The sequence below is a fragment of the Macaca fascicularis genome, chromosome 15 (genome assembly GCF_037993035.2).
Source record: "Macaca fascicularis isolate 582-1 chromosome 15, T2T-MFA8v1.1".
NCBI classification, from domain to species: domain Eukaryota; kingdom Metazoa; phylum Chordata; class Mammalia; order Primates; family Cercopithecidae; genus Macaca; species Macaca fascicularis.
In genome coordinates this window covers 96,485,591-96,557,679 of record NC_088389.1, presented here as the reverse complement: position 1 = coordinate 96,557,679, position 72,089 = coordinate 96,485,591, and the positions used below count along the sequence as shown (strand labels likewise).

The 72,089-nt window shown below is 41.5% G+C and overlaps 1 protein-coding gene and 1 long non-coding RNA gene across 9 annotated transcripts; both read left to right on the top strand.

Annotated features, from left to right (window-relative positions):
- The first annotated feature begins 32,595 nt into the window (after positions 1-32,595).
- VLDLR (very low density lipoprotein receptor) lies at positions 32,596-65,686 on the top strand. 8 transcript variants are annotated; one of them, XR_012424760.1, is made up of 19 exons: positions 32,596-33,314; positions 46,409-46,528; positions 51,111-51,233; positions 52,629-52,751; positions 54,396-54,767; positions 54,864-54,986; positions 55,073-55,195; positions 55,964-56,083; positions 56,187-56,312; positions 56,803-56,974; positions 57,626-57,779; positions 58,679-58,797; positions 59,413-59,552; positions 59,873-60,014; positions 61,575-61,721; positions 62,628-62,711; positions 63,087-63,167; positions 63,985-64,154; positions 65,034-65,686. XR_012424760.1 is itself a non-coding variant. In XM_005581835.5 (19 exons), exons 1-19 carry the CDS (start codon positions 33,233-33,235, stop codon positions 65,067-65,069), a joined length of 2,622 nt encoding a protein of 873 aa, XP_005581892.2. In that variant the 5' UTR covers positions 33,175-33,232; the 3' UTR covers positions 65,070-65,686. The 8 variants fall into 8 exon arrangements, 4 of the variants coding, with proteins under 4 accessions (XP_073873681.1, XP_073873680.1, XP_073873682.1 ...); XM_005581835.5 differs by having other exon boundaries at positions 33,175-33,314; positions 57,561-57,779; XR_012424762.1 differs by lacking the exon at positions 52,629-52,751.
- A 3,371-nt stretch (positions 65,687-69,057) lies between these two features.
- On the top strand, positions 69,058-71,340 carry LOC141408665 (uncharacterized). Its single transcript, XR_012424763.1, has 2 exons — positions 69,058-69,350; positions 70,520-71,340. It is a non-coding gene; the product is annotated as an uncharacterized lncRNA (long non-coding RNA).
- The last annotated feature ends 749 nt before the right edge of the window (positions 71,341-72,089 follow it).

The window sequence follows — 72,089 nt, the reverse complement described above, 5'->3', positions numbered from 1 at the left end:
ATCAACAAATGGATAAAGAAACTCTGAGATTATATATATATATATCACATCATATATATATGATGGAATACTACACAGCCATAAAAAGGAATAAATTAAAAGCATTTACAGTGACCTGGGATGAGATTGAAGACTATTATTCTAAGTGAAGGAACTCAGGAATGAAAAACCAAACATTGTATGTTCTCACTGATATGTGGAGGCTAAGCTATGAGGATGCAAAGGCATAAGAATGATACAATGGACTTTGGGAACTTGGGGGTGGAGAGTGGGAGGGGGGCGAGGGATAAAAGACAACAAATATGGTGCAGTGTACCCTGCTCGGGTGATGGGTGCACCAAAACCTCACAAATCACCGCTAAAGAACTTACTCGTGTAACCGAACACCATCCATACCCCAGTAACTTATGGAAAAATTAAAATTTAAATTTAAAAAAGTGCCAGTCTGCAAAGGATGTACTCAGGTTTTCCTTTGCAAACATTTTCTAGATACTCTGGTAGGAAATAACATTCTACAAGGCTCCTTTCTACCCATCATCAGTTTCTGTTCTCATCAGGTAGAGCTAGAATCATGATGACAAGGTTATGTAAAGAGTGTGCACCAGTAAGCAAGTAATATGAGTTAGGCTTCAAAGAAAGCTCTTTTTCATAACTGTTTTCGTGGTCTAGTACATGTTACATCTGAAAAAGAAAATGAACATAGTGATTCTTGGTCACAAGTAAACCAAGTCTTTCTTTCAGTATTTTAGTTCAAGCCCAGAATTGTAATTATATATTTTTGCCTTTTACTTTCACATATTTAAGATGACTAAAGCATTATGTAGTAGTAAAATGCTGACCAGTTCTATGCATCCCTACATATCTTGTGAGAAAGAGTGCACAGCCAGAAAACACTGCAAAACCTGCCCGAAAATCTCTCACCTAGGTAAAGCTTGTGATTATTACACAAAGGTAAGAGGTTAAATTTGCCTTTATTTTCCAACTTAGTTCAACACTTATCATATCAATGACTGAACATTTGATAGATTTCTCTTTAACTTCAAACAATTTGCATTTTCTTGGCCATACCTCAGTTGAATGCATATAAATAATAACTACTTGTGTTCAGTAAATATGTACATCACATAGTTGATCAAAAATTGATGATACTCCGATGATTGATACAAAATGCCAAAAGGTACTAATTGCCTTATATACCCAAGGTTTGACCTCACTCCAACAAAATCAATTTAGGCACTGGCATAAGAGTTTCCAGCACAGAATAAATATATGTAACCTCAAATTACATTCATTACCAAAACTGTTGCAATCATTGTGTCAAAATCAGAGTAGTATACTGGTAGTTAGATGGTAAAAGGTACCAAGATCAGCCTCCTCACCTTACCAGGACTTAGAGGAGAGATATCTACAAGAAACAATGGTAATTAGGAAACAAATACCTATCATTCTGTATGTTTGTGGGCCACTATTCAAAGCTGAAAGTTTGGAGAAGTTGTTATAGACAATCACTCTCCACCATTTGTTTCTATTTGAATTGAGCCTACATAGCTTTAGGCTGAATCAAGGTGACTTACTGGAATAAGGCAATATGTTAGTTTTTATTAATATAAAGGAATACCAGTGAATGGGTAATTTATAAAGAAAAGAGGCTTATTTTGGCTAACAGTTATGTGGGATGTACAGGAAGTGTGGTGCTGGCATCTGCTTTGGGTGTGGACCTCAGGGAGCTAACTACAATCATGGAGGAAGACAAAGAGGGAGCCAGTGTATCATACCTTGAGAGAGGGAATAAGGCAGGTGCAGGTGCCAGGCTCTTTTAAACAACCAGATCTTGCTTGTACCACCAGAGCAAGAACTCACTCATTGCTGTGGGGACGACACCAAGCCATTCATAAGGAATCTGCCCCCATGACCTAAACACCTCCCGTCAGGCCCACTTCCAACATTGGAGGTCACATTTCAACATGAGATGTAGAGGAGACACACATTCAAACTGTATCATTCTGCCCCTAGCCCCCCAAATCTCGTGTTCTTCTCACATTGCAAACTACAATCATCCTGCCCAATAGTCCCCCCCAAAGTCTTAATTCATTCCATCATTACCTCAAAGTCCAAAGACTCACCTGAGACTTAAGATCAAGTTCCTTCCACCTATGAGCCTACAAAATCAAAACAAGTTATTTACTCCCAAGATGCAATGGTGGTACAGATGTTGGATAGACATTCCCATTCCAAAAGGAAAAAATCAGCCAAAAAAAAGGGACAAAAAACCCCATGCAGGTCTGAAACCCAGCAAGGTATTCATTAAATCTTAAAGTTCCAACATAATCTCCTTTGACTCAATGATCTGCATACAGGACACACTAGTGCAACAGGTGGGCTCCCAAGGTCTTGGGCAGCTCTGCCTCTGTGGCTGCTCTCACAGGTTGGAATCTGGTACCTGAAGCCTTTTCATGCTGAGGGTGCAAGCTGCCAGTGGCTCTACCATTCTGGTGTCTGGAGAGTGACAAACCTGTTCCCACAGCTCCACTAGGCAATACCCTGGTGGGAACTCTGTGTAAGGGCTCTAACCCCACCTGTCCCCTTGGCACTGCCCCACTAGAGGCTCTTTGCAGGGTTCCACCACTGTAGCAGGCTTCTGCCTAGGCACCCAGACTTTCTGATACATCTGAAATCTAGGGAGAATCTGCCAAGCTCCTTTCATGTTTGTATTTTGTGTGCCTGCAGACTTAACATCATGTGGAAGCTGCCAAGACTTACAGCTTGTGCTCTCAGGAGTGGCAGCCCCAGCTGTACCTGGAGCCCTTTGAGCCATGGCTAGAACAACAGCAGTCAGGATGCAGGAGGCAGTATCCAAGGATGACCAGGGCAGCATGACCCAGAACCTGGTCCCTGAAACCATTCTTTCCTCCTAGGCCACTGGGCCTGTGATGGGTCCATTCAGACCTCTGAAATGCCTTCAAGGTCTTTTTCCCATTGTTACGAATATTAGCACTTGGCTCCCATTTAGTCATGCTAATGTCTCTAGCAGGTGGTTGCTGCATAGCCTGCTTGTGTTCCTTGCCTGAAAATACTCTTTCCTTCTCTATCACATGACTATGCTGCAAATTTTCCAAACTTTTATGCTCTGCTGCCCTTTTAAATATAAGTTCTAACTTTAAGTTATTCTTTTACTCCCATATCTTATCATAGGCTGTTAGAAACAGCCACACCACCTCTTGAATGCTTTGCTGCTTAGAAATTTATTACACCAGATACCGTGGGTCATCACTCTAAAGCTCAAGCTTCCACAAAGCTTTAGGTCATGGACACAATGCAGCCAACTTCTTTGCTAGGGCATAACATAGATGATCTATGCTTCAGTTCCCACTTAGCTCCTCATTTCCATTCAAGGCCTCATTAGCCCAGCCTTCACTGTCCATATTTATATCATAATTTTTGTCACAACCATTTAACCAGTCTCTAAGAAGTTTCAAACTTTCCCTCATTTTCCTGTCTTCTTCTGAGTCCTCCAAACTCTTCCAACCTCTGCCCATTACCCAGTTTCAAAACTGTTGCCACATTTTCAGGTATCTTTATAGCAACATCCCACTTATTGGTAACAATTTTCTCCATTAGTTCATTTTCATTGCTATAAAGGAACACCTGAGACTGGATACTTTGTAAAGAAAAGAGGTTTATTTTAGCTCACAGTTCTGTGGGCTGTATAGGAAGCGTGGTGCTGGCATCTGCTTCTGGTGAGGACTTCAGGGAGCTTGCAGTCATGATGGAAGGTGAAGAGGAAGTTGATGTATCACATGGCAAGAGAGGAAGCAAGAGAGATTGGGGAGGGGTTTGCCAGACTATTTTAAACAACCAGCTCTTTCATGAACTACCAGAGCAAGAACTCACTCACTACCATTAGGAAGCCATCAAACCATTCATGAGGGATCCAATCTCATGACCCAAACACCTCCCGCTTCTCCCTGCTTCAATCAAAAGCAGGACTCAGAACAAACACCTCCCAGACCCACCTCCAAAATTGGAGGTCATATTTCAACATGAGATTTGAAGAGGGTGCACATCCCAAATATATCAGGCAGGAACAATCAGGAACAGACAACACTGAGAAGCAATGATTTTCCCTAGTTCTTTGCCCAAGAATGAGCATTGCCACTAGTGTGAATATAATAAAAGGAAGATAAAGTAGGTGGGCCTCATCCCATTTAGGAAGAGCCTTGGCCTTTTAATTCCATTCTTACATGGAATATTTATAAAATGGCAAGCTATAATCAATAGCTAAATGTGGTCTTGACTAATATTTGGGTGAACCAGAAATGCTTTCAGCTGAAAGTAACAAAAAAGCCATCTAACACTGACTTGACCAAGGGTGTATTGTCCTCATGTAAGAAGGCTGCAGGTGGGCAATGGTTAGTGTTGGTTCAGCAGGTCAAAGATAGCAGAGACAGAATCTCCACCATTCTCTTGATCCTTCTGTCAGTTCCATTACCTTATGGTTGCAAAGTGACCACCAAAGTCTAGGCATCACATGTGAATTCAAGCCTAGAAGGTAGAGAAGGGGGTTCCAGTATCACTATGCCTTTATTCAGAAAATGAGTCTCTTCCCCCAAAGCTCTCAGTAGAATTCAGTTTACATATAATTGGACAGAATTTTGTCATATCACCACTCTTGGCTGCAAGAGAGTATGGAGAAGTGAATATTTGGACAGGTGCACAAGGGAGTTCTTGGGGAAGAGCAAGAGGTAGGGCTGGAGGCATGATAGAAATGAGGAAATGAGAGCCTTTAGGAAGATCACATAGTAAATATCTGGCATCAGATTTTGAAGTAAGATCACTAGAGGAGAGAAGGAAACATTCTCTTCCTTTATTTAACACACATAGGAAAATAATTTCAAGAAAGAACAGAATGATACACATCAGCATATATTAGCAGGATGAGTGAAAAGGGCTTCCCTAACTAACTCAATCCAAAGTAGGACTCAGATCATGTCTGGAGCTTCACTGAACCTTCATCAAAACTGGCAGTCCAAAGTCACAGGCAATTACAGTGTTCTTTAGTATTTTAATCTACCAAACAAGAAGATATGGGTAAATAACACCACACTAAGACACTGAAGAAACCCTTGCATTTGACGATGCATGTCCTGGTATTCAAAATGCCTAAATAAATTAAATATTTCATAATCAATTGAATAGTGATGAGAAGGACAAGACAACTGGCATTTACCACTTCTTAAAGAATTTCAAATATAAAACTTAAAGATGAAATATGAAAAAGTGGAGAGAGCTCTGCAAAGCTTTTCTAAGAACTAACTGACTATATGGTAAGGCTATGCAGGGTAGGGCATGCTATTTGGCCTTACTTTTTCCACATATATGAAAATCCAATTGAGACAAAATATTTTGGCCATGAGCATAATTTCACAGTATGTTTTTCAAGTTAATGAGACAAAACATATAGTACCCTGATACCAAAGGGTGTTGAAGAAGAATATTTTTCATTTACTCAGTTAGCAAAATGGTTCTGAACCCTTTTTATCAACTAGAGTCACTGGGAGCTTTTAAAATTACAGATGCATTGGCAATCACACTGCTTAAAAATTCTAATTTAATTAGTTTGGGGTAGAGCCCAGGCATAGACATGTCTATTTGTTTGTTTGTTGCCCCTGTGTTGATTCCAAAGTGAAGCCAGAGTTGAGAACCATTGGATGAAGAAAATAATACTCAACAGCATTGAAGATGCAGTAAAGTTGGAGCACACAGAAACACTAAGTAAAAATTAGTATCATCTGTCTAAAATATAATTTGGCAATATCTCATATGCCCAAACAATTGACTGTCTTTCTAAGACTATGCTCTAAAGAAACAGGCAAAGAATCAAAGATTAATATACTGAAATGTTCACTGCAACATCAGTTATTAGTAAAAATATCCAATAACCATATAATAGCCTGACACATTTCCATTAAATATTTTCAAATAAAAATTTCAAAAATGAGAAACTACTAATGAAGTTTATACAAATGTAGAATACAAGTGTATATATTATGGTATACATCAAATGATATGAAAAAAAGGATACAAAAAAGCAAAGTAAGAACATTAAGGTAGTAATAGCAAAGTATTAACAATAGTTTTATGGTATGATTACATTGTTAATGTTTATTTTTATATTTTATGTATTTTTCAAATAATCTGTATACATGTTAATTTTATAATCAGAAAAGCAAACATTTCTTTCCAAAGCCTTTGGTTTTAGCATTTGTGGATCCTTTATTTGTTTAGAAAACCTAATCTGATTGCTGCCATATGAACTGAGTATACAGACTTCTAGTTTGAAGAAAAATGTAGGTTTTCATCATTAAATGATGAGTTTAGTAAGTTGGGGAGGTAGTTCTCAAAATACTTTTTAAGTTTCCATAGCTTTTTTATGAAATGAGCTCTTTTATATAAAATATAATTTAATCTCAAAATGTAATTCTAAGATGAGTGTAACTGTACGTAGTCAGAATGTATAACAAGATTAGCCCAATTTTCTGTACTATTGTTGCCAAAGATGTTAATATCCTAGGGGAAATTTAACCAGCACTGTTTCTCAATTTGTTAACTATACTAAATAATCTGTGATATAATAAACAACAAAGTTGTAGATATTCATTCGTAAAGATATTCCCCTAGACATAGGTACTTTTTCTTCTTACTCTCCTATTTGTTTCCCTTTGTTCCAATCATCTTCCTCCCAAAAAGAAATCTAGTACATTGCCTCTCTGAATGTAAATATTTACAACATTTACATTTGCAATATTTAGTTTTGCTTCATGGGAGTTCATGGCTTAGCCAAGCACACTATAGCATTGGTTTTCAATTTTACATTCCCAAAGGAGACAGCTGGCTTCATGTTATGGTTATTGAGTTAATTGCTGTTTTGATGACTTGGGGTAATGACTTGTATAACCCTTTAATTTAAAGCATTTCAGAAAACATACACAGACGCTGTCGGGTATGGACAAGAGTCCAATCTGAGTCACCATGCTACACAAAAGATGGAAGAGAAAAGTCTCCACTTCCATGCCAGGCTGAGAATTTAGGAGGAGAACCTGACCATGCTACTTCTGTAGTGTAAGAGCCTCTTGCTATTAACTTGTCAGCCATGAGCATGAAAATGGGCTCTTGCTCAATGATTTGGGGGAGCTAGACTTGAGCTTCTACTATTCAAGTCATGAGGCTTGAATACGCTAAAGGGAAGGGGTGAGTAGTTACCATGGGACACACAGAGGATTACAGCTTATATGGATTAAGGTCAGCCTAATTAGTGCATGGAAACAGCCAAACTAAAAGCCAGTGTGATTAGAGAGTCTACATTTGTTAAGGGCAAAGATAATGGGCTATAGATTGTATTCTAGGGAAGCCTAGCAAAGGAGCAACATGTAAATGAGCTCCATAACCTACACAACAGGCAATTTGTCTCTGGGCACTTCTCACCTGCTCTGCAAGCTGGCTTTTCCCCAGCACCAATCCTGAGATCTTATTTTTGCTTTCAAACAATTGTCTGCCTAATTCCCACTAACTCTAAAACAGCAAAGGGGCTGGCTGGCAACACCCCAAGTGGTGATGCCCCTCGGGTCTATTCACATTGTGGAGCAAGAGAAGAGGGGGAGGTGAAGAAATCCAGAAAAAAGAACCTGTCTGTGGCCTTGCAGGATCAGCAGCTTCTGTGAAGGGGCCTAAGGCAGCTCCATCTCACTGTCATCATCCCAGGACAATACGGGGACATGGGGACTATGCTACAATGAAAGAAACCTAGAGATGACTTGAGACCTCACTTAAATTTAAATGAACAAATACTGTCATTTCAGAAAAGCTGTTGACTGTCCATCTAAACTTGATAGTTTAACCTACCCCCATCTCAACTCTGCCAGACCCCAGAAATTCAGCAGGGATTTAATTTAAGACTTTGCTCTGGGACAAAATATTAGTAATCATATTATAATAACAAATAACTATTGAACATTTACCATGCTTCAAGCACTCTGATACAACTTTAAATGAACGTCGGTAGGTATATTATCAGCATCATCATCAATTCTGAGATGCAAAAACCACCTCAGAAAGGTGGCCGGTTCTGTTCTGAATCAAATAGGAGGAACGGGTGGGACCAAGATCAAGTGTAGGCAGCCCCATGACAGGGTTGTGTTGTGAACCACTGTGGGGGGTAGGAGAGGAGTGGAGGAGAGGAGGCAGGAGAACAGTAACTGTGAGGCAACCACACCTGAGTGCTAATTCTATGCCAACCTCTTTGCTAGCATAACACAGCATAACAACTGAAGATAGTTTGTTTCATCAGCCCCCATTTTACACATGAGGCAAAGGAGGTTTTAAGGGATTATGACCCCCAGCAATCCAGACAGATGCTCTAGTGACATTTGACTCGATATTCTTGCTGCTACCAGGAAGAGGCACTTAACTGAGCAGTCTGGCTGGAAACTTGAACTCTGAGGATCTTCTAACTTCGAGTAGGATGAGGAAAGTTTTCATTTCGGTCTCACTTTGATGTTTTATGTTTGTCTGCCTTAAAAAGCATGAAAAATGGGCAGGTAAACGCCCTCAAACACTATAACTTAATCCTGAATAGAGATGGCTTAACAGCACAGAGAGAAAGTGGATCAATTACTCTTCCTCAGACCACAAGTCCAATTACTAGGGAGTAATAAAACCAAAGAAAGCTAAAAATGGAACATGTAAAAACAAAGAGAGGATTGCTCTTTAGTTTTATTATTTTTCATAGACTAAATCAAGTCTTTTCCCCCATAGCAAGTACCATCTACTGCATGAGTCTCGAATCTCAGATGCTTGTGGGAGTCTATTACCCATCACATTATTTCCCTGATATTTGGTCAGAGTGAGAAGACACGATGAAAATTTTGGCAGGCTTTCTACAAGGCTGATCAATATTTTTCATTTCCCCATTTATGTGTCACTACAATTCACAGCTGAGAGGACAAGTCAACCGGATACAGCATAGGACAGAAAGCCAAGCAGATACTCAAGTCAAGGCAAAGACAGAAGGAAAAAATTAATGGAAAGAAGCTGAAGGAAGAATGGTTAAAAGAAGCAAAACAGGCCAGGCATGATGGCTCACACCTGTAATCCCAGCACTTTGGGAGGCTAAAGAGGGAGGATCGCTTAAGACCAGGAGTTCAAGACCAGCCTAGGCAATGTGGTAAAACCCCGTCTCTACAAAAAGTACACAAATAAGCAGGAATGATGGTGCACACCGTAGTCCCAGCTACTTGGGGGACTGAAGCGAGAAGACTGCCTAAGCCCAGGAGGTCAAGGCTGCAGTGAGTCATGTTAGTGCCACTGCACTCCAGCCTGGGTAACACAGTGAGATCTTGTCTCAAGAAAAAAAAGAGGAAGAAGGAGGAGGAGAAGGAGGAGGAGGAGGAGAAGGAGGAGGAGGAGGAGGAGGAGGAGGAGGAGGAGGAGGAGGAGGAGGAGAAGAAGCTCATAAAAAGCTTACAAATCCACCACTGTACATAAAATGAAGGTGATGGACCCAGTCTAGCCAGGACTAGCGTGTTCCCACATACACCCAGCACTAGCCCAGCATCATCAGTCTCATCTATGCCACTATCAATGATGACAGCGGGTTCAGGTCCCAGACTCAATACCAAGAGGGGACCTAGAAGAGAACCTTGAAACTGTGGCCAATTTCAACATGCCTCCCACTAAGATCTGTCTTGGTAGGCAACAAGTTGATGTTAACACCTCAGGCTCTAGGTTCCCTGGCACTGCTAAGTTTTGGTGCCTTTCTTCTTGGGTCCCCACTTACCCTTAGGGACCGGAAAACTGGCAACAATGGGACAAAGCTGTGCAGATCTAGGGGCACAGTCAACTTTTAAGTCAGTTAGATAGCCAACCTCTGTCTACATCCAAGTTTGCCCTGATGGGTTAGGATGAGGAGACTGCATCTGAGCCCATTGATTGTGTCTTCAACTAAATTAAGCAGAGCTTGGGGATAGTGTAGATTTAAGAACATCAAAATCAAACCATCACATAGCCAGAAAATCAATAAACAGCCCATGAGGCCAGGATTAGATATATAGACATTAAAACCACTTTTTTTTAAAAAGAGAGAACTATAAAGAATGAGATCAGGAATGCTGAAGACCAAGTCAGGTTTCCTGGAAAGGAAATGGGAATTAGCAGTCACTAATTCTGCTAAAGTCTCCTGCACTTGATTCTTCCTCACAAGTTTACTCCATGGCACATCAAATCTATGTATTTTTCCATACAATTTGGGTAAGAGTAGATATTCATTAAATTTGCTTCTGGACTACTCACTGCCCCCTTTAGCACAGCGCCCCCATCAACATCTAATAAATTAATGACCTAAAGCAAGAGAACAGCCTCCCATGAGGCTTCTGTTAACACAGCTGTGCAAAGGGTCATCAGATGGATCTTTTGGCTTTGTGAGATATTTAATAGAGCAAGAGGAAGAGAATGGAGCTGGAGCATCAAAAAGGACTTTAATTGTATTTGTTATATTTTCTTGTATTAAAAAAATAAAACTGGGGGTAGAAACTGTTAATTAAATTTTACGTGGCATTGCTAGTTTTAAAAAATATGTCAAAATAAAAAAGAAACCAAAGGATGATGAGACTGAGGGAGGGCAAAGGACTTGGGGAGAGAGAGGAGTAGGACTAGAGGGGGCAAATGAGAGAGAGGGAGTGAGACTGATGAAGAAGGGGAGGAAACTTCCATTCGAAAGGCTCTATGAGGCGCTTGGTAAACCCCGTGGTGAAATGACATGAAACCCAGCTCTGTCAGAGGTTGTAAGTACCCAAAGTAAGGGATAAACAAAGATAAAGTTCTAGAAGCCACAAATATGAGACAGAAATTCTTCAGATACAGAGAAGGACCCAGGGAAGTCCTTCTACGAAGTACTACCAGAGGCTCCAAAGGAGAGAAGAGAATTATGGTCGATGGGTAAATTCCACTCATGTTCCCAGAATTCCAGGGACCTGGTCAACACCAGAACCTCCCATCAGACACTTTCAATGCATTTATATAGTTCAGTAAGGAAATGTTATTCTGGCTTTAAAATAGGAGCCAATGAAGAAAGAGAATTCTCTTTATAGTTAAATTATGAATTTTTCAGGAAATTGAACTTTTGTATGATGGGGTACCTATACTGCATTTACATCTCTGAAACCTAAGTATGGGCAATAAGCAAACATACCACCTAGTGGCAGACTACCTGTTGTGCTAGAAACACAAAATCCATTCCCTTTTGATATAAAAAAAGGGTTTTTTTTCCTCATAAGACTTTAATATCCAGTAGTGAAACTAGCAGCTTATAAAATATGCAGTATTGGAGAGAAGGAAAAAATCCAAATATATATTATTTCCTTTCATTAACTGAATACTAGAGAATGGAAGAGACTTTATAACTGCAGGAAGAATACATCCTTTCATTAATCCCAGCTGCTTAATTAAATCAATTGGAAGTCTCTAATTTCATTGTGTCTTTTCAGATACTTTAAATCCATTTATTGGGAGAAGAAGATTTTAGATGGCTAAAGTCACATTTGGTTGAATTTCTTTAGAAGACATAATCTCTTAGTGCAGAAAGGGATTGTCTGAGACAATCAACTGACAGATTCCCTCCCAGTACTTTTGAAGGCTGTCAGAGGACAAAGCAATCATCATACACAGCGGGGCTGATTCCTATAAGCCACGTATGATAAAAAGAAAAAAAGATTAGCCTCCTCGTTCAATAGTCACACTTTAGTCCCTGGAGAAGGTGGAATTTTAGCACAACATCTGACCAGCAGAAAACTACCAGGATTGAAGAAAAATACCCATCCCTTCCTGGAACAGAAGGTAATTCAAAGTAGCAAAGAAAAAAGTGACACATTTCAAAACAATAAGGGGAGAAAAAAATCTGTACAAGGTCAAAGAAGGAATATCAGAACCTAATGGTCATTCAAGATATGTCTTCAATGACTTTCTGGTTGTATTTAAGCATCAGAAACATTTTTATTTTGGGGAAGGAGAGATACAAAATTTAACAAAGTAAGCGATGGATAATTTAGAAGTGCCTGTATGTGGGGCTGGTTGGAGTGTAAACACCAGTGTTCCTCTATAAGTAACAGATTACTGGCTGGGCTTGGGGGCTCGTGCATGTAATCCCAACACTTTGGGAGGCTGAGACAGGCGGATCACCTGAGGTCAGGAGTTCGAGACCAGCCTGGCCAACATGGTGAAACTCCATCTCCACTAAAAGTACAAAAAATTAGCCAGACCTAGTGGCACATGCCTGTAATACCAGCTACTCGGGAGGCTGAGGCAGGAGAATCGCTTGAACCGAGAAGGCAGAGGTTGCAGTGAGCCAAGATCACACCACTGCACTCCAGCCTGGGTGACAGAGCAAAACTCCATCTCAAAAAAAAAAAAAAAAAAAAAGAAAAAGAAAAGAAAAGGAAAAAGTAACATTACTTTGCTACCCACCACATCCCCGCCCCCCCCCCCCCCCCCACCAAAAAAGAGAAATTCTCGACTATGGAAAAATGTGATTTCTGGAAAGCTGCTGCTAAAACAGAAAAATCTTGTCAAATTGTACTACCATATTATCATGACCCACCACTGTTCTCTTTCTACCTCTTTTTATGAAAGGGCAGAACTTACACATGTTTATATTTTAAAAAACATTACAAAAGGTGGACTTGTTCCATCTTGAGATAAAATTGAATCCCTAATGCCACATTCACGGGGAGCTCCAAGTGGTTAGTAAATTCCCTTGGGGCTTATGTTCTCCCAGTCATTTCCCCTTCTGATTCTCTGTTTCTGCTGAACTCCTCCCCACACTCAGCTCTCACCTCCTACATCCCCTCTGGCCTCTTTATTGATTCCCAGTCTGTTTAAACAGTCTCGCTAATTTTCCTAAAGCATCAGTTACTCATGGCAGGGGGTATATGATACATTTTATAGAAGGTCAGAAGCCATGATGGGGATTATATTACAGCAGCCCACAAATCCCAATAAAACAAAATATAATAACCAATTTTATGGTGCTTAATTGAGTGAAAAACGATATAAAATTGTATGCCTAGTGTTTTGGAGGGGTCAGGGGGAAGGGTCTTGCTCTGTCACCCAGGCTGGAGTGCAGTGGTGCTATCACAACTCATCACAGCCTCGAACTCCTGGGCTCACCACAGCCTCCCACCTCAGCCTCCCAAAGTGCTGAGATTACAGGTGTGAGCCACTGCACCCAGCGGTGTGCATATTCTGATTGTGTTAACATTACCCACTAGGAAGACAAAAAAAAAAAAGAAGGAAATATACAAAAGTGTGAATAGTGGTTATCTTAAGTTAATAAAATTATTGTTCATTTTTTTCTTCCCCTTCCTCTCAAACTTTCTACAACTTCTTTGATGGACTTGCCTCTCTACATGTCAAGGTGGATGACCTTCTCTTCCAGCCCCCATATCTTTGGGCTTCCTTTTCATATTTATAATGGAATGTCATCTCTGCCCAACTTAGTGAAATGTTGCAAGCCTGTGGCTTTGCACTTTCCCATCTGCTGAGAAGAGTTGCATTCCAGGTACTTATCAGAGATGACCTCTAACTCTTTGCTGCTCAATATTTCGCAAAACTTCAGTTGAAAATAAACAGTATAAATGGAAGATTGCCTGGAGGTTATTTCTTTCCCTTTATAGAATTACACTTTGGCAAAATGCCAAGAAGGAGGGACGTTATACAAAGAGGTCTGACACAATTCAGTCGCAGTCACTGCAGGGCATTTTAGGAACCTGATCATCAGATCTCAAAATACTTTTTATGAGTAAGTGTGAGAAAACTTACTTCTGTTCTTAACACCAGGGACAACTGAGCTCCTCCTAAAAAACTTCATTTTTTTAAATCACATAACCAAATGGGATTTTCCTCTTTGCTCTAGTCACTGGGAAGCCTACAAATGTTTATTCCACAGGTATACATTTTCCGTATTTACCTTTGCCATATTTATCCTTCCCCTTAGTCCTCATTTATTTTATATTCTTATTTTTTTGTCTTAAAGTTTTTATGAACCAAGACAGTTATAAGAAAAGCACTTGCCCCACTGTTATGAAGGAAAACAAATTTGAACAATTGCCCACGGAATGATGGAGACATATGATCAGAGCTTCTTTTCACTCTTCAATGAAAAAGACAGACAGCATCTTCTTTGGCAAAACAACACTGATCAAGGAAAAGAAGAATACTTCAATATTTCTCTGTGAATCCTGGGCTGTTTTCCACAAGAAAGCTGGATCTCTTTAAGAACTTCTGAGCTGGCAAAATGTTTTCATTAAACATATTCAAACAGTTTTTCTCTGTGTTGTTCTGGGAAAATGTGTGTGCATGAGTGTACCTAGTTGCTTGCTTTGCATCAACAAAAGGACACCTTAATATTCACTTTTTAGGAAAAGCACGTATATAAGGAACAATCACATGAATTTCTGTTCCAGGGCCCTTGCAGAGCAGTAATAGGTTCTAGCTCTGCTTAGCTGGGGATAAGTCACGTGAGACAGTAAACCTGGAATTTCATGGCAGAGCTTGTGTATACCTCCTGATGTATAAAGGTTATTGTGTGATCATCATACTGCCTTGTTACCCAGGCTCTTTGGAACTCAGTAGGAAGTATTAAAAGTACATAATCTTAAGTATTAAGGTTTATAGAGAAGATCTTTGCTATCACGTTTAAGATAGTCCCTTCAATATAATCCAGAGCTGGCTTGTTTTCCCCCTCAATGACTTTCTAGAAAAACTCTCATCCCTTTTTGCTGAAATGGAGCTGTACTTTGTCGCAGGATGGTTCTGTATAGCATCAGTTGTCACTGATGCCCTTCGCCACAAATATAAGCCCCCTATTAAAAACCAAAAAGTAACAGATGCTGGCAAGATTGTCAAGAAAAAGGAACTCTTATATACTGTTGGTGGGAGTGTAAATTAGTTCAACCATTGTGGAAGACAGTGTGGTGATTCCTCAAAGACCTAAAGACAGAAATACCATTCAACCCAGCAATCTCATTACTGGGTATATACCTAAAGGTATATACCTAAAGGTATATACCTAAAGGTATATAAATATATTATAAAGACACATGCACATGTACATTCACTGCAACACTATTCACAATAGCAAAGATATGGAATCAACCTAAATGCCCAACAATGATAGACTGGATAAAGAAAATGTGGTACATATACGCCATGGAATACTATGGTAGCCTTCAAAAAGAATGACGTAATGTCCTTTATAGGGACATGGATGGAGCTGGAGGCCGTTATTCTCAGCAAACTAAGGCAGGAACAGAAAACCAAATACCACATGCTGTCACGTATAAGTGGGAGCTAAATGATACGAACACATGGATACATAGAGGGGAACAACACACAATGGGCTGATCAGATAGTAAAAGGTGGGAGGAGGAACAGGATCAGGAAAAATAGGTATAAGGCTTAATATTTGGGTGATAACCTGTACAACAAACACCCGTGACACCAGTTTACATATGTAACAAACTATACATATATCCCTGAATTTAAAAGTTTTAAAAAGTCCCCAAAAGATGACTGTATGACTGTAAGCAACAACAGTTAAGTTGTTGGAGTTCACTGGAGTTAACTAAGTTCTTACTATGTGCCTGGAACAATGCAAAGCTCTTTATGAAGATCTCATTGTCCTTCACCACCAGCCTTCTAGGTAGGTACTGTGGTCTGAATGTTTGCGTCCCTTACAAATTCCTAAGCTGAATCCTAATTACAAACATGATCATATTAGAAGATGGGGCATCTGGGAGGTGATGAGGTCATGAGGGATCAGTGCCCTTAGAAGAGGCCTGAGGATGCTGATTTGCTCCTTCTACCATATGAGGATGCCTAGAAGTTGCCATCTACGAGGAACAGGCCCACACCAGACACCAAATCTGCTGGCACCTTGATCTTGGACTTCCCAGTATCCATAATTATCAGCAATAAATTCTGTTGTTTGTGGATTCCATTTAAAGTATTTTGTTAGAGCAGCAGGAATGGACTAAGACAGTAGGTCTATCTCCATTTTAGTGTTCAGGCTCAGACCACTGAGTAACTTGTTCAAGGTCAAACAGCTACCAGATGATAGAAACAGGATTCAAACCCAGATCTGTCCAACTCCCAAATATATACTCTTAAACATGACATCACTGGGACTCCATTTGTCCAGAAGAGCAGAAAGTTTAAATCCTCTTTCCATGGCTTGTTCACCCCAATAGAGCTAAGAAGTTCTAGGTACTTGCTCATGGGCAGAAGGTCTGCCAGTCCTGCCTTCTCCCAGTCAGCCCCTAGAGCCAGAACTCAATCATGCTTCTTTGATCTCCAGAGTACCATAATAGCTTGTAACAGAAGACAGTTGCTTTAGAAAACAAAATTAGTCCAGAAACCTGGTGTCCCATGAAGTTTAAAAAGGTCTTCCATTGACTAACCCTGACTTCACTAGAAGGCACGGTCACCTCCAGCTATGTCCAAAACAGTTTAAGTGAGGCTAGGCCTCTACCCTAGAGTTTCTTATGACAATGTTAGCATTCCCAGAGGGTGTCTTGGAAATATGAGGGCACATTTTAGTTGTCATAATGACTGAAGTTTTTATGTTGCTGGCTTTTAGTGGGCCAGGATTCCAGATATCCTGCAAAGCAGGTGACACATCCTACATATCAAGAAAAATGGTCTACAGGAGACTGAGGCAGGAGGGTCATTTAAAGCCAGGAGTTCAAGACCAACCTAGGCAATATAGCAAGACCATGTCTCTAAATAAATAAATAAATAAAACCTTAGCCAGGCACAGTGACACATGCCTGTAGTTCCAACTACTTGGGAGGCTGAGGAAGGAAGATGACTGGGAGCTCAGAAGTTAAGGCTGTAGTAAGTTACGGTCATGCCACTGCACTCCAGCCTGAGCAAAATAGTGAGACCACCCCCAACAACAACAACAAAAAAGGTCTACATGCTTCATATATCCAAAGATGTTCCAATAGGCATCAAGGGTTTCCTCCTTATTTATAATTATCTGAGCAAAGGTTTTGATTTTGCCTTATATATAAGCAAAAATTACTTTTTTAAAGTTTTATGATAACTGAATTTTTGAGGAATGCAGCTATTCTGTCTAGAAAAGGGAAGATTGCTATGTATTTAACTTGGAACATCATCAATTGTGGCTCACCATTTCAGAAAATCATGTCACTAACAGCGACACTACTTGTGATATGACAGTGTCCATTCTATTCTACTATACCAGTATCATATGGATACGATGACCTATGGGCTGCCACATTCATGAAGATCCTACATGTGCAATATCTGACCACTGCACATTGTCTTCTGAAGTGGTTTGGCCATATTGCTTTTTTATAAATTATTTTCCCTTCATGTTTCCTTTATATTATAATCAGGACATTATTTTGATTATTTTTTATAGATTATATATGTATGTATATCTTATATATGATTTTCGTTTCAGGACAGGGAAAGGGCATTTCAAGATATTTCTTACCTGAAGGGGCAACTGATAGCATTGGGAATCACTCTACTCTCCTACCTACCAGAGTGCAAACCCATCTGAATAATGTGGATCTTCAGGTTAAAAAAAAAAAAGGAGGCTTCTTTACTCAGTGTTATCTCAGCTGAGGATGCTCTATGCCAAAAGTGATTTGGGCTACCAGCTGCCATCTTTTTAGATTCAAATGCCCAAGCCATTTGCTCAAAGCAGAATCCTTCACTTTTTGGAACAAGGCAAGATCCAATGCCATTGCTAACATCCAGCACAACTCTGTCCCCATAGGCACTTTAATACAGGGATCGTTTTATATTCCTATGGCATTGGATCACCCAGACCACTCACAGGTTTCTGTAACCTGAAATTACAAGAAGAGGGGGTTGAGAGATTTTGGTCCCTTCCCTCCCAGGAGGGCCATTAAAGTCCTTACGGAAGTTTACTTACCTCTGTCCTGCTTTCTTCCTTACAATTTTAAATTCTTAATATCTATATACTGTCCCAGTGAAAACCTCACTGGACACTCCACCAAAACTACTGACAGTCACTTTATATACTCATTCTCCCTTCGGATCCAGATGAAATACTATAAAAGGCCAGAAGTTGAGCAAGAATTATTTCCTTTCCCCAACTGAAGAAAGTGAGGCTCAGAAGGACTTAGGGGACTTTGTCAAGGACACAGAGCTCATGATTGCAAAGTCTGGACAAAAACCCTACCTTTTGAATCCAAATGCCAGGATAGGTCACACCATATTAAGGTGATGGAAATTTTTGCAAAGCCATCTCAGAGTCAAACAAGTTCCTTCTACAACACGTCTTTGAAAGTTTTTTCCTTCTTTCTTAAGCAAAGTAACTAGAGTCATCCTCTAGATAAGCAGATAAAATATTACTTACAATTTAGATGGCACTTTATATTGAATGTGGGCCAGAAATCCGTCTAACACACACAACTCACACACACTCATACCCAAACTCCCACCTGTTACTTGCTCAGCTGCTTATTAATGGAATGGGACATTTACCCATACAACTTAAAATCTTATCTGGGGGCTGCAGACTTCATATTGGAACTATCAAACATTTCCACCTTATTAGCCCCTGCATTCCTGAACTCAAAGGTCCTACAGAGCCTGAGGAAGGGAGCCAGAAGTTTAAAGGGTGCCACCTTTTAGTATGTTTTCCTGCTCATAATGAGGGAGCTTAAGGTCTCTTTATGCTCGGAAATCCCATGTTGCTTTGACAAGGGCCACTCTTCCTTTCCCTTAACAAACATTGGGCATTCACCAGTCTCCTCTCAGGGCACCTCTGAACTCTGGAGAGCAAAGCAGCGCTCTCCTGACTACCTCTGAGAGCTCACCCAGACCCAAGAATCACATGCAGCTCTGTAAGGGAGAGTGGCTACAGGCTTCTGGGACCTGGAAAACTGGTGCTTGCTACTACCAACGGGAGCATCTTCAGGCTGAACATAGGACAGACATGGGTACTCCCGCCTCCCCAGTGCCTACCCATCAGAGCTTATATGTTAAGAGTGGTGCTTGATCCACATTGTCTATGTCAGTGAACAAGTACTATAGATTCGCATTCAGTGGTTAAAATTACACACAGCGGACCCTTACTGTTAACTTCTTTCCGTGAAACAACTTTAGTACAAGATAAGTGTCTCTTGTATCTGGTCCAAGACTCTGTGCTGCCATGTTACACAAGGATTACAGTACAAAGTGTCCTGTCTATGAGAGGTTCATGCTATGTCCTCCAAAGGTCACAACTTTATCAAGGCTTTAAACATTTTCAGTCCGAGTTCTGATTGCAGTAGAATTTCAGTGGTTACAGAAGACACGATAAGTATAGTCTGGATACAGATTACCCTGGTTAGTCACTTAAATGGTGCTTTAAGTGTGTGCATGCAGGGGCCTCCTACTGTGGGCTCTGTGGTTATGGTCCCAGACATTACAAATGTCAGTGCACTTGAAAAAAAGGTTAAAAATAACAAAAGGAAGAAAAAGTTACATGGCAAAAAGTGTAATGCTCCTGGGATCTCCAACCTTATTGAACATGACAACATGTATATAATGACAAAAATTCCACAGATCCACTCCCGCATGATACTAGAGACCAAGACCAAAGGAAACACAGGACTGTAGCAGGTATTTCTGTTCCCACAAAACCCCCAGGAAGATTTTTTTTTTTTTTTTTTTTTTTGAGACAGAGTCTGGCTCTGCCGCCCAGGCTGGAGTGCAGTGGCCGGATCTCAGCTCACTGCAAGCTCCGCCTCCCGGGTTCACGCCATTCTCCTGCCTCAGCCTCCCGAGTAGTTGGGACTACAGGCGCCCGCCACCGCGCCCGGCTAGTTTTTTGTATTTTTTAGCAGAGACGGGGTTTCACCGTGTTAGCCAGGATGGTCTCGATCTCCTGACCTCGTGATCCAAAAGTGCTGGGATTACAGGCTTGAGCCACCGCGCCTGGCCCCCAAGAAGATTTTTTAAAATTAACCAGGGAGTGTTTGGGGAGAAAAATACAAAGACCCACCCCTGCCCCCCAAATCCAGATGACCACAAGAAAGGCAGAGTCAACTGGCTACTTTGGTTGTAAATCCAATGTGTACACTGCCAAGTCTAGATACAGGACAAGTATTTATAGCTGAGCAAAATTTAGATGGCCAGTAACTTTTCCTACCACAAATACTTTGGTGATTAAGGAGAAGATTCTGGCCAGGCGCCGTGGCTCACACCTGTAATCCCAGCACTCTGGGAGGCTGAGGCAGGTGGATTATCTGAGGTCAGGAGTTCGAGACCAGCCTGACTAACATGGTGAAACCCTGTCTCTACTAAAAATACAACAAAGTAGCTGGACATGGTGGCACGCACCTATAATCCCAGTTACTAGGGGGTGCTGAGGCAGAAGAATTGCTTGAACCTGGGAGGCAGAGGTTGCAGTGAGCCAAGATCGCGCCACTGTACTCCAGCCTGGGTGACAGAGCGAGACTCTGTCTCAAAAAAAGGAAAAGTAAAGAAAGATTCTGATGATGACCAGAGGCTGGGGGAGGTGGGGAGGGAGGGAATGGAAAGCTGTTGATCAAATAGAAGAAAGTATCAAACAGAAGGAATAGATTTCGAGATCTATTGCACAACAGGGTGACTACAGTCAATAATCGTGCACTGTATATTTCAGAATAACTAGAGGGGGAATTTCAAATGTCTCACCATAAAACATGATAGGTGAGTGAGGTAATAGATATGTTAATTAGGTTAATTTAATCATGTCACATTGTATACATATATCAAAACATCAAATCACACTCCGTAAATGTATACAATTATGATTTGTCAATTAAAAATAACATTAATACATTTTGAAAATATACAAAAAAGGAAAAAATAGATTCTAATAGAAGAGCTGTTCTATCTGACAGTATATTAGACCTGTTAGTAGAAACCAACTGAAGCCAGTTCATATTAGAGACAAAGGAAATGGGAAAAGAATTTGACCTGATGAATAGTTCCTGTTTTCACCTTCAATTTCCAAATAATCCTTGTTGCAATATTTCCGGTAATTTCTCCAATGAATTGTCTCCTGAAGTGAACTGGATTAGAGGAAACAATATTAGATCTACAAGACACAGCTCCATTTCTCTTCATATTCTATAAACTTTCTCCCATGGGCAGGGCCTCCCGAGATTTCTTAAGAGAACCAAACAGAAGACAGGACAGGGATTAGAGGAGGGAGGCTAGAATCAAAAAAGGAAAACAGCAGCAACTTTAGTGGATGTTCCTTAAATTTCTTTGGAAAAACAAAAAAAGAAGTTATAACGGCTGCCAAGTTATAACTATGGATTTACTTTTCCTTCAAGTTACTAACAGAATTTTTACCTGCCATACTTTGCTACGAGATCCTAATCAAAACAACAGAGGGAAAAAGGATGTTTCATTTCCCTCTTCAGAGGGTCCTGTAAGACTCCAAGTTTTACCTGAGGTGATCCAATTTGGTACCAAGTGATGCTAACACAAATACTACTTGGTATCTCTTGTTTTGTTCTCATTTTATTTTTGTCTTGCTCCACAAACAGATGTTAGAGGAAGGCCAGTTCTAAGAACGGCCACTGGCAAGAAAAAAATAAACTATAAAAGTGTACAGTGTGCCTTTTTAAAGTATAAGGCATGGAGTTCATCAAGGATCTCACTTAAACTTCATCTAGCCACATTAAGTATTAATGACATCCTTCTATGTGTGAGGCTTAAAACAGTCAGGGGACACTTTGCATAAATTCAGTGAGGTAGCTGATCTGTGCCTGAGCTCCTCCTAACTGCTGAAAAGGGATTATTCTCCTCAGAATTCGTCTGCAGCCTCCTCCCAGGGAGTACTGATGTCATGTTTGCAAAGTACTTTGAACCTGCTCAGAAGAAAGGCAACACACAAACTCAAGACATTCTTCTCATACTATGTAAGACATAGTGATCATTTTTTTGTTTCACATTTAGAAAACTGCCCCTCTAGCTGGGCAAGGTCTATGATGAAGTCACTGCAAAGGAAAGACGAGATCTCCTATGACCTTCATGTATCTTTTGTTGCTTGTTTTGAGGAGTCTTTTTAAAAACTGTTTTTACTGATATGAATACTTGACATATTTATAGGATGCCTGTGATATTTTGTTAGTGCATAGATGGTGTAATGTTTCACTCAGGGTGTTTGGGGTACTCATCACCTCAAGCATTTATCATTACTATGTGTTAGAAACATTTCAAGTTCTCTGTCCTAGCTATTTTGAAATACATAATATATTCTTGTTAACTATGGTCACTTTACTATCAAACATTAGAGCTTATTCCTTGTGTCTAACTGTATATCTGTATCCATTAACCAGCCCCTCTTTTTCATCCCCCCTCTCCATTCCCTTTCTAGCCTCTGCTATCTGTCATTCTACTCTCTATCTCCTTGAGATCAACTTTTTTAGCTCCCTCATGAGTGTGAGAACATGAGATATTTGTCTTTCTGTTCCTGGCTTATTTCACTCAGCATAATGACCTCCAGTTCCATCTATGTTACCGCAAATGACATAAACTTATTCTTTTTTATAACTTAATAAGATTCTGTTGTGTAGCTATACCACATTTTCTTTGTCCATTCATCCATTGATGGGCACTTACGTTGATTCCATATCTTTGCTAATGTGAATAGTGCTGCAATAAACATGCAAGTGCAGGTATCCCTTTGACATACTGACATCTTTTCTTTTGGATAAACACCCAGTAATGAAATTGCTGGATAGTATGGCAGTTCTGTTTTTGGTTTATTGAGAAACTCTGTACTATTTTCCATAGTGGCTGTACTAATTTACATTCCCACCAACACCATATAAGAGTTCCCTTTTCTCCATGTCCTTGCCAGCATCTGTCATTGTGTTTTGAGCACTCTTTATGCCAGCCAACTCTCTCTCCATCTTGTCTTTGTCCTTTCTTGCAGTCCCTGGAAAATGAGAGGAAGGGAGGGAAGAAGAAATATAGAGAAAACTAAACAATGATCCATCCTCCTTGTAGATGCCCTGAAAGGTGCCTAGAGTTCACCAAGAAAACCTGATTAAAAGATCTCTTCCCATATTCCAATTCAATTCCACAAACATAGTAAGCCCTTCAAGTATTTAAATCATAATTTTTGCCTTCACAGTATTTACTTCTCATAGCAGCAAAGTAGAAAGCTTTGATTACAAAGAAGGACACTGTTGATATTGTGGTGTTATCAATATCAATTGTGGTATTATGGCTAAGAATACAAAAAGCAAATATTAGAGTCAATAGCAGTCTCAGTATGTCTCATTCCCCAAGTTTCCCCTCCCAATCCCAACATTTCCCCTCTCCATCTCTATCCACAATGAGACTGCTCTGGTACTTCCAAATGACCTTTCATTATCTTCTTCCTAAAGCAAATCCAAGTCAATTTAGGAACAAGGTCTGATTTGGGTCATTAACCATCAATTATCTTTTAATTTGGGTCAGTAACCATGACCAGTTCTTCAACTATACAAGGAAACTTCTCCTAAAGGGTGAAATTTCTTATTTCTCTCACACGCAAGCCTTGTCCATTCAGAAAAACAACGAGACCCTGAAAATTGCTGTGATAAACACGCCTTCTGAGAGAGTTCAAATGTTTCCTGAGGTCAGGGGAAACAGAATTCCAAAATAGAATTCCACTTTCTACCAGGTCTTCAACCTGCTCCCACCATGGTTTAGCAATAAAACCACAGCCTACACCTTGTTATCCTATCACAGGAACAGCTGAAAATCATCTTTTTGAAAAATTTTTATTTTTTTTTTTTTGAGATGGAGTCTTGCTCTGTTGCCCAGGCTGGAGTGCAATGGTGCAATCTTGGCTCACTACAACCTCCACCTCCCAGATTCAAGCAATTCTGCTGCTTCAGCTTCCCGAGTAGTTGGGATTACAGGTGCCCACCACCATGCCCGGCTAATTTTTGTACTTTTAGTAGAGAGGGGGTTTTGCCATGTTGGTCAGGCTGGTCTCAAACTCCTGACCTCAGGTGATCCGCCCGCCTAGGCCTCCCAAAGTGCTGGGATTACAGGCGTGAGCCACCGCACCTGGCCAAATGACTATTTCTTTACGTTCAAAAACATACTTTCCCTCCCACACAACTCATTCAAGAGCTCCTTTAAGATCTCAGTGGAAGACCTGGCTCCTGCTAAAAGTGCTTCTCCAATTACAATAGAATCTCCTTAACTCTTTGATCTGTGTATCCATTTATTCCAGACTTTTGACTCTAGGAATCATTAAGTGGTCTTTCCTCTTTTAGATGGCAAACTCTGTCATGCCTCATAATTGAGTGGGCACTCGATAAATGAATGCTATAGTGCTCTGAGAAATAATACTCTTCCTATTGGCAGCAAATCCAAGAGAAACTTCTTTAGAAGAAAGGACTGTCAATTACCACTTAACAAGCCTGAGTTTTGGCTCCTGCAGAAAAAGCAAACAAAACAATAACAACTCACCCCCAAGAGCAGCCACATTGCTATCTGGCTGCTGCCCTCCAGTCACCTGGCACACTGTAGGTCCCACAGAAGGTGCTCGACAAGTCCTTGCTGGTAGATTGATTTGTAAAGGCATGAGACCAGTGATATGTAATCCATCACCTGATAGGTAGATGCCAGCTGGGTTCCAAACAGTCTAGCTGTGCCCAGCTTCTGACCTCCCATGGTCCTTGGCCCCCTTACAGCTGACAAATCTAGCTGGATGTGAGATGCTGGGCCAGGAGCAGGATGCACAAAGCGAGAACTGGGAGGCTGTTCTGGAACACTAGGAGGAATTTGCATTTGTTTCTCCTGCCATAGTCACAATATCCCTGTCTCCCTAAGAGTGCATTCTCATTCAAAACCTACCGCACAGCTCCCCTTCCATACCCCAGTGGCCACAGCTTTAGGCTTGACACTGAGTGAGTCACCATTAGAATGCACATTAGACTCACCTGGAAAGCTAAAAACTGCTCGTGCCCAGGCCCCACTCCCAGACATGTTATTCAGTTGGCCTAGATAGAGCTGTTCCTGTGTTGATAGTCTTAAAAGCTCTCCAGGAGACTTTAATGTACAATCAGGGTTGAGGACCACAGCCTTACATTGCAGAAATCCTGGGCCCATACCTGTAATTGCCTCTCTTATACATCGAAGCTGCTGATTTATTATATGCCAGGCACTGTTCTAAATGCTTTATTATAAATGTATCCAACCCTCATAAGAAGTGGGTGTTCTTCCTATTCCCATTTCTCAGGTGAAAAAACTAAGGCATAAAGAGAGGCTAAATAATTTGCCTAAGATTTCACAGGGTCAGAGCCAGGCTTTGAACTGAGGAACTCACTCCAGCACCCACTGTCTTAATCATTAACCAATACCACCTCTCTGCATTCATTCAACACACAAAGGCTTTCAAGTACCACATGAGTGCCCTCTAGATCCCATACAGACATAATCACCTTTTCAGATAGTCATATTTCTAAATACACATATCCAAACAAATCGTCTCTTGATCACAAACCTTCAATGGCTTACTAAATGTTTTGGGGATAAACAAATAATATACAAATGGCTTCCTTAATTGTACTTGCCTTCCTCTCTGGTATCTCCTCTGGGATCTATCCTCCAACAATTCTGAGTTGCTTGCAGTTTTCACATGTACTGTATGTACTAAAGCCAGGCTCAAAAACTGGGCCTCCCCTCCACTCTGCAGACATGGTCATTATCAGCATTAGAACTCCTCATAAATGTGTTTCCAAAACAATATAGAGTTGCTAGGACATAACCCTCCCAAATAGCCAGGCTGGAAGGAAGCATATTCATTCAGAAACTCAGCCCTTCAAGGAATGTGAGCAGCAGTATAATATGAACTTAAACCTCCTTACATAACCAAGTAAGAAAACATTAAATCAACTATCTACTTCCACAAAACTCTTTCAAGTTCAAAAATGAAATATCCTGGTGAAATGGTAGTACTTAAAGAACTTGCTGCATTACTCTACCTTGCAGATTAAAATGCTTATGTTCTAATGAGCAATCTATGCTTAACTGGCTCGGTAGAGGCCACAATGCCTCTATTTCCATAGAAAATCCCATTGTCAGAGTGTTTTAAATGCTATAACCCTATATTCCAAAACCTCCTATAAATTACATTTATGACAAATTAGAACAATCAAATTTGGGGCCAGAGTCGTAGGAATTAATTATCAGAGCTTCCAAACATAAGTGGCCCAGTATTTCATTCCTGCATTGTAAACCAAAGGAAACAAAACTCAACCCTACAAAACAAAGAACCCTGGTGAGTTCACAATGCAGCCTAGAATGTGTCCTACATTGACCTATTTCAACTTAAAACATAAACTATGTGTGATTTGCTTTAAATCTCCCAGGTCTGTAAATCTACCCACAACCTCCTCTGACACTGCATTCACATCTGTCATTGACTGGACAAAACCCAGTTTGTCCTTGCTCTGTTGTGAGTAGAACATCTTTCTGTTAGGCCACCCAACCCAGATAAAAACCTCGCACATACAGAGCCATCTGACTTCTCCTAAGTCTAGCTCAGAATGTCTCAACTGTGGCCCCACTGACATTTTAGACTGAATAACTCATTGTGGGGCCCAGTCCTGTGCACTGTAGGATGTTCAGCAGCATCCCTGGCCTCTACCCAGTAGAGGGTACATCTCCCCCAGGCATGACAGTGAAAAATGTTTCAAGACATTGACAAACATTTATTGGGTCTACAATTGCTCCCAGTTAATAACCATTTGTCTAGCCTCATATTCAACCCATTTTGGAGTTTCTCTCCAACCAGAAACTATTTTTACCACATTTGGCCACATTTTTTCTTTCTAAAATTGCTCAAAAGCAGTCTGTAAAATTATCTTTGGCCTTGGAATTTCAAAACCTTGTTCTTACTAGATTGTAACCCTCAATCAGCATTCATTTATAGTAAGTCCACATTAACCCCGGATTTAGAGTGGGGAGTTGATTTGGCCAGGTTACATAAGAATACAGTTGTTCAAAACAGTCCTTACTGATACCTGTATTCCTCTTCTGAATGCCCTCCAGGAGGGGTTAGCCATGTGGTTTCCACTGGGTGGCCATGGGCAGAGTTTTGCCTATTGCTTTCCAGTAAGCACATTACATCCCTCAAGAGGGCATTTAGGCTTGACACCGAGTGAGTCACCATTAGAATGCACATTAGACTCACCTGGAAAGCTAAAAACTGCTCGTGCCCAGGCCCCACTCCCAGACATGTTATTCAGTTGGCCTAGATAGAGCTGTTCCTGTGTTGATAGTCTTAAAAGCTCTCCAGGAGACTTTAATGTACAATCAGGGTTGAGGACCACAGCCTTACATTGTTGAAATCCTGGGCCCATACCTGTCAGTTAGGTAGCACCTCTGTCAGTTAGGTAGCAAGTAAGAGAAAACTCAATCTAAACTGACTTCAGCAGCAAAGGGAATTTTTTGGTGCAGGTAAGTGAGAAGTATCACAGAATGGCAGCTTTTGAAACAAGCTGATCTGGGCTTGGGCTTACAAATTTGAGGCCATTTATTTCAGTTTCCTCTTCTCCATGAGTCAGTTTCACCTTCCAGCTGGCTTCCTTCAAGGTGGCAAAATGGCAGGAGCAGTTCTGGCCTTACGTCCACACATCTCATTACTTAGAAGATAATGGCTTTCTAACCAAGCAAAAGCCCTGAGCTTCATCGTAACTGAGCCAGCTTTTGTACTGTGCTTAGGGCTGAAGCATCCAATCAATGCAAACAGAGGAAGGCCATAGGTTGACTGGCTGAGGCCCTTAAACCAATCACAGTAGCTGAGGGGAGGAGTAACGTCAATGGGTTTAGAACAGTGGTTCTCAATGTATGCTCCCTGACCAGTGGCATTAACATCATCTGGGAACTTATAAAAAATGCAAATTCTTGGGCCTACTGATTCAGATACTCTGGAGGTGGAGCCCAGCAATCTATGGTTTAACAAGCCTTCCAAGTGATTCTGATGGAAGCTAAAATTTGTGACCCACTGATTTTGACCATCAGGTCCTACTCATGGAGACTAGAAGGGGTGAATCCCACTCATTTTCCTGGACTGTCACACAGTTAGAAAATAATGGAATGAAGCCTGGGAAGTTACCATTGAAACACTTCAGAAGGGGATGGCCCTAGAAGAGGACAGCTCATTTCACTCCTTCCTTTTTATACTGAGGCTGTGGGGTAGAAATCACAGTGATGAGTACTACAAACTAGCAAATTGGTTTGAAGATTATTTCTGATGCCAATATTATTAGTCTAAGTACCTTGAAGAAAAATAATGACAAGCATCAACCCTAAGGTTGATGGATCCTAACCTACTGCCTTAGGAGAAATGTGACAAATTAAGTTACACAAATATGATAGAAGTAAACCTACTTAGCAATTAATTGGCACTGAAGAAGTCATTCTCTAAAACAGTTTCTTAATCATGACTAATTCTAAGAACCAACTGAAATAAGGTTACATATACAGATTCCTGGGCTCTACCCTAGACCAATTGAAAAAGGATCATCAAGGGAGGGGCCTGAGAATCTGTACTTTTAGCAGACATAGCCAGTGATACACATGGATTATACATGTTTGGAAAATGCGTCAAAGAGATAAAGCCAAAAAAACAAGGAGAAAAATCTCATGGAGGAATTATTTGAATGCTTCTGACTAATCAAACAGTAGTTTCTTCCTCTTATTTTTTATTTTTATTTTATTTGACATACGGTCTCCCTGTGTCACCCAGGCAGCAGTATAATGGCATGATCACAGCTCACTGCACCTTCACCCTCCAGGGCTCAAGCAATTCTCTTGCCTCAGGCCTCCCTCCACCCCCAGTAGCTGAGTCTATAGGTGCGCACCACCATGTCCAGCTAGTGTTTTGTATTTTTTGTGGGGTTTTGCCATGTTGCCCAGGCTGGTCTTGAACTCCTGAGCTCAAGTGATTTGCCTGCCTCGGCCTCTCAAAGTGTTGGTATTACAGGTGTGAGCCACCGCACCCGGCCTCCTCTACTTTCTTTAATGCACTCCCTCACTACTGGGGCCTCTAACTAATGTTTCTTCCTCTAGTCTGACTCTATCCCACAACCTAAACCAGTTGTTTTCCATACCACTGTCAGAGTAAAAGAAACTGGATGTCAAGCCTCTGATGACAATCTATCACAAGTTCTTACTATGGTTCATAGGATAAAATCCAAAGCCTTAGCATGACACCCTAGACTCCAGCTAATCCAGTCCTTGCCTTTCTTCTTCAGCCTTACTTCACATTGTTAGTCCACTTGAACCCCACCCTTGAACCACCCTGAATCCCTTCCATTGCCTTGAATACATGCTGCTCTTTTGCCTTTGTGCCCTCTGCTAACCGTGGTTTTCCTTCCCTCTTCCTCTGGTGTATCAGTCAGGTTAACACTAGGTTATGCTGAGGTAACAAAATCTCAGTAGGTGAAGATGACAAAGATTTACTACTCTCTCACCCGTTCTGTCAGGGGATGGCAAGTTTTTTGTTTTTTGTTTTTCCTAAAGAGCTAGATGGTAAATATTTTAGGCTTTGTGAACAACATACAGTCTCTGTTGTACACTATACCTCTTCTTTGTAAAACTCTTTTTAAATGTAAAGATCATTCTTATCTGTAGGCCATACAAAAACAGGTGATTGGCTAGACTTGGCCCATGAGCCCTAGGTTGCTAACCTCTACTCTATGTGAACATTGCTAAAGACACATAGACAGCAGGGAACTACTCACATGGGTAGTTCTAAGTGAATCTAATCACTCAGAGACCTGGACTAATGCAGCAGCCACCTCTTAAACATTTCTTATCACCATGCAGACAAAAAGAGAGGGTCTCCTATATGCAATTAAATGCTCCAGTCTGAAAGTGGCACCCTGTAACTTAGACTCACAAATTAGCCAAAGTTAGTCTTTGGACCCCATCCAACCATAAGGGGGCCAGGATGTCCAATCCTACCATGTGTCCAGAAGTAGGGAGAATTCAGATTACTGGGTAAAAATCATGAAAAAAGCTCGGAAACAAACGCTCTGTGAAGCCTTTTCTGATACCCTCATCCTGCAGCCAGAATAGCTGCTTCTTCCCTGCAATCTTATAGCACTTTAAGCATCTCTTAATCAGAGTGCTATACATAGGGTACTACAATTGCCCACTTGCCTGCCTCCCCTACCAGATGCTGAGCTTCCTAGATAAGCACTTCTGTATGCCCACTGCTTTGCACATTGCCTGTTAGCGAGGGATGCTCAGTATGTGTTGCTTCAACAAATAAATGAATGTGGTGGATTGTAGGAGTGAATGGGATTGCCTCTGCATTTACCTGAAGGCATCAGGAATCCAGCAGTGTCAACTTATCTGAACCCACTTAGTTCAACCATTTCAATCTCCACTTATGATCAATTAGCTCAGTTAGTTCAACCACTTCCATCTCCACTTATCAATTTATCTTTTTAGTTATTAGCTACTTTCTATCATAATCAAATGCATTTCTCCATACAACCTTTTTCTTCTAATAAACAATGCCTTGCAGAGAGCTGGTCCGTGAGGCCACGGAGCACTTTGATATAATGTGGGTCGGTTTTATTTTCAGTTTACTGGCCAAAAGGCAGACACAGAGCGGCACAGTGATTTTTACCAAGTTATATGTCGATCACAGATGGAGCCAAAAGTTATGCTTTATTTTGAGTCAACAAAAAAGTTACAGGATTGAACATAGAGCTGCAGCTAAGTTCACTGAAAGTTTATTTATATCCCTTGGAGAATTAGAAAGTACTCACACATGTTTTTCAAAGATAAGTCTTATTATACCATATCAATGTATAGCTTGTAGTATACCTATATCTCTGAGAAAAGTATTAAATCAAGTCATATGACTGTTTATTAATGATGCCTCTTTTCGTATTGATTCCACCCATCCCCTCTACTCCTTTCCTCTTGTGTACAGCGACAGCTCATCAGATGGCATTTCAGAACCCTGAGAATATGAAAGACATCAGGCACTAAGGTTTTCCCATCACATCTCGATGCCGTTTGGTGAATAACACCAGCATGCATCTTCACTACTAAATGTCATAAAAACAAATTTTAGTTGTTTCACATACAACCTGTGTGACTGCTGCAGTTTGTATCAACTATGTAACCACAGGGTGGGCAAAATAGCATTCAAAATGAACTATAGTGCAAGATCCCCTCCATACCTAGAGTTAAGCCCTTTCAGGCTTAGCAGTCACAATCAGGGTATCTTTGGTCCCACAGAAACATATCCTGACTTGGAATTTTCCTCTCCTGTGTGTTTACTGGATATAGTAAGTTCCTAACAGACATCTCCCCTGATTGCTAGCCTTGACAAATTTCCACAAGAACCAGGGCAAGGAGAAGACAGTGAGGCAGTGCCCACTACTCTTCAGATCACCAACAGAATAGAGTCAGAATATGATATTATTGAAATCTTCCAAGTTTGAATCAAGACAAAAACAACTTTTTAAAAATACCTAAAAACCTTTTATTTAAGAAAGTGAAATCGCTCAATGTGCCCTCCCACTCTGGTTAGATGCTTAGCAGACCACAGCAGACAATGCACCTCAACCAGGGCTAAGTGTGCAAGAAAACTGAAGTACACAAAAAGCAAATTATAGACTCAGGTACTGTCAGGCACAAAAGAAGAATCAGTCCTTTCTAGGAGTCTTGCCTTTGCTTCCTTTATTCTTTCCTCGATTCTTGTAATTGAATGTTACAAAGTATATCAAGAGGAATAAACGTATGGGTCCCGTCTCTTCCAAACAAGAAAAGGTTAAGCTTTTAATTACAGGCCCTCAAACTATCATTTTGTGCAATTAGCAATTAACTATAATCGTTGATGAGCAAACGCAAAGCTGCGCTAGCAATTTCCCTTCTCCTTATCCCAGGCTGGGTTATTTTAGTCTTGTTCTATTACAGAGGAGCAGTCACAACCGCGCGCACTCTTTCTTTCAAACATACACACTCTCTCACTTAAAGACACATTTAGTTTTTAGGAAAATGGCATCTCAGCGTGCGATTGAGACCGACATCCCAAACCCCACATTTGAGCGCCCCAAACGTTTGGAGCCCCTCAGCTTCATCACTTTCTGAGTGGAGAGAGGAGGCCCGAAGAAGATGCTACCTACCATCCTCTCTCAGGGGCGCAGGAGAGGGTGGTAGAGAGATGATTGTTGCCCCTGGAAACTGCAAGTACCCCCCAGGGGCACGCCCCGTTAGTGGGGAGGCAGTGGCAATAGCAACGATAGTTGCATCAGCGCTAACTGCTGCTGCTGCTGCATGTTCTGCTGGCGGCTGCCGGGAGGGTACAGTAATGACTGTAGAGAGCGCACAGCTGCTGCGGCGGCAGGTTCCCTGGATCAGGAAATTAGGACAGGCACCGGGGATTGGAGACGAGGGCGGTGCACGAGCCAACCAGCGGCCGCCCCGGGCCCCCGTGAGCTCCAGGCGGCCTCGCGGAGCAGCCGGGCCCCTAAAGCAGCCCGGGTGGCGACGGCGGCGGCGGCGGCCACAGCCACGACCACGGTCACTCATGCACGCACGCTCACACTCGCACACTCCCGGCGCGGGCACCCAGCTGCCCGGCGCGTGTAAGAGGAGCGCGTCGAGGGAAAGGAGGACTGAAGCCGCCGCGCTCCCGCCCGCCCGCCGCGCCTCCCGTTGACCACTCCCCCTCCTGCCCCCTCCCCGCTCCTCACCCCGAGCTCCAGCCGCCGCCGGTGTGGGTGCTCCGCTACCGGCTCCTCTCTGTTCTGTCCTCTCTTCTGCTCTTGGCTCCCCACCCCCTCTCCCTTCCTTCCCCTCCCCTTCCCTCCCCTCCTCTGCAGCGCCTGCATTATTTTCTGCCCGCAGGCTCGGCTTGCACTGCTGCTGCAGCCCGGGGAGGTGGATGGGTGGGTGGGTTGGCTGGTGGGGAGGAGATTGTGCAAGTTGTAGGGGAGGGGGTGCCCTCTTGTTCCCCGCTCCCTTCCCCCCCAACTCCTTCCCCCTCCTTCTCCCCCTTTCCCCTCCCCGCCCCCACCTTCTTCCTCCTTTCGGAAGGGCTGGTAACTTGTTGTGCGGAGCGAACGGCGGCGGCGGCGGCGGCGGCGGCACCATCCAGGCGGGCACCATGGGCACGTCCGCGCGCTGGGCGCTCTGGCTGCTGCTCGCGCTGTGCTGGGCGCCCTGGGAGAGCGGCGCCACCGGAACCGGTGAGTGAGGACGCGCCCCTCCGCCGGCGGCCGGGACCCAGCCGGGGCACCGGGAGACCCCGAGGCGCAGGTCTCCGTTTGCCCACCGCCTCCTAGGAGGCGCCTCTCGGCTCTCTCTTGCCTTCTCTCCCTCCCCTCAGTGGTGGCGCCTCTGAGCTGTCAGCGCCGCGGCTAAAGGGAGCTGGGCTTGGGGAACAGTGGGGTTTGGGGTGTCCTGACGCCTCGCCTGAACTAGTCTTCGATCCCTCACACCGCCTCCCCCAAAGCCGCTGCTTTGCCTCGTTTCTCGCCCCCTTGACAGGGGCTGAGGTATGTGGGCTTCTGAGCATTGAACAATGGTTCTGCCTCCTCTGCCAGGCGGAGTGTTAGGAAGGAGGTAGAGGGCCGAGACGTGCGCGGCAGCCCGGGGCGCGCGCCTCGAACCTCAGGGAGTGTGGGAGCGGACGGTGGGCGAAGGTGAGGGCCTCCGGGGACGCGGGGCGCCAGGTGCGGGCCGGGGCTCGGAGTCTTCCGGCGGCCGTGAGCGGGCGCACGTTCGGTGGGCGGCAGCCGGGAGGCTCCGCGGAGCCGCGGGCAGTGCGCAGTCTGCGCACCCAGACTGCGTCTCCCCCGGCGCGGGGCCGCCTCTCCGGCGTGCGGGGTAGGGGAGGAGCGGGCTTTACGCAGGACTGTCCTCTGGGTGCTTCTCCCCTCCCTTTTCCACGCCTCGGGCGGCATTTGGAAACCTCTCGGGTCTCTCGGGTAGCTGAATGGGGAGGGGGAATGGAACGAAGACTTAATCAGGTTAGTTTGCTGATCCTCCTTCCCGTTGACGTTTCCTCGAGAGGAATTGAGTCCTAGGCTAGTGACTGTAATTAGCCTTCATTCTAAACAATAAATCAAAGGAACAGCGCGAGAGCGAGTGTGTGGCCCTGTCTTGTTGAGAAGGGCGGTGTGACTACTGTCGGGTCCCTAGAGTCTGCCGCAGGGGCTTGGGGGCCCTGCCTGGTCTTCAGCCACGTTCCCACTTGGGGCCTCATAACTTTCCTGGACAAGCGACAGGAAGCCCTTCTAAGAGGACTCAGTCAGAATCCTAGCGCGTCCCAGAAGTGATCTTCAGATGTGACGCCAAGGGGCTTGTTTGCCAGCTGCGGGGAATTGGGACTGAAAGCCGCCCCGGCCCGAAACACCCATTCCAGAGTCCCTAGCTCCAGTAGCCAGGTGGCTTAAGGGGCCCTGCCTGCCTGCAGTCACGTGCTCCTGAAGTGAGAGCGAACTTTAAAGTTTGTGGTCAAGGAGCCTCTCGGGCAATGCCTGGGGTTTTTACGTCTCCGAATGCCCCTGCCCTTTAGTTGCCACTGTCCGGAGGGTGTGAACTGGGATTGGCCTTTCTGCCCTCTGCGATTGGCTGGCAGTGCGATCACGTTTAGGTTGATCACATGGTTCCGCGGACTCCTAAGCGAGCAGCACGGGAAGTGTTATTTTCAATGGAAAGTAGGAGACTCCACAAGCTCCTCAAATGCCTTCCCCTGCCTGGACTCTTTGAAGAGGACGAATGTGTAGTGAACATGGAATCTGATGTGTAACAAGCCTGAGAGCCTAGAAAAGCTCTGCTTACAAGAGTTTTCAAACGCTAGCATTAATCATTAATGGATGAGTAATACTAACTTATTAAACGATTTCTCAGTATAGTGCCATGACTTGTATTATGCCTTTTGTAACATTTCAAAACACTAAGGTATACCAGGAGGGACAATTATCCAGGAAGGTGAGAGAAAACTTTCATTTTTGCTGCATGTCCCTTCCACTAGAGGTTAACTTTACCTTATAGAATGTTAGGAGTGCACCTAAACTGACTTGAGTTAGTCAAAGCCAGATATTCACCTTGTATTAGGCAGGTGAGGATCCTCTTTGTCACATGTGAAATATTTGACATGCCATGAACAATGGAAAAAACAAATTCTTCAAAGGAAAGGAGGCAGATTCTTTCAGAACTGGAGGAAATTTGGGCTGAGGCAGGTATTGACTCTAAACCAATCCCAACTGGCATCTGTCTTAAGTTCAAAGTCCCAGGGTATGTGGGCTCACTTCCTACCCTGGAGCTTCTACGCTCGCCCTGTCTCTCCACTGGCACATGGTGCTGTTCCACGGTACTCCTGGACAAGGCAGGTGAGCACTGAGACTCTGGCAAGGAACTTAAAGCTATTGAGAAGTTGGTATATCTGATTGCACAATTGCTGGGGGTTCTAGGACATTTTCCTCCAGCCTGAGTAGTCAGGATTAAGATCTGTGGTATGATATATTCTTGAAGGTCAAAGTCTAAAAAAACCAAGGTTTTGTGAGAGCTATTCATATATGGCTAGCAACTAGACTAAGAGTAGAAGGAAACTTCCCTCACTGTGAGAAGTGGGTTGGTGTTACTGGTGGTAGTAGTAGACCTGGAGGGAAGAAACTGGAAGGCATGGAAAGTAAACTTGGCTCATCCAGATACCACCAATGAAGGTATGACGATAGTAACCCTTATCAAAACCTGATCACTCATGTGAGCAAGGACTGTATAAAGGAAGGTCACCAGCCAAGCCCTTCTTGGCAGTAACAGCTTCTTGAAACCTAGTGTAGCTTTGTTCCCTGAATCACCCTCTTGCCCACTTTATGTGGCATTTACCTATAGTGCCTGTCCTGTGTCGTTTTGATTGTTTGCTTTTATGGCCTGAGTCCCCAGATACCTAAAGCATGTATAAAGGTCAAGTAGAGCTGCCAATATTAAGACTTTAGTACAATAGACTGCTATTTAACACTAAATGTTGCTAGCAAAGGTGACAGCCTCCATGCTCAAAAGAAGTGAAGACCTGATCCAAGTGTCTCTACCTGTCATAAAATTGAATAACCATAAACTTGACTTGACTTGACTAGTTTTATTACAATTTTGGAAGAGGAAGAAAGTTGTTACAAGCCTCTTCAGCTCCAGGAGAGGTAACAAACTGATGATACTTAACAAGGACTCCTAGAGTAGAACATGACCATAAGATCAAGGGAACAGATAGTACCCAGCCGTATGGCTTCAGGTTTTGATCCCAAACCTTGAAGACTTGGCACACAGCATAGAATTCATTTTAAATATCTAGCCCATTTTCTATTTCTCACAGAATGTAAATAAAGTCGTTCTTTTCAGTGCATGGAAAAGTGCTTAAAACGAGGCAGTTGCCTACATGACTTAAAGTAATGATTGCATTCACTTTGGATACTGACTTTCATTTGGAAAACCACCTTCATATACTAGCCTAAGAAATTAATGCATTAAAGGGCTTGATGAGGTCTATAGTGATGTTCATCGTAAATGTGCCTGCCTTAGGGAGCTCCTTGTGGTGGCTAATACAACTGCCCTCTCCATGGTTGGTTGATTAAATTCAAAATTGCTTAGTTTGGTCCCTACTAATTAATTAATCTCAAAAGACTACTTGGACAACAGCATGATAGACTGCTTTCAAGGCAAACAGTCCAAAAATACCGTCTACTGAGGTTATGGGCGAGATAGACTTGTTAAGCAGAAGTAAGTAGTCCAGGGACAATTTGGGACAATTTTTTCTGCCACCTAAGAGTTTTGGGCTGGAAAATCTGAGGACTGACAGTTCTTCTGAAGAGCTGGGGCAGAGTCTAACCTAGCTATAGGAGAATCTGGCTTTTAAGTAAAAATCATCTCAATTTTACTCTCTGCATTTTTCAAACTAAATCGGTGTCTCTTTGCTAAGTTCTTCTATTGGCTTGCAACAAAAACTCTAAACACTGTTAATACCACTTAGAGACACTAACCGCACTGCAGGAACCAAATGAGATGACAGGTGATAACACAGGTTGGGTGTCCCGTATCTGAAATACTTGAAACCAGAAGGGTTCCACAGATTTTAGATTTTTTCAGATTTTGGGACATTCACACATACATAATAAGATATCTTGGGGATGGGACCCAAGTCTAAACATGAAATTCGTTTATATTTTACATACACCTTATACACATAGCCTGAAGGTAATTTTATAGAATACTTTTAATGATATTATACAAGAAACAAAGTTTTGACTGCAACTTGTCACATGATGTCAAGTGTGGAATTTCCCCTTATGGCATCATGTTAGCACTCAAAGTTTTGGATTTTGGAGCATTTCAGATTGTGGATTAGGTATGCTCAACCTGTACCATAAATTTAGCATATTTTTCCCATTGAGTGAAGTCTCCTAGGAAAGCTTGGCCCAATAGTTTTTGTTTGTTTGTTTTTGAGACGGAGTCTCGCTCTGTCGCCCAGGCTGGAGTGCAGTGGTGCTATCTTGGCTCACTGCAAGCTCGGCCTCCCGAGTTCACGCTATTCTCCTGCCTCAGCCTCCCGAGTAGCTGGGACTACAGGCACCCACCACCATGCCCTGCTACTTTTTTTGTATTTTTAGTAGAGATGGGGTTTCACCTTGTTAGCCAGGATAGTCTCGATCTCCTGACTTCGTGATCCACCCGGCCTCCCAAAGTGCTGGGATTACAGATGTGAGCCACTGCACCCGGCCCCAATAGTTATTTTGGGTCTCTAAGCAAGATAATGCCTGCTAGGTCCTGTGAGGGTAAGTGTGGAGATTCTGTTAGAAATGTTGCAATGCTTGCTTAGAGATCCTTTGCCTACTTTGTAGTTTAGAGATGCTGGAAACTATAAGATGGAGCCTCTGGCTAGAACAGCTGATTTTGCCAACTTGGGGGGCATCTGGGTAGCCTTTATGTATATAGACATGGTGGTGGGGATGGGGGGACTTGCAATTTGCCAAGCAAGGGACCTAACAAAGCCTTGGCGATAGACAGCATTTGTGATTACATCATATGTCGGAACTTAATAGTTCTCCCACATACTGTGAGTAAACAGGGTTTCTATTTTATAGACTGCCTCTAATCTTTCATTTTCTTAAAGACTTCCCCAGATCTGAGGTATTAACTGATCTATATGTTCACTAAGTAGGTTGTAGATTGATGCTGGTCATCTTTGTGCATCTTCTTGAAACCACTTGATGTATATCTACTGAGTACCTACCGTATGGCACCAGGCACAGGGTCAGTGACCAAAGCACTGGTTCCTTCATTCGTGGCACTTAGTCTAGTGGGGGAATCAAAGCAGGAAACAGCCGAAGACTGCTTGGAATAGAAACTCTGAAGAGGAGTGAGCAGATCCATTGTTTAAGACCTAATCATAAAAGAGGCAGACAGCAGCTGAAGATTGCTGGAGTTTCCGTGTGCTATCTGGGTTCTAGCTTATGAAGTTTCCCTAAAATCACCAAGAACTTAGACTTTAATATGAAAAAGCCAGTAAAGAGTCTATCTCTGCAGATAATCCTACAAAAGTGATATGATTCAAGCAACAATGGATTACTGCCAGTATTACCAAAGAGCAGTAAAACATGTCAGAAGTAAAATCTGGATCTGATATATCAAACTCTTAACCTTACCAGTTAGCCGCAGCTAACTTTCTCAGGTGTCAAAACCTCTCTTTTCACATGGAAATGAAGCCAACACACCCAAAGGGACACACTCATTCTGACAGACAAGTGTGTGAAAATGCACTGTTTTTAAATGATAAATTGCAACAAAGAGGCCGGGCGTGATGGCTCACACCTGTAATCCCTGTGCTTTGGGAGGCCGAGGTGGGTGGATCATGAGGTCAGGAGTTCGAGACCAGCCTGGCCAACATAGTGCAAGCCCATCTCTACTAAAAATACAAAAAAAATGAGCGGTGTGTGGTGGCACGCACCTGTAATCCCAGCTACTCAGGAGGCTGAGGCAGGAGAATCACTTGAACCCGGGAGGCAGAGGTTGCAGTGAGTTGAGATCGCGCCACTGTAGTCCAGCCTGGGCTACAGTGCGAGACTCTGTCTCAAAAAATAAAAAAAAAAATTGTTACAAAGATGAGGTAAAGGTACCCTCATAGGCATAGGGAACAGGGACCTTTATAACCTAGAGTGTTTCAAAGTATTCTAGCTAGTAAAACAACCAGTCACACTTGGTTTCAAGTTCTGAAAAGCTGGGGAAAATGTTTTTGACAAAAGTTTTTAGTTGAGACCAGCTTTATTAGTAAACTAATAAATCAACTCATGCACCCAAGACTACCAACTAGTGCCTAGAGAATGTAGGATGTCACGCACCAGGTCCTGAGTTACAAATGTATATTGCAGACCATGCCTTAGGAGATCTCTGTGTCTAAAGGTGAAAAATGGTAGCTGAACTCATCTCCTTGTGTGATGGCTCTGTGACAGGGACTATTATGAGAAAGCAGCCAGACCATACCTAGTTTTTCCAAAAAAGGCATTGAGGCCTCATTCAAGAATACAATCTGAGCCCACTCCTGGTGAATGGGTGGACAAGGGCAACATGAACAAACTGAGACAAAGCAGCCATGAGGAAGGGCAAAGCCATGGGGAAGTGAGTGGATCCCCTTCGAGCTGTTGGCTCAGCCTGTATAGCAGATGGTGGGTGGTGACCAGTAGGGAAAAGTCTGAGGAAATTAGTAGGGAACTTAATCCTAGAGATAGTGGTAAGCCGAGAAATGACCCCATTCTTGGCTATTCTAGGTTGCTTGAATCACTAGGTTGCTTGATATGGGTAGAGAATGTGACAGCCTGGAGGCAAAGGAACAAGAGATTTAACTTTAGATCAGTTGAGAGAGGAGGGCTTGGGCATGGCCACGGCTTGATGGCCAAATGTCAGGGAAGAATTAGGGCTTATTTCTGGAGTACTGATTTAGAGTAAGTAATGGGGCCAATCAGAGATAGACCACACAGGGAGGGAAGGATAGACTTTAGAAGAACCTCTGCCTAGTAAGACACCCAAATAAATTTTTTCTACAAAATAGTTTTGAGGGCTTTACTCGGGTGTTACTATCATGTGTGTTGTAAAAGAGGTATTTATCTCCTGTGTCCCTCCTGTGATGAACTTTAGGCCTTTTGAGGGTGTTATTAGTAGATGTTACAACCCTGAAAATGAAAGAGCCACTTACATTATGGGTAGAATCTATAGCTTCTTAACCTTAGTGCAGTGGTTCTCAAAGTGTGGGCTGAAATTGGCAACATTAATTCAATATTAATTGAGTTCATGTGTCAACATTGACTCATTAGAAATGCAAACTTAGGCCCTGTTCTAGACCTACTGAATCAGAATCCAGGCTGGGGCCCAGCATTCTGTTTTAACAAGCCTTCCTGGGGATTCTGATGCACACGGAAGCTTGAGAATGACTGACTTAGTTTACCGCTCACAGAAGCTAACGATTTTCAAGGTATATCAGATGGAGGGCCTTTCCTCTGACTTGAACCCTAGACAAGAAAAGCAAGAGCTGTAATCCTTTTAGAAGACTTGCTGAGGAATTCTAGCAACATTTTTAAAAACTTAGAATGGGTAAGGAAAGCAGGCCTCCATCTCAACAAGGCTCAATCTAAATTGATGCTTACTAACACAGTATCTGGAGCCAGTGCCTGGATTCAACTCCTAGCTCTGCAAAGGGCGATCTGGGACAAGTGACTATACTTTCCTTCTCTAGCAGATTTCCTGATCTATAAAAGAGGAATAATAGGGCCAACCATGCAGGATTAAGAATTTTAAAAGCTAAGAGATGTGAAGTCTTAGAGCGGTGTTTGACCAGTAACAAAAACGATTCAGTTATATCCATGATTCTTAAGATCAATTTGATGTAAATGGAAAAACTGACAATTGAACTGTAAAATTCACTTATTTCCGTGACTCAGAAGAATTAGCCTACATATTCACCACTTTTTAGTGGCCCCCAAACTTTTTTTTTTTTTTTTTTTTTGAGGTGGAATTTCACTCTTGTTGCCCAGGCTGGAGTGCAGTGGCACTATCTCAGCTCACTGCAACCTCTACCTCCCGGGTTCAAACAATTCTCCTGCCTCAGCCTCCCAAGTAGCTGGGATTGCAGGTGTGTGCCACCATGCCTGGCTAGTTTTTGTATTTTTAGTAGAGACGGGGTTTCACCATGTTGACCAGGCTGGTCTTGAACTCCTGATCTGAGGTGATCTGCCTGCCTCAGCCTCCCAAAGTGCTGGGATTACAGGCATGAGCCACCGTGCCTGGCCCAAACTGGTTCTTACAATGTTTCAGAGGCTGACTTTAAGGCCAGAACACAACCTTTGTGCTTGACAGCTCAGAACATTTCCCTTAACACCTGTTGTGGTACTTTGCCTCTTACAAACCCTTCTCCCCATAGGAAAACTTTTTTGCTGACTCAGAAATTTGCTTGTCCTGAAAGGAGTTTTAGCTTACAAATAGAAACACTGGCATTAAAGTGGCAGGCAGTAAAGTGAACTAGGCTAAAAATAAATGCCCTTCGTGGCCCCAGAAGTGCCAGAACAAATGGACTGAAGGAATTCCAGCAAATAACACCCATATGCTCAAGCAATGAGTAAGGGCATGAAAGAATTAAATGCTTAGCCCTGGTAGCCCCAGCAGTGTGGCAGCATGAGCCTCTGTGCAGGTTGAAGTACACTGTGAGCCTGGTACCAGAGCCACTTTCTCTATATTCTGGGCATGCATGTTGGAGTGCTCCTGCCAGGGTGCTGCTCAGAGCCCCATAGGGAGATTTGTAGTCCATCTGGAAGGCTTGGTATTTACTCAAAGGCCTATGCAGTTTTTTACTGAAGCTTATGTATTGTTCTCCCAAGTCAACCCCTGCAGGGAAAATTAGACAATGGCAGGCTGACTTCTATATGCTTTAAAAACCCTGCGTTTCTCTCTAGGACATTGGTCTAGACAAGGAATTTATGAAAAAGATCTCAAAAGCTTAGGCCACAAAAACAAAATAGAGAAATAGGTCTTAATTAAACTAAAAAGCTTCTGCACAGCAAAAGAAATAATCAACAAAGTGAAGAACAACCTGCCGAATGGGAGAAAATATTTGCAAACTATTATCTGACAGGAGACTAATATCCCAGAAAATACAAACTCAACAGGGGAAAAAAAAATCCCATTAAAACGTGGACAAAGGACATGAATAGACATTTCTCAAAAGAGGACATAAAAATAACCAACAGATACATGAAAAATTCGTTGCCATTACTAATCATCGGAGAAACGCAAACCAAAACCACAATGGCATATCTTATACCAGTCAGAATGGCTATTACTAAAAAGACAAAATACAACAGATGTTGCTGAGGATATGGAGAAAAGGGAAAATAATGCCATTTGCAGCAGCATGGGGATGGAATTGGAGGTCATTATGCTAAGGGAAATAAGCCAGGCACAGCAAGACAAATATCTTATGTTCTCACTCATGTGGGGAAGCTAAAATATTTCATTCCATGGAGGTAGACGGTAGAAAGATGACAGAGACTCAGAAGTCGGGGGAAAGGGAGGGCAGTTGAAAAGAAGCGGGTAAAAGAATACAGATATACAGTAAGATAGAAGAAATAACATCAATGACTGTAGTTAACAAAAATGTACTCACGTGATGGACACCCTGAATCCTTGGATTTCATCAGTATGCATTCATTACATACATGTAACAAAATTTAACATGTACCCCATAAATTTATACAAACAGCACCAAGAAGAACCCTGAGGTTCTTGGAGCCAGTGAACTGCCAATGTGTCTGTGTAGCAATGTTAACTATTTAGAGAAGCAAGGCTCCCAGGAAAATAGGTGCCTTGAAGTGTGCGTAGTCTGATTCCATCTATGTAAGTGATAGTAAAGGTGAGAATTTTGTTGACACTCCAGGAATTCATGCATTACAAATTTAAATAGCCACATAAGTGAGTAGGTACAAGTGACTTCCAACCTCCTCACCCAAAGGAGCAGAGATATTCTAAGTATTAGAGCTGGAAGAAAACCTATACAATTTCTTAATAGAAACCTTTTCAAATTTTTCCAACAAAATCCAACATTCAAAAGAAAGTGTTGGTAGAGGCAGAGGTGGAACACACAGGGCATGGCCTTTCCCTCCACTTCAACCGCCCCTTAACCTAAGGCATTCTTGTGAAACCTCATGGCTTTGAGGAACCCACTAACAATTGCATTTTACCCCAACTACTCACCTGTCTGAGCAGAAGTGCCTAGCACTTCTACTTCCAAGGTATTTTTTGAGGTGTCATCGGCTTTAGCTTAGCCCTAAGAATTAAAAGAACCTCGAGTGTAGATGATTTCAAGCTCAACTTGTTCCCTTTATGAAAGTATAATACTGAATTTGAGACTTAACTTTCATGGATGGGAATAGACTGCAGGTCCACAATCCTGTAATCCCCAAAGCTTTGGAAACCAAAAGCTTCTTAACTCATTTGGTGCTTTCAATTCTCCTAGAGCTCTGCACAGCAGCAGTCCCAGCTGAGTCCCAGAGGTAGAAAGGTAGAACCTTTTAAAAACTTGAACAGAAAACTTAACAGTGTTCCAGTCAGTGGCTAAGGGCTCGGCATTCGATTTAGTGTCTGGGCTCACCCTCTCTGTGGGAAGCAGAGAATTAAACAGAACTAGGGAGCACTTTCTGCCCAGTAGCTGTCCCTCAAAACAAAGTGCTTAGGAAACGAAGAGGCATAGCCATAAAGCTTAAGGTCTTTATTTGCCTGTCTTTAAAGAATCCTTTATAAAGCCAGCTTGTCTTCCCACCCCCACCCCAATGTCATTCTTTTAAACAAGCAGGGACATTTTAGTAGAACACTGTACTCCTAATGCCTATTGCTACTTCTTATTGGAGTGTGTGCGTGTGTGTGTATATGTCTGTGTGGTTGACAGAGAGAGGGTAAAACATAGCTTCATGATGATCAGGCAGAAACTTGAGTAAAGTAGAAATATCTGGGATAAGAAAAGCTAGAAATTAAACTCCTTTTTGGCTTCAGATATTTTCTTAGTAGAAAACGCTGATGCCTGTCCTGAGTCTGCTCAATATAGACTCTTGGAGCAGAGCTGCTAGGATTTTAATAGAATTTATTACTGTCGATAGCTTGTATATTACAACTAAATTCAGAGACCCTCTTTAAGGCGATAGTAGAGTAAATATCAGCCTTGGGATACTGTATACCCATATTTAATCCCAGACCACTCTGAGTGCCTATGAAATCTGTAGCTTCAAACTCATTTTTAAGGAGGTTGTCTTCCAGGTGCCTTAACCCTGAGGTGGGAAACTATCATTTGACATTGACCTTTAAGTTCCTATTCAAATCTGATCACAAGGTTCCCATTTTGACACTGTAGATATCAATGTCAATGTTTTTGTCTCATTTTGACTTAACCTTTGGTAACTAAAACCTTAAAAAAAAAAAAAAAATCAGAGGCTTTCAACCTTTACTGTATCCTGACTGCAACCTGACTGTTCTTTCCAAGTATATTTATACCTATGTTCTCAGACTACAAATCGTTCTTTTTCTGATTACTCAAGGTAGAGTCTTACCACCTTCACAGTCCCAAAGGTAATAAGGTTATATAGAACTACAAGACATGTACTCTCGGCATTGAGAATATTGCAGACATATTAAGAATCCAGTGGCAATGAGGGAAGAGGGGAGAGGCACCAGGTACATCGTATTTGGTTTAGCAGTATAAAACCGCATAGGTGATGCTTCCTGACAACAATCTCTACCCTCCTCTAGCTCCCCTTCTAAATCCCTAGTATATTACAACCCATAAAACATGTGAGGAATGAAAAAGTATTAAGAAATGAAGGTAGGAAACCATTCTGCTTTGTAGCTGGGTCCTAGCTTAATTAGACTCATGGGAGCAGAGTGATAGATGCTGTTTTAAAAGCAACATATTTAATATCCAAGGAAGTAACCACACCCATATGGTCATCTTGAGTTGGGTCAAATTTCAATCTCCCAGGGAAGAGCCACAAAGCACAGAATGCTCCCAGACAGCAGGGAGTAGCTGACACTAGGGAGACCAACTAGGGTATTGTGCACGTAACACAAGAGTTCCAGTCTGTGCTTGCCTCTGTAATATCAGTTCTTATGCCAGCATGCCACAGCTGCAAATGCTGAAAGGTGGCAGGAAATCGGAAGGCCTTCTGCTTGGAAACCCTCCCTCAGTAGTCTGCATGAACTATATGATTCCACTGTTTTTCTCAAATATTTGCAGTATATTTGCTTTAAGCGGCCACATCTGTGCCTTTTATCGTAAAGCAATCACATCCGCCAGAAGGACAGAACTGCTAATGATAGAAAGCACCTGAACATTAGCTGGCCTGTGCCGGGCAAAAAAACCAACTGTCCCACTTACAAGTCTTAGTTCACACCATTGTGTGAATTAAATATCCATACATTAAGCATAGAAGAACAGATTCAGAGAAATAGAATCTACATCTTCAGCTCCACCTCACTTTTCTTTCTTCTCGTCTTTAAATGATGAATGATCTTCCTTTCCCTCTTAACTATACTTTCTTGTAGCTTTTATCTTGGAGCTGTTTTGTAAACCTGTGTTTTCCAATTAGACCTCAGTTTCTAAGAGGAGGAATCATGTGTTCAATCTCTATTTCTACCCTATTCTTGTTGCTCCTTCTAAATCTTCTTCACTGTGCTTGTAATAGAAACATCATTAATGAATAATAGTATGGATGTGGACGAGAAATGCCATTAAAGGATTAGGACTTGGCTGATTATAGCCACACATGTAGTTTCAACAAATGAGAAAAATGAGTCCAGAGGCAGAGATGATGCCCCTTGTGGTCTCTGGGCAATCTGGATTGTTTCTATTTTGGTCTGGTTCCATTTGCCCGAGATCACTATTCCAGCCACCATGCCCAATTTTCAGGTACCAGAAATGAATAGATGGAAAGAAAATGGATCCTCTGCCCTCTTAAGGATATTTCCTAAAGTTGTATATACCATTTCAGTTTACATTCCATTAGTCAGAATGTAGTCCCTTGGCTGTACCTCACTAAGAAACAGGCTGGGAAATCTAGTATTTAGTCTTAGCATGGACCCAGCTAAGAACGCAATTACTGTCACTCACTGGCTGAAGATTCATCCTACTCTGGCCCTTAGGAGGTTACAGCCTGCCAAGTCTGCAGTATCCTCCTTAGAAAGTCCCCATCCATGGGTATTAGGTATCTTAAATCTATAACCAATCCTTGCTTTGCTGAGTGTTCCCTTCTTATTCCAGGGAGAAAAGCCAAATGTGAACCCTCCCAATTCCAGTGCACAAATGGTCGCTGTATTACGCTGTTGTGGAAATGTGATGGGGATGAAGACTGTGTTGACGGCAGTGATGAAAAGAACTGTGGTAAGTAAAGACTTTGATGATTTATGCATTTTGTTAAAATATGATGTTAATCTGCAAACGTATTGAGATTCTAAAAATAAAATCACTTCTAACAGTTGCTTTGAAAGAGTCTAAAGAATCTGTACTTCTCTGTGTAAAGGAATAAAATTGAATCTTTGACATGGGGTTATCAACTTGAGAATGGAATAAGGTGATGTTCCATTTAAATGACAGGACCTAGTTTATCTTAGATCAGACAAACATGTGGAATAGGAATCTGGGAGAAGGAAGAAGAGGACCAGAAATAGAGACAAACAGAGGATTGCTTAGAAAGGACTGTTTTCCCCTTTTGATTTTCAAATGGCTCTGATCCTAGAAAAGAAGGCAAGCCATGGACATGAGAAAATCCCATAAAGTTTCAGGGGGTTAATTAACCCCTGACATAGAAACTACAAGCCAGCACAGATCAAAGATCCGATAAGGATTCTTTTTTAATTCTCTGCCTACAATAGTTGCTAATTCTAAAGCATTAGCAGAGCGGAAGACATTCTCTCCCCAAGAGAATGGGGATACAGTGTCACATCCATCAATCAGCATCTATCAAAAGATCATTGTGAGAAATGCCTATGTATGCAATCTATACAACCTCATGTCAAGCCAAATCAGCTGAGAACTGCATGGCAAGATCACATTTAGATACCATGAATACATGCTGAAGTTTGCTCTAGGATCCTTTCGTTCCATGTTGTAAACATTCTGAAACAATATTCTATGTGAATATTGGTGCTAACATTGTCATTTATCTTTTAAAAGATGTTATATAAAGATGTTCACTATACAAGGTAGAAATACAGAAGAAAAGTAGAGACGAAATGTAGGTCTCAGCAACTGACACCTTGTTATGCCCTTACCTACTTCTTGCATCATTACTAAACGGCTATACATCATGGCAGACCTTGTTCTATACCTGTTCGCTCTGAGCAGTATCACAGGTGTTTTTATGCCAATGTGTAGAGCAGATCAGCAGCTCCTTTGGAAGCATAAGAAAGTCAATTCTACAGTCTCAGGGAAGAAACTTACATCCAGTCGTAGGACCAAGAATAGTTCTCCTGTGCAACACTTTCCCATCATTTGCATTTTAACACTAAGATTTTAATCTATTCCACAAGACATTGAGTCTCATGCTATTTCTGGGTTACCTTGGTAATTTAGTTCCCTCACTAAATATCTCCCTAGAGAGTCCTCACTCTTGTCAACTATTTTCCTGTTGTAAGTTGCAATTTTTTTTCTCTATTCTAAACTATATATTTGGCAAAACCTATTGCTTGTTCTTAAAAAGCAATTATTCTCTTTATATTGCAAAAGTCTTCTTTTACCATCTGACTCAGTAGGAACTAACCTGGGTCAACTTGGGATTTTTCTAAAATAGTCTTGTATAAGTACTCTCTACTAGCCACATGGTAGGAGAGTTTGGAAAAGAAAAGGAGGTAGACATATATCTAATCAAGATCATTTGAGGTAGGAAAAATTGTATTCTTAGCCACAATTAGTCTCTACTTTCCATGTGTGACAGTAGAGAAAGAAAGTGGAAACATTACAATCAGGGAAGTTCTGAGTGCTTACTTTATTTCTCTATGGAAGAGGAAAGCTGTAGAATTACTTAAAACTTCCAAAGCTACCTCCTATTTTTGGTCTAATCTCTTAATATGGAACTTGGTTACAATATTTAGCATGGTTCTTTATTTCCAGTATGTCAGTGGGCATAGTCAAATTTAGATTCTCTAAGCCATGTGCTTCTGTTGGTCCCATTAACTCATTCTTTTAGAGTGTTAGGCTGAGCTAATTAATCAGCAACCTAAGTACTCTAAATATGTAACTGCTAATTCTCTTCCTCTGTAGCACATCTAAATTTTTACTTGTCTCTCAAGGCCCAGTTCAAATATCCTTTCTTTACCCTCCCAGTCTATGCTCCAGATGAAGAGAGATAACCCGACAGCAATTTGTCTCTGTTTATCTTTTGCTCAAACACTGTGGTATACAGCCAATCTTTCACATCCTCATTATGTTTTCTAAGACTTAAAATCATGGGGGGCCAGGTGCAGTGGCTCATGCCTATAATCCCAGCACTTTGGGAGGCCGAGGCGGGTGGATCATGAGGTCAGGAGATTGAGACCATCCTGCCTAACACAATGAAACCCTGTCTCTACTAAAAATACAAAAAAAAAATTAGCCGGGCGTGGTGTAGTCCCAGCCGGGCACCTGTAATCCCAGCTACTCGGGAGGCTGGGGGAGGAGAATGGCGTGAACCTGGGAAGGCAGAGCTTGCAGTGAGCCGAGATCGTGCCACTGCCCTCCAGCCTGGGCGACAGAACGAGACTCCGTCTCAAAAAAAACTGCTAGGAGCAGTGGCTCACGCCTGTAATCCCAGCACTTTGGGAGGCTAAGGCGAACGGATCACGAGGTCAGGAGATTGAGACCATCCTGGCTAACACGGTGAAACCCTGTCTCTACTAAAAATACAAAATATTAGCCAGGCATGGTGGCAGGCACCTGTAGTCCCAGCTACTTGGGAGGCTGAGGCAGGAGAATGGCTGAGGCAGGAGAATGGCCTCCACAGGGAGGCAGAGCTTGCAGTGAGCTGAGATCACATCACTGCACTCCAGCCTGGGTGACAGAGCGAGACTCTGTCTCAAAATCAATCAATCAATCAATCACGGGGTCTCTTTACAGCCATTCCGCTAGTCCCTCTTTTGCAACTTCCAAAGAATATCACAGGTTGAATTACAACAACTAACCCTGCAGACCCTCTGACTTCTTCCTCCATGCTCAGGAGAACATGGGCCTTGAATACCACTTAATTCATTAACACTAGTGTTTGAGTTTTTCAGTGATTTTAGAAACAGTCATGAATCTAAAGCTAGCATGGCTAGTCTTGTTTCCTTGGTTATGTAATTCAAGGAGATAATGCTTTTTAGATCATAATTTGCCAACCCATCTTGGGTTCTAGAAATTAACTGTAATCACTATCTCTCCCCTTTATAATATCTTACACTGAACCAGAGTGGTCCAAGGGCAAACTCTAAACTCTGAGAGTTCTACTTACTTTGAGCCAGTGATTTGGGAAATAGTCCCTTTCAAATGTTCATCAAATTGTGAATTTTTCGCTTATTTATCTTCACAGAATATATGTTATAGAGGAATGTTTTAAAATACAAATTTGGGTAGAAGCTATAAGCATATAGGCAAGAAAGAATATACGGTAAGAAAGATAAGCTTAGGGTATCCTGTGTGGCTACTTTATATCAAGATTCATCCTACTCTGTGATTCCTTCATGGGTAGGGTAATCAAGCTGCCCAATTTGCTTAGGACAGCCCTGGTTTATACTTATCTTCTGGATTAATTAACAGTGTCCCCTTTCTGCTGAGATTGTCCCAATTTGGACAAAAAATTGCATGGTAACCCTAAGTATAGGGGAAAGACCTGCCCCAGCAAGAATTAGCGGCAGAATCAATTCCTTTCCTTAGGCTATTTTAACATTAGCAGTCAGTTACGGATATTAGCACTGACAGCTTCAATGACTTTTAGCTGATTGATATTAGCCTACCCCTTGACTAGAAAGGCTAAAATCATCTCTCCCTTGAATTCTAAATACAACATCTCTTGTTACACCGATTGAGTTTTCTCCCCTTTCTACCTGATGAGTTCCTTTGCCCCTGTAGACCAGTATTGGTGACAATATTCAGTACTGGGGTTTGGCCTTCATTCTCCACACTAAACACATGTGTTGTTAAGGGATGCCCCTTGAACAGTGTCTTAGTCAGCTCAGACTGCTCTCACAAAAACACCATAGATGGGTGGCTGAAACAACAGAAATTTATTTCTCATAGTTATGGAGGCTGAGAAGTCCAAGATCAAGGTGCCAGCAGATCTGGTATCAGGTGAGAGCTGTCTTTCCGATTTGCAGATGACCATCTTCTCACTGTGTCCTTACATAGTAGATTACAAAGAGAGAGAAAGCAAGTGCTCTGATTTCTTTTTATAAGGGTGTTAATCCCATTCATGGGGACTCCATCCTCATGACTTAATTACCTCCCAGAGGCCCGACTTCCTAATAACATCATATTGGGGGTTAGGATTTCAATACATGAATTTTGGGTGGAAACAAACATTCAGTCCCCAGCAAACAGTTCTACTATGATCCAGTCAGAAGAGGGAATGTTTAGCTGTTAAATGTATGAAGTACTTGAATGACTTGGAAGAAATACATATAGAAAATGAAAGTGTTACTTAATCTCAACATTATACAATAGGCAGGAAGTTAAATGTAAGATATCTCCGAGTCGTAAGATAATGGGCAACTTCTATCTGACCTTGACTTCAGTTTCCTCCAAGTCTCTCAAATGAGCATCTTCCTTCTCTGAAAAAAATAATAATAATAATAATAATTTTTCTGAAGTTTCCCCCTGGATATTGGCAATTGAGTGCCCATTGACTCAGCTTTTTTTAGAGCAAAACATGCCAAAATGCAGTATGAGCCCTCATGTGAAGCTAGGGCTGTGGGTAAGTGACTTCAACTTTAACCCTTCAAATAAACGTTTGTAGTAAAGAAGACGTGTGCTGAATCTGACTTCGTGTGCAACAATGGCCAGTGTGTTCCCAACCGATGGAAGTGTGATGGAGATCCTGACTGTGAAGATGGTTCAGATGAAAGTCCAGAACAGTGCCGTGAGTGTAACTTGCTTTGGCCTTGAACTTTCCTAAGTTGTTTGGTGTCTCACGTTTCTAAGTATTGCTTAATCTACTACTTGGTATTCATTTTTCTTTGCCTGCCTTGAAGTTTAGGTCAATTGACTCCAAAGTCAGTCAAATCACTACCAGTTTATCAGCCTCCTTTAAAGAATGTTCTCCCTGGTCCAACAAGACTTACATTCTCTTGGGTAGCTTCACTATTGAATACTTAAAACTGAAGTCAGCAGATTCAGTCAAGAACTCCTTGACTAGGTGCATAGATTTCAAATGTTTGATTATAATGATTCTGAGCAGATGGTACTGTGGTCCTGGAAGCTAAGTCAAGAAGTGAGGGTTCCCTATGGGCCAAGCATAAGCTTTTAGAAGCACAGCTTCTCATACTATTAAAAAGCTATTACTGAAGAGGTAAGGTAGCTACTAATTGGGTGAATAGTGACTTCTGACACACATGTAACCTAAAGTTACTAAAATGGAGATCTTACAGCTTATTCTTGAATAAGATAAACTTCATAGGTATGCAAGTGTATACCTGTGTCCTTAGGAAACAGTCTGTGAGACCATAAAGAATGATGGTTTGGGATCATATAAATTGAGATCACATGAATGTCAAGGCGAAGAAAGTCTTAGAGTTTATTTTGAGTCAGTAGAGGCCTGCACTGGTAGAAGCACTAAAGAAGGACTAACATGAACAAAATTTAGGTCTAAAATGTGATTATGAAAGAAAATCAAATGGAAAGGAAGATAAGGGTGTTACTTTCAATTTTGTAGATAAGTGAGGGGAGTAATATTGGTCAAGACAAGTGAGTTCAAGGCCTGCGAGCTAAAGACAGGTTGTGTAAAGATTCAGCCTCAAGTTTTAGTGGAGAATGACATCGTCAAGTCAAGTATTAGGGCATGCTTCTACTTTGCAAGATGTCAATTTAAAGAAGGTTGTGAAGGAGGCCTGTAAAGGAATCTAGGCAATAGAAGATTTCCTAGATGTTTGACCATCTGACTTTTCATGCATTTGAGATTAGATGACAATATCTGGGTCTGTCCACTTGATATCCAACAGATAAATAGTGGTCTAGGAGCAGCCCAGCCAGTAAACTTCACCATGCCAAGTAAAACAAAAGCCAGAACTGAGCACGCCATGGGACCTTGAAGGAGTGACGTGGTCAAGGCTGTCAGGTACACTGTCAGGTAGCATAGGTTTGGCACAGCTTCTAAGGAATGGAGCTGATGAAAGAGCTCCCCAGGCTTCAGCCAGTTAGAATTTCACCAGTCGCCAGGCTACTGAGTCACAGGTATTAGCGCTTCCAGGCAGCACAGGAGCATCAGCTTTGCATTGATCAGTTTTGAGGCTCTTTTGAGACTGTATATCATCAACAGATATGAGAACATGCCGCATAAATGAAATCAGCTGTGCCGCCCATTCTACTCAGTGTATCCCAGTGTCCTGGAGATGTGATGGTGAAAATGATTGTGACAGTGGAGAAGATGAAGAAAACTGTGGTAAGAAGATCAGTGTTGAGTGACGTAACCCAAAGACCCTTTTCCTAAAGGAAGGGTGGGCAGGGGAAACTAACCTAAGCATGAAGAGGCACTGACATTGACTCACTTTTCAGTGACTTCACTATCTGCTCAATTACTCGTCCTTCATAACTGCCCTAAAACCCTAAAAGACATTCACGTGGCAATTGGCCATTGCTTGGTGTTTCTTTTAGGCAAATAGAAATAAGAAGGTAAGTCATTCAAGGCACTTGTATGTAGTAGTAGCTCAGGGAAGCAGCAATTGTGTGGACTTTTGTCTCTGTTGTGACAGTAATTCATGTTCCTTTTGCACTTTGGCACAATAAAATTAGGTGAGTAGGGTTGGCAAACACATTCATAGGTCTAAACTTGATTGGGTTATTGGAATAAATTATTTGAGTATTATACAAACATTTCTTTGCCCCTAAACTAGATTCTGGCATAACTTTTTGGGGGAAAAAAAAAGACACAGAAGCATGAATTAACATCTTGCCTCAGATACCCAAAGAAAAGTCTACCCAACTGGTGATACCTTTGTCTCCTGTTGCAGTTCCTGTCTCTGAAAGCTAACTCTGTTTCCTATTCTTTCATGTTTCTGGTCTTGGAAAATCTTTAATAAAATGCTGCATGTTGAAGGTGAAGTCCTGGGAAAATCGCTAGGTTGAACAAACAGTGCTTTGAATGTTCTTTCAAGCTACCGCCCTTTTTATAGGGCCTCTAAAACCTACCCAGGTCTGACAAGCATGGGTCTCCTGATATGGTAGTAGTCAAGGGAGCTCAGGGTACTTACAGTTGAAACACCAGTCTTGTGTATAGAAGTCACCTCCTGAGGTCAATACCATTGCACCTAGTCCAATGAGTTTTAGTGTTCAATCCTAGAATTGAGTTTTCTGTATTGGTAAGCCCTTGTGCTGCCAAGTGTTTCCCTTATAAATCTAGACTTTGCTTCCCAAGAGAGTCGTGGTCTCTATTCTAATTGCCACCAAATTGTGACCTTGAAATGTTTGGCAGGAATTTAAGTCAAAGTACCAATTGGCTAGTAGGACTAGCTTATCATTGTCAGCATACCTGATTGTTAAATGGTGATTACAGCCCTGGCAGTGACTTTTTCAAAATGGAAAGTGTTTAAGACTTGTTATTCCTGATCCTTATTTAAAGGACCGAAAAGAGGAACCATGTATGGTAGTATGTGGTTCACCTCTTTTTGGTGACAGTGTCTTAATGCTTGTTGTATTACGTTGCATGATATTCTCAACTAGTGATGAGATCTGACAAGCTGTATGTTGATTCAAGGACAACTCAATCTCTGCCTTCCAAATTGAAATCCCTTGTTTCAGTTTGTTAGTTATCACAGCCACTTTTAGAGTCAATTGTGGTTCTCATCTCAAATTAATTTCCAGTCTTCAACTATTTTCTTGGTCCTTTATTTCTGTTCTTCTTATTTACAGTGTGCCTTCATTTTTTGTACAGTGAGACTGTGTTCTTGATTTAACTCCGTTGTAGCCTTTAAGTTGGGCTAGTAAGTTACGATTAATGAATAAAGATCAATGTATTAGATTTTGGGACAAGAATCTTGAAAGGACCTATCTTGATGCACTTTCAATGGGGCATCCTCTCTCTTAATAGGCAATATAACATGTAGCCCCAGTGAGTTCACCTGCTCCAGTGGCCGCTGCATCTCCAGGAACTTTGTATGCAATGGCCAGGATGACTGCAGCGATGGCAGTGATGAGCTGGACTGTGCCCCGCCAACCTGTGGCGTCCATGAGTTCCAGTGCAGCACCTCCTCCTGCATCCCCATCAGCTGGGTATGTGACGATGATGCAGACTGCTCCGACCAATCTGATGAGTCCCTGGAGCAGTGTGGCCGCCAGCCAGTTATACACACCAAGTGTCCAGCCAGCGAAATCCAGTGCGGCTCTGGCGAGTGCATCCATAAGAAGTGGCGATGTGATGGGGACCCTGACTGCAAGGACGGCAGTGATGAGGTCAACTGTCGTAAGTAGCTTTCTAGCATGGCATGTTCAGTTCTCTTCCGTGTATCAACTGGGACAATTTGCTAGCTTCATTCCATGGTGTTTCCTCCCTTTGTAGCCTCTCGAACTTGCCGACCTGACCAATTTGAGTGTGAGGATGGCAGCTGCATCCATGGCAGCAGGCAGTGTAATGGCATCCGAGACTGTGTCGATGGTTCCGATGAAGTCAACTGCAAAAATGGTAAGGGTTTCTTCTTGTTGGTTAAGCAATGGATTGCTCTGACCAGACCCACTCATGGAATCTCCCTTCTTTGTTTCTCTTTGTAGTCAATCAGTGCTTGGGCCCTGGAAAATTCAAATGCAGAAGTGGAGAATGCATAGATATCAGCAAAGTATGTAACCAGGAGCAGGACTGCAGGGACTGGAGTGATGAGCCCCTGAAAGAATGTCGTAAGTGTACTTGTTGCTCAAGTACAAACCCTGGAAGTTTGATACAATCCAGCATAGCTAACACTGTAGACCCCATGTGATGGCTGCTTAAACTTTTGAATATACTGAAGTTCAATTGTAGACTTCAGAGTGAAACTTTATGACTTAAAAACCCAGGTAGGACAAACTATAGTGTTTGTTTTTGTTTTTTGTTTTTTGTGTTTTTTGAGACGGGGTTCCACTCTGGTTGCCCAGGCTGGAGTGCGTTGATGCAATCTCGGCTCACTGCAACTTCTGCCTCCCAGGTTCAAGCAATTATCCTGCCTCAGCCTCCCAAGTAGCTGGGACTATAGGCACCCGCCACCATGCCCGGTTTTTTTTTTTTTTTTTTTTGTATTTTTAGTAAAGACAAGGTTTCCCCGTGTTGGCTAGGCTGGTCTCAAACTCCTGACCTCGTGATCCACCTGCCTCGGCCTTCCAAAGTGCTGGGATTACAGGCATGAGCCACCGTGCCTAGCCCAAACTAGTTTATAGTTTAACCTCCTTAAAGATAACTGATCATCAATAGAGAAACTTGACTAAATGCTGCTTGACCAACTGGTAACTTGCCAAGGAGATAGATAATCCACCCTGAAATATATACCTATAAAATAAATGATTAGGTCTTAGACAAATCATGGGTTTGACCAGGCCAACTAGATAAGTTATCAAATAGCTTGGGTTTTAAATGTGAAAGACAGGTATTAATTGAAAATAAGTTGTCAAGTGACTGCTACATTTTTATTCCAGATATAAACGAATGCTTGGTAAATAATGGCGGATGTTCCCATATCTGCAAAGACCTAGTTATAGGCTACGAGTGTGACTGTGCAGCTGGGTTTGAACTGATAGATAGGAAAACCTGTGGAGGTGAGTCTAAGAAGAAAACCTGGACCCTGCGGGTGATGGGAAAGGGTAGTATGTACCTAGTAAGGTATAGGAGCAGCAAGACTAATTCTGATTTCTCTCCTAGATATTGACGAATGCCAAAATCCAGGAATCTGCAGTCAAATTTGTATCAACTTAAAAGGCGGTTACAAGTGTGAATGTAGTCGTGGCTATCAAATGGATCTTGCCACTGGCGTGTGCAAGGCAGTAGGTAAATGAACTTGGACTGGTGTAGCTATTGTACTTTTACAAGTAAGTCCCTCTTAAAGGTACAGCCGGTGACCACAATAGTCAAACTAAACGTGAAATCGTACTTGAGAACAATGTTGCTAACCTCATAATACAGCAGTATCGGTTAAATAGCAGATCTCTCCCCCAGACATCTACCTTGGTCATTCCTTTTGCGTATGATACCATGAATACCTACCAGGTTTGCATGCTCTCTGTTTCCAAAACTTGAGTGCAACTCAAATAAGTGACTTATTCATCACCCACCCTGTTGTTGAAGGCTGTAATCCCAGGACTGCCTTCCTAAACCATAGGAAGCACTTGCAAGTCCCAGGGGCAGGAACTCCAGAACAGATACTACTGACGTATTCCACAATACCTTTACTTTCTAAGATCTCTGCTGGGAGGAGGTGGTTTAGAAAGACCTTGCCTTCTTAAAGCAAAACTAAGTAACCCTGACTTTCATCTTGCAGGCAAAGAGCCAAGTCTGATCTTCACTAATCGAAGAGACATCAGGAAGATTGGCTTAGAGAGGAAAGAATATATCCAACTAGTTGAACAGCTAAGAAACACTGTGGCTCTCGATGCTGACATTGCTGCTCAGAAACTATTCTGGGCTGATCTAAGCCAAAAGGCTATCTTCAGGTAACTTTCAGTTCCATTTGTAGTGTCTCGACAAGTCATTGTCACTTGGGAAGTGATCTGTGGGATAGTTTGGAGGAGTTTCATTTTGTGTCTAGCCCCATCTAGCATCTAATTACCTGGGGACATTAAATCTAACACTAATTCTTTATTAAATTGTTATCATTTCCTAAATAGAAACTAATAATTGTCTCTGAAGTAAAAGATGACATCTTTCATATTTTTTATATTTTCTCCCTTTTCTCTACAGTTAATTGGGAACTGTTCATTGTTGCTACAAATAGAAATGGTAGTAGAGCCGTTTCTTAATGGGAACTATAGAAACTCAGATGATGGATACTGAAACAAATAGCTTCACTTATAAATTTGTTGTTCTTGTATATAGAATACATACCAGCAACTAGATAATCCACAGCATTATTAATTTAGCATCAGTAAGCAGCATGGTTAAATAATTTGAGTGGTGAGCTGTGGTGTTACTAGATTTCTTTCTGAATGAAGTCATTGACCATTTTGTAAGCAAAAAGTCCCTTCTCCAAGCTCTAATTGTGTCAAACTCTTAAATTTCTTGTGACCTATTCTGTTTCAGTGCCTCAATTGATGACAAGGTTGGTAGACATGTTAAAATGATCGACAATGTCTATAATCCTGCAGCCATTGCTGTTGATTGGGTGTACAAGACCATCTACTGGACTGATGCGGCTTCTAAGACTATTTCAGTAGCTACCCTAGATGGAACCAAGAGGAAGTTCCTGTTTAACTCTGATTTGCGAGAGCCTGCCTCCATAGCTGTGGACCCACTGTCTGGGTTTGTACACCGTTTTCTATCACATAGCTTTTTGAATGGTATGTGTGTAGGTCAGGAGCTTTCTCATACCTGAATTAGTACTAAAATCTCAAGGTTTATCAGCCCTCTACAACAAAGAATTAGAATTCTAATTCAAGATATCAGTTTTGCCCCAGTTGAATGACCCTAGGACGGCCTTATCTGTATGACAGGTCCTCCTGTCTGACTCGTATGAGTGATTGCTGGTTGATATTAATGAATTAACATTCCTGATTTGATGTGTGTACCAAAAGCTGTATCTGAACCCTTTTGCCCACCCAGTTTCCATGCAAGTGATTTTTTAGTTTTTGACTGAACACTTTGCTGGGCTAGCTCTGGATGATCAAACCTAAATGACAGTCTGAATTGTGGGGATTTGGGTAACGACATTGCATCTAAGTGTGCAAGTTGTCTGAAAGTCCAGCAGAAATAAACAGACCTTTATAGAAACATTTCACTAAGGGGGTTCCCTAAATTACCACTAAGTAACATAGAAGAGCAGCTTAGGAAATTGACTAAGGCTGTAGTCATCACAACTGCTCCCCCTGCAGCCTCATTAGAAGTCAATCAGCCAACCCCTGCTATGAAATTTAAAGGATATTTGTCTTTCACTCCTCTGAAAGAAGTAACCTTTTAAAAAGGAAACATAACCTTGTGACTTTGGGCCGAAATTTAGATGTCAGACAAACATAGATTATTACAGTTAATAATGAACTTGCAGATTCTTAATATTCAAATTTATTTACCTAGAACAAAATTTAGACCCTTAAGTGTTACTATTTGTCACTAGAGAATCCCTTTTCTGCTTAAATTTTAGTTTCAGGCTACAACTTTATTCCTTCTAAACCACTGAGGCTTATTTCTCATTTAATTCTTCACAGTTTTGTTTACTGGTCAGACTGGGGTGAACCAGCTAAAATAGAAAAAGCAGGAATGAATGGATTTGATAGACGTCCACTGGTGACAGTGGATATCCAGTGGCCTAACGGAATTACACTTGGTATGTATGGTCTTCCTTCTCGATCACCCACTCAACTATCTTCATAGTGTTTCCATTTATCTCCATGGTGAATTCTGGACTAGCAGATGACTCTTCTGCTTCCGCCTAAATTCTAGCAGGAATTTTCAATGGGAGTAACTGAACAACACAAGTAAAATGGTGGATTAGCAAATTACACATTCCGTAACTACTGACCTGTTGTCCAGCTGGGCCTAATATGTGGCACGAACTCAGTGAAGGTTGGGCCTTGGGTGCACTCATACTAAATATTCTGGGCATGAATGCCTTAGCATTTCCTGAATTGCAGGCTTTTAACAGTTTTCTTCTGGCTTTGTGGAGGAGAACAACAAAATGCCAGCCTCTTTTAATATTTTCTGTAATGTGAGTAGTATTTCTTAAGTCATTTACTTTGAGAATCTCAGGTACCCCGTTAGTCCCCAAAAATGAATGTGGATACAGATTCTGCATGCTGCTTTGCCAGGTTTGTGTGACCCCTGTTAAGAAACCCTGCTGGGGAAAGAACCATAAAAGTAGAATATTAATCCATTAGATGTTTTAAATGGAAGCCAGAGTAGTAGTGGCTTGTCATGTAATGACAATTCTTTTCCTACCTAGACCTTATAAAAAGCCGCCTCTATTGGCTTGATTCTAAGTTGCACATGTTATCCAGCGTGGACTTGAATGGCCAAGATCGTAGGATAGTACTAAAGTCTCTGGAGTTCCTAGCTCACCCTCTTGCACTAACAATATTTGAGGTAAGATGTGTCTCACATCAAAGTGTGTATACCTTTCAGCTATTATATCACTTTGAGGAGAAATGACAGACATGGCGGGAGGAGGGAAGAGCAGCTGAGCATGGCTTGAGAAACTGCTTTCACTTAAAACCTGGTACAAATTAGACACTAATTCCCAGAAGCACTTCAAACCTAAACTTGATTCTTTTACAGGTTTATATCTAGTGTCCCAGCTCAGCATTCAATAAACTTAGTCCATTAAATGAGAAGTAAATGATGACCTTAGAAATGGACTTGTGTTAATCCTGGATGTACATGCTAATTGTGGGGTTCTGTTGTAGGATCGTGTCTACTGGATAGATGGGGAAAACGAAGCAGTCTATGGTGCCAATAAATTCACTGGATCAGAGCTAGCCACTCTAGTCAACAACCTTAATGATGCCCAAGACATCATTGTCTATCATGAACTTGTACAGCCATCAGGTACCGTGGAGAAGCACACTCCTTAATAACCACTTTAAGGGAAGCAGCATGACACAGAACCTACTGGATGTCAGTGGCTCTTGGCAACTCCCCTTTCTTTAAAAGGAACGTTTGCCCTCCCGTACCCTACCTCAAACAGTTCACACGTTATTTTTTTTATTTCTGCTGCCTTAGAGAAATGGCTTCTCAGCTTCAGCTCCTAGCTTCCCTCCCAAGCCTCAGTGTCAGATCTTTTATTTCTGCTTCATCCATGTCCCCTTGGCCTTCAGCCCCTCTTGCCAAGACGATTGCAGTAGCCTCCAAAGTAGCTTTTGTGCTACAAACTTCCTCTACTGTTAGTTTGCTAGGATTTTTGCAATGAAGTGCCACAAACTGCCTTAAACCACGGAAGTTTATTGTCTCAAAATTCTGGAGGCCAGAAGTCTGAAATCAAGGTGCCAGCAGGGTTGGTGCCTCTTGAGGGCTGTGAGGGAAGGATCTGTTCAGGGCCTCTTTTCGTGGTCTGTTGACAGTGCTTCCGCCTGTGTCTCTTCACATCATCTTCCCTCTGTATATGCTTTTGTCCAGGTTTTTTTTTTTTTTTTTTTTTTTTTGAGACGGAGTCTCGCTCTGTCGCCCAGGCTGGAGTGCAGTGGCACAATCTCAGCTCACTGCAACCTCCACCTCCTGTGTTCAAGCAATTCTCTTGCTTCAGCCTCCCGAGTTGCTGGGACTACAGGAGTGAGCCACCATGCCCAGCTACATTTTGTATTTTTAGTAGAGATGGGGTTTCACTATGTTCACTATGTTGGCCAGACTGGTCTCAAACTCCTGACCCCAAGTAATCTGCCTGCCTTGGCCTCCCAAAGAGCTAGAATTAAAGGCGTGAACTGTAATACCAGTCATATTGAATTAGAACCCAGCTTAATGACCTCATTTTAACTTGATTACCTCTGTAAATATCCTATCTTCAATATCTCCAAATCAGATCACATTCTGAGGTACTAGGACTTCAATATATGAATTTTAGGAAGGAACACAATTCAACTTGTAACACCTACTTTTTCCCTGTGACACACCTGATATAGGATTGTGTAGAGTCTCAAACACATCAGGTTATATTATGTCCTGCTGAAAACACTTGGCTGGTTCTATCTAAATAAAACCTTCAAACCTTCCTAAGGCTGAGTTTCCTTCCACTTTGTTGGAGCAAGTAAAGAGAAAACCAGGAGAACATGCCTAGCCTCCTTTCTCTGAGCCTTCACACTAAACCTTGGGCCAATAGTGAGAGCCAGTCCTGGTCCCTCACCTCCCTTCCCCACCTTCTCTTTTGAAATCTGTCTCTTAAAGACATAACTTTTACAGTCTGTCTCTAAGAGGTCCCTTATTTGGTGTCCTTAGAGCATGCTGCCTGTACCTTTATACTTATTCTTCCTTGATATTGCTCTCACTTGAAGGATTGCCAGAGTCAACAAGTCTAAGCTCTTGGGGGCAAGGACTCAGGTCTTCAACACGTAGAACAAGGCTTTATATATACTAGGCATTGGAATACCCATTTTAATGGTATTTTTTCCTGACTAGGTAAAAATTGGTGTGAAGAAGACATGGAGAATGGAGGATGTGAATACCTATGCCTGCCAGCACCACAGATTAATGATCACTCTCCAAAATATACCTGTTCCTGCCCCAATGGGTTCAATCTAGAGGAAAATGGCCGAGACTGCCAAAGTAAGGCATTTTGTGTTTCAACCACAAGTAGAACATACAACAAGCAATATAAGACACAAGCTTGGATTTTTAAGAATTCTGTTTTAGCTAATTCTTTGAATAGATTTGAGAAGATATCTGCTATTGTTGTATGCCGGGTTATCATGTCATTTCTTTAGAACTGACTTTAACCCATGTCAACATTAAATGAGTTTATAGGAGACTATAGTGTCAACATACCTTATACTAATTTGTACCAGTTAGTCCCTTAACAGCACTGAGCTAGCCGACTTGCAGGTAATTAAACGAGGCCTTAACATTTTTCCTCAAAAGGAGGAGGACAGAAACTATGCTTAAGGAAGGCCATGGTTACAAAAACCTCATTGCCTCGTGGGTGACGCTTACCTAAAATAACACTTAAGCTGAATTTGCATTTAGTCTTCTGTTCTTAGCTTTTGATTAAGTGGCAAATTAAACTCCTTTGTGTGGCCAAGGAGCTCATATGGTGAGGCTGGTGAGGTTTTTACTAGCATGATTCATGGTCAGGTCGCGGCAGGGATTAGCTCAGTTTACCAAGAAATTAGTTGCAAGACAGTCTGGTATGCCTGCTATACCAGAGCATCTTGAAAACACTTCTTGTAATTTCCAGGAACGTGGGATATTGTTTAGAGGGATAAAATATGGTTGTCCATCATTTTGAATTGTCAAATTCCAAATACCGACTGTTCTTCCCAAAGTTTCATGGTATCTCTTTTTGCATGAAGATTGCTATTTCAATTTTGACACATCAGCTGTACAACTTAGTTCAGCAGTGGTTTGTCTCTTTTACCTGGTTTTAAAATAACCCTTTGCATGGCTTGTCTGGACAAAAGAGCTAGCCATTCTGGAACCTTGGCATTAACCAGGTTCTTGGTTTTTATAATTCAGGTACTGCAACTACTGTGACTTACAGTGAGACAAAAGATACGAACACAACAGAAATTTCACCAACTAGTGGACTAGTTCCTGGAGGTATCGAGTTCAGTACTGCAAACTGTTAATCTCCACTAACAGCCACACTCTTTGTATCTATAGCTTAAATAATTAATGCAACCTTTAACTACTATTTCTGCCCCAATTGGTAACCTATATTTAAACACCAAAGACTTAAAATTTGCATATCTTTTCCTGACTGATCTTTAAGGTTTCTAGTAGAGAACTGTCAGTGAAATGGCTACTACAGCATGTGACTCAAATACTTCTAGGCCAGAGTTGTTCCTGGTGTTCAATTGTAGTAGATAGTGAACATCAATGTTGGATGCAAAGGTTTTGGCTCCTTACCTGATGGGTAAATCTCTAAATCTTAATACAGACCCTTCTAAACGGATTCCTTTTATTCCTCTGTAGGGATCAATGTGACCACAGCAGTATCAGAGGTCAGTGTTCCCCCAAAAGGGACTTCTGCCGCTTGGGCCATTCTTCCTCTCTGTAAGTAGATTTCCTACAAGTCTGGGTTCAAGAACTACTTAGATACCAGACGAATATTTTTTGTTCATCTGGAGCTACCCTTTTATGCTGTCATAGCACTTATGACACTGAATTATATTTACTTTCTCCCCCACATAGTACACTAAATTAAGGCCCATATCTTTCTCTTCATTTGTGCCGTTGGCACAGTAACTGGCATGATAAATGTTCAACAGTTAATGCTTTCCACTTCAGCACTGTTAGCCTGGCTTGTCCCCTTATAAGTCTCTTTAACTGCTCTTCTGTTCCCCCTTTGAAATGCGTGTAATGCTTTATACAGAGGAGATGCACAAATGCTTAAATGCTTTCTTGAAGAGTTACAGGACTTGTTGAGGGTAAATTAAAAGCAGTTAAGAATTTTCAAACCTATGGAAAAAGGACCTCAAACTATTATGAGACATGCGAATTACAAGGACTTGGCTATAAAAGCCTTTGTCCTAAATTAATAGATTCCAAGCTTAGCTAACACACCAGGAACACCTGAATAGCTCTCCAGAACCTTCTGCAATTTTAATTTGGTGAGCCTAAGGTGGGACCGAGGACCCTGCCCTTGCCTGGATGGATGTGGCTAGCCCAGCTCCAGTGCATAGAACTACCTCTGGGCTGAACTTGTTTCAAGCTCCTGGCCCATGTTTATTCCAACTTCTAGTTATCCTAGCTCCATAAAACATGACATTTTTACTAATGTCAATTATTATGGATTCCTGAACATTATTACCTTTCTTGTATGTTCCAATATTAGACTTAACTCACTTAGCTACCCTCTGATTTTTTTCAGTGCTCTTAGTGATGGCAGCAGTAGGTGGCTACTTGATGTGGCGGAATTGGCAACACAAGAACATGAAAAGTATGAACTTTGACAATCCTGTGTACTTGAAAACCACTGAAGAGGACCTCTCCATAGACATTGGTAGACACAGTGCTTCTGTTGGACACACATACCCAGCAGTAAGTCAGCTTTGTGTCTTTATATACCATGGCTTGAAGTGAGACTTTTCAGAAAGGAGACCTAGGCTAGAAAGAGAGCCATTAGGATGATGGAGTTACCAAATACTTCATCTGCCACCTGGACATTAGACAGTGTAGCCTATTAGAACATAAGTCAGTCAGTTGATCAGCATCTAACCCTCACCAAATGGCAAGAGGGTCAACTTAAGGTCACCACTATATTAAGATATTTTTGGTTATAGAAATGACATGTAAATATTAGCATGAACCAAGTAGCTCTTTACTGAACTATTAAATCCATTGCCTACTGGATATTTGAAAGTAAATTAGCATATCCTATATAGGGGAGTTGGCTTAAAGTCAGTGTATTGAGTAAGATTCACTTAGCCAAAATTATGATACACTTTGCTTTAAAAAGTATCCCACCACACTTAGCACACTTAGTATAGCTAGCTTTTCTTCTAGCAGTAGTCATTCACTTGTTCTTCAGATGAAACCCAAGTGGAGTATTTGGCCTTCACGTAGAAAACAGGCTGAAAAAACCAAGTATTGATTGCTCCCCTCTCAAGCTCTGGTGAAACATGGAACAGTGGTCAATTCTTGACACAGATGGCTTTTCACATTTTTCTCCAAGACTTATGATCATTAAGTAGAAGAGGCAGAATCAGTCACACTATCTTATCTCACTACCAAGCAGGTATAGTTGAATTCAAATTAAATGCATGAATGATACAATTCAGTACTCTTTTGTATCTGACTTTTCTTCTGAGCACTCTCAGTGTTCGAATGACCAACTAAAAAGCAGGGTCCATTTTAAAGACGAGAGTTGCCATCAGTGAGTGATCACCAAGCTCATTCCATACTTCTTCTTTTCCACAGATATCAGTTGTAAGCACAGATGATGATCTAGCTTGACTTCTGTGACAAGTCTTGACCTTTGAGGTCTAAACAAATAATACCCCCGTCGGAACAGTAACCGAGCCAGCAGCTGAAGTCTCTTTCTTCCTCTCGGCTGGAAGAACATCAAGATACCTTTGTGTGGATCAAGCTTGTGTACTTGACCGTTTTTATATTACTTTTGTAAATATTCTTGTCCACATTCTACTTCAGCTTTGGATGTGGTTACTAAGTATCTGTAACCCTTGAATTTCTAGACAGTATTGCCACCTCTGGCCAAATATGCACTTTCCCTAGAAAGCCATATTCCAGCAATGAAACTTGTGCTATAGTGTATACCACCTGTACATACATTGTATAGGCCATCTGTAAATATCCCAGAGAACAATCACTATTCTTAAGCACTTTGAAAATATTTCTATGTAAATTATTGTAAACTTTTTCAATGGTTGGGACAATGGCAATAGGATAAAACGGGTTACTAAGATGAAATTGCCAAAAAAAAATTTGTAAACTAATTTTGTACGTATGAATGAAATCTTTGACCTCAATGGAGGTTTGCAAAGACTGAGTATTCAAACTACTGTACATTTTTTTTCAAGTGCTAAAAAATTAAACCAAGCAGCTTAACCATGGTTTGTGCCTGTTCCTCTAGGATGAAATCCTAGCCTGAGTAGTATCAAGTGTTCTGTGTGAGCTATAATTCTTGATGTTGTATAACTAAGCCTGTAATTGGGCTAGTTTCTCTTACACCCAAGTACAGCTAAAAAATGAAGTACTGTTTAACATTTGCTCCCAAAATATTTCTTACTGTGTAAAAGAAGCTAGCTTAGTCTGTACCTAGAATTCCTTTTGGTTAGAGGAGATTCTTTTCCATTAACTTGTTTCCTGATCGAGAAACACATGCTAAGATTTCTATGAATTCTGCTTCTTTATAGTTAAGTCTGTTTTCCATGTTCTGTCATTTATTTAGGTCAAGGACAAGTGCCTTCTAAGGCATGGATAAGGGCTTTCTTCTTATAAAAGTCTAGACTGTCTTACTGTGAAGATGCCCAGGGAGGATAGCAAGCAATGGCATTCTTGAACAATCTAAGGCAGGGTTCTCAGTGTGGTCCCGGGAACAGAAGCATCTGCATCACCTGGGAATGTGTTAGAAATGCAAGTTCTCAGCCCCATCCCAGACCTACTGAATCAGAAACTCTGCGGGCTAGGGCTGAAACCTGCTTTCATAAGCCCTTCAGGCAATACTGATGTAAACTAAAGCTTAAAAACCACTGTTTTGATGTGACTTCATGAAGGATATAATTATAATATCACCTAAATTTTTATCCTGGCTGGGATAGGGCAGATTCTTATTATGGACAATTTCTGGAACTTACAGTATGAAGAGCAGATGAAGAGTTTGAGACAAAAAGTTGCACAGGGAGTTTAGTGAATTTTTCCATCAGGTTGGCCATTACTTTCTTTCTCCAAAGTCTCAGGATGTCTGGAAGCAAGGAAAGACACAAGACTGGAAGCATCGGGTGGATGCTGTGTGTCACAAGTGAGGTGGAGAGTTGACTGTGGAAGGTACAGCAATTCCTCTGGAATTAAATGACCGACCAACACTGTAGGAAGAAGATGAAGAGAAGATGTTTTAAGTCGCTACATGAATCAGTGGATGACTCATATTTTCACTTGCATATGAAATATAAGGCAGTTAACATCTTGTTTGTGGCTTAAGGAAAGAAATTAATATTACTAGACGAAGGGGAAGTTGGTTCTGTTGTCTTAAGGGATGCCCCCTTGTGATTTTGGTCAACTGAATGAAAAAGGAAAGATAGCCTTGGACCTTTTTTTCATGGGAGGTTTGGAGGTCAAGCATGTAGAAGGAAAAGGCTGTAGTCATGAATACAGAACTGTCTGCTCTCCACCTTTTCCTTACTGTACATTTAGTCATCACACTGAACAGGATGTGGCTTGCTGACAGTGAGTAGCTGAAGTGCCTATTTGGTAAGTAGGTTAGCATTCAACATGAACTCTGAAAGCCATTTCAGTGTTTGAATGCTGCTCTGACCCTGCTATGGTACAAAAAAACATGGATTTTTTTTTTTTTTTTTTAACTGGAGTAATACCAAATTCCCTTTAGAAGCTTGAAGTTTGATACTATTGCTTTCCCCATTATAACAATTATACAGTATTAATTATAAGGCCCAAAGTTTGTTTTGGCAAATAAAGCATTATTCTCTATCATCATCATCTTTTGAATTCCTGTCCCTAGTATGTTCTTTCATGTTCTGGGTACAAATTTCCAACCCTCAAAGAGTCTAAAACATCTCTTTTTTTTTTTTTTTTTTTTTTTTTTACCATGTCCTCCCCAATAAGAAGCCAAGGTACAACTCATTGTACCTAAGAGGTACAAACTCATTTGTAGAAACAAAGTAACTAGATATTCCTATTGAAATAAGAATAAATATACTGGGGGGCCAGGTATGGTGGCTCACGCCTATAATCCCAGCACTTTGGAAAGCCAAGGCAGGAGGATCACTTGAGGCCAGGAGTTCGAGACCAGCCTGAGCAACATGGTGAGACCCTGTCTCTACAAAAAAATTTATAAAAATAAAAAATAGTTATATGACTAAACTACTAGTCAATACAACTTGTAATAATAGTGCATGAATGATAAGAGGCCTTGGCTTTATCACCCAAACAAGAACCTGAATTCTATGTGAAATGTGTTAGGGTAAGTTTCCTGTGTCTCTAGAGTTTAATGTAGAAGATAATTAAGAGGTAAAATATGAAGCTTACCACACACTAAAGGAGAATATTTGGAGTTAGATGAGCCTGTCACACAAAGTGAAAGTGGACCCTCCAGAAATTTTAGGAATTGCCACAAAGATTGATGATAGGTGAATAAACAGATTTGTGGCCTCTGCTAAAGAAATCCAGCCAAGTTCCTCTGTCCAAATTTTTAAGTGCCCTTTGCAAGCTATCTATTTGGCAAAATTAGTCCCAGTTGTTCAACTAGTTCCCTTGAAACATTCTAGTAGGTGTTTTAAAGCCTAGGTATCCCTGCCTCTCTAGTTCTTGATGAATATGAGGCAAAAAAAAAAAAAATTGAGACTTGCACTTTGGCATTTGCTTCTGTACCTTATATCTGTGGAAGTCAAATAGCCCTTCGCAAAAATGAGAAGCCAAGCTTTAAATAGCAAACTATAGGATATTAAAAGACTAATTCTTCAGTTAAGAACACTGTTGAAATGGGAGACCAACTTAAAGTCTACCATTCAAGAATCTCTACCCCAAACCTAAAGATTCTAGGGGTCACTTAACTCTATTATATAATCTAATTGGAATAATTTCCTAGAATTCTTACTAGTGAAATCTTGCCCTAGTAAAACAATTTATTATTTTGAATCCAAATGAAAGCTATACATTTTGCTTTCAATGGTGGCAAAAACTTGCAAAAAGCAGATATACTTTTGCTAATTTAAGTTCAAGTACAATGAGTACCACCTGCTAATCTTGATCCCCAAATCTGAGCCCTTCAGTTTCATAATTGTTTTATCCTGAAGGTCGTTGTGACATAGACATTTCTCAAAAGGGTCTGATACATCAAACTCCTAACAAGTAGGAGTAGCAACTAGTGAAAGAGTAGAAAGAAGCTTCCCTTCTTGTGGGTAATGAGGCGGTGCCTAAAAACCACATATATATAATCCCATGTGGTATTATACATTCTGCAAGCCCTGTTAGTGGGGAGATGGTGGCAATAGCAGCGATAGTTGCGTCAGCGCTAACTGCTGCTGCTGCACGTTCTGTTGGTGGCTGCTGGCCAAGTGTGCACACTTAGCCCTGGTTGAGGTGCATTGTCTGCTGTGGTCTGTTAAGCATCTCACCAGAGTGGGAGGGCACATCAAGTGATTTCACAGATTGATGGATTCTTGTTTTATGCCTCACAGTACCTGAGCCTATAATTTGCTTTTTGTGTACTTTTCTTGCACACTTAGCCCCGAGGTGCACTGTCTGCTGTGGTCTATTAAGCATCTAACCAGAGTGGGAGGGCAGATCAAGCGATTTCACTTTCTTAAATAAAAGATTTTTAGGTATTTTTGGTATTATGTATTCTCTAAGGCCGGAAGGGACTTATAATGACTTTTCTTCTCTTCCAGAATTGTAACATTATAAAACTACTCCAGTAAATATCCTAACAAGTATGATTTTCCTTGGGACAACCAAAAATTGTACATTCATGCTTCAGCCATATCATGGACCTAAACTATGAGAGTTCAGAAATATATAAAAGTAGAAAAATCATCAAAGGTACTTATTTCCAAATACGGAGGGAATGAATTTGAAGATGGAACAATAGCATTTTTCGAACTTATTTCTCTCTAATCCAGCCTGGAGGATTTTTAGCTCAAAACAGTTACATGTGAAGGTTATCAGGCGTCTTTGCATATCCCTTTCATATCTACCTTCACACATGACAGCTGAATGCATTTTGCCAGTGAGGCTCTAGATATGAAACTTAGGGATCCATAGATAAATAAGCTACTAACGAACTGATAACAGTGGGGTTCCTTCTCTCTGTCATGTCTCCTGAGTCTGTTTCACATTTTTGAGCCTGGCTAATCTGAGAAAAAGAGCAAAGTAGGACCATGACCCAGTGTTCTCCTGTAAATCTCACCGTAAAAATCTCAGTGTCAAAACACTGAGACGGGAGTGAGACCAGCTGCGGGTGGGGAGTTTGTGCTCTGCAGGTTACCTCACGGCATATCAAAAATGGCTTTTTTCTTCACTGCGCTTAAGGAAAAAGTCAGATGTGTGGCAAGGTGGTTCTGTTTAGAAGCAGCAGGCAATGTAGTTAACAGCATAGACTTCTGTGTCTTGTGTGTGGTACCTTGGGCAAGTTACTAATTCCCCCTGTAAAGTAGAGATGATGGGGACTGTCTCACTGTGACAAGGTACGTGTTAAGTGAGATGCACACGAAAAGCTCAGCACAGTGTCTGGCATCTAATATGTACAGGGCAGATGTCGCTACTGAATATCACATCAATGCTAGGTCTGTATTTACTGTCACACACAGGAACCGGTAAGTGACTTTACCAGAGAAAGTCACAGGTACCTTTATCTGTGATGAATGTAATGTGTTAGATGCTGACCCAAGTGTTCTCCTCTACACCTGTCTAAAGAGAGCTAAGTCTGATATTTAAGGAGTGATAGCATCTTGCATAGTTAAGAAGGCTTAAAAGATTGCATGGTTTAAACGCTAGAAACATAGATGGGATGTTTCTGCCTCAGTTCTTTTGACTACCTCCTAGGATGGAAACAAATGTTTCGGAGCCTGCATAGTCTTTAGATGGCTGCCAAAGAACTTAAAATCTCCTTTAAATTCTTATCATATGCTTAATTTTGTACTAAGTAAGTGTCCCCAAGCCTTCTACTTGTTCCTCACAGCAACCCTAATAAGTATCTCCATTTTACACAGGTAAAAACTGAGGCTACAAACAATGTGTGATTCCAAATCCTATGTGCTTACTGTGCAAAGATTGAGCTGGATGTTGCATTGCATGTTTGCTGAGTCCCCTTTGCTACTGATGTGAGGATCCTTCAACAGTTCCTCCGATGCCCATTATGGCTGGCATCCAATATGGTGGTGTAATGGAAGTGTACCACTGGTACTACCTTATTAGGTCAGCACAGATCAGCTCAGCTATTTGTTATGCCTTCAAGATGCTACACATTCCAGAATTATTTTCCTTGGCCATCCAAGTGAAGTAGAAGTAGATTGTTGGATTGCAAAGAAAATAATAAAGATTCCCCTAAAGGAATTTATGAGCAGGCAACTTCATTCCTAAGATATTGGGAGGAAACAAGCTGTACCACAACAAATCTTAAGTTTCAAGACTCTCCTATAGGGAGAAACATGGCCAAAAAGACAGGAAGAACTGTGGCTTGTAACTCAATGATGCTGTAACTCCAGGATTGGATCTTAGGTATTCTGGAATCTATCCCCTGAGACTTGGGTATTTCTCAATTTACACACATGCAAGGAGGAAGAGAATTTTTTGAACAAAATGACTGGCTTTGACAAAACTATCTTGCTCTTTTTAAATGTCACTTGATACTAAAACGTGATTTAAAAGCATGTAATGCCTCAGGAGTCTGGCACATACAACCAAATTATCATGCTCAGGATCTTCAGCATTCTAAAGATACATGTTAGAATGCAGAGTCCTGATGACCTGTTGATAAACATTTTTTTATTAATGAACTGTACATTTAAATAAAAGTTTATTTTTGAGATAATTGTTGTGAGCCTTTCCTTTTTCTAGATACCTTTTATAAAAGCTTTTATTCAATTCTTTTTCCTTTTCTCAACTGAATCACTGAAGATGACTCAGTCACCCCTTTCTAGGAAACAAGTAAGGCCACCCAGGTCTGGACTTTTCAGGCTGAAAAACTGAGATGTTCCCTTTCTTGCCATATTTAGTACAGTTAGTGCCTCACCATGGACAGCCAGTATATTATCTTCTCAAATTTCCCCTCTCTACCCTTCCCAAGAAAAAGACAGAAGTCAAAGCTCCTGTTAGTTAGGAATGTTAGCCTGGCACTTCCTTCTTGTAGGTGACTGAGAACAGGCAACACCCGGCTAAAGGGGGCATACCTCAGGGCGACAGGACAGGAAAGGACGTAACAAGTAAAATCATTTTGATTCTGTCTCCTCGTCAGTTCTTAGATGGTGTTGAGATTCATTTATAAGGCTAAAACTTTTGTGAGTCTTAGATATATTCCACCTAAAACTTTTCTAAGCAATGGCCCCAATTGTCTGAATTAAATTAGGCATTAAACCTTGAAATTGACTCAGAGGATCCGAAAGAATAGGAGAAAAATAAATAAATAAAAGGAAAGAGAAACAGCCAAAAAATATTTTAAAGCTCAACAGTGAGTCCTTAATAAGTGAGATGTTGCATTTTGTTTGAGATGTTGATCTCACCAGCTTTGCAGTAAGTGGATATAAGTTTGGATATTTTTCCACTACTTAATCAAGCTGTGGC

What these genes read in the sequence shown, in the direction of transcription:
- VLDLR (XM_074017579.1), top strand. Translation starts at nt 33,011, where the DNA reads ATGGGTGGGTGGGTTGGCTGGTGGGGAGGAGATTGTGCAAGTTGTAGG. An exon ending in AGAAGATGAAGAAAACTGTG is followed by an intron (nt 52,752 to 54,395) that starts GTAAGAAGATCA and finishes CTCTCTTAATAG; the next exon opens with GCAATATAACATGTAGCCCC. An exon ending in AGATAGGAAAACCTGTGGAG is followed by an intron (nt 56,084 to 56,186) that starts GTGAGTCTAAGA and finishes TTTCTCTCCTAG; the next exon opens with ATATTGACGAATGCCAAAAT.